General features: G+C 31.7%; 7 protein-coding genes and 1 pseudogene across 7 annotated transcripts; 4 read left to right on the top strand and 4 right to left on the bottom strand.

Annotated features, from left to right (window-relative positions):
* The first annotated feature begins 5,456 nt into the window (after positions 1-5,456).
* LOC141535264 (uncharacterized) lies at positions 5,457-6,012 on the top strand. The gene is made up of 2 exons (XM_074255121.1): positions 5,457-5,740; positions 5,818-6,012. Exons 1-2 carry the CDS (start codon positions 5,528-5,530, stop codon positions 5,992-5,994), a joined length of 390 nt encoding a protein of 129 aa, XP_074111222.1. The 5' UTR covers positions 5,457-5,527; the 3' UTR covers positions 5,995-6,012.
* Positions 6,013-10,345: 4,333 nt separating this feature from the next.
* Positions 10,346-11,662, top strand: LOC141534079 (uncharacterized protein F54H12.2-like). The gene has a single exon (XM_074253219.1). It carries the CDS (start codon positions 10,346-10,348, stop codon positions 11,660-11,662), a length of 1,317 nt encoding a protein of 438 aa, XP_074109320.1.
* An 11,754-nt stretch (positions 11,663-23,416) lies between these two features.
* LOC141534077 (uncharacterized) lies at positions 23,417-25,488 on the top strand (annotated as a pseudogene).
* A 13,860-nt stretch (positions 25,489-39,348) lies between these two features.
* Positions 39,349-40,021, bottom strand: LOC141534076 (uncharacterized). Its single transcript, XM_074253218.1, is given in 2 exon segments — positions 39,349-39,472; positions 39,474-40,021. Coding segments are annotated over 2 exon segments (603 nt in total). The 5' UTR covers positions 39,953-40,021.
* LOC141534487 (uncharacterized) lies at positions 39,936-41,546 on the bottom strand. The gene is made up of 2 exons (XM_074253864.1): positions 41,394-41,546; positions 39,936-41,289 (listed from the first exon to the last, which is right to left on the bottom strand). Exon 2 carries the CDS (start codon positions 41,147-41,149, stop codon positions 40,010-40,012), a length of 1,140 nt encoding a protein of 379 aa, XP_074109965.1. The 5' UTR covers positions 41,150-41,289; positions 41,394-41,546; the 3' UTR covers positions 39,936-40,009.
* A 364-nt stretch (positions 41,547-41,910) lies between these two features.
* LOC141534075 (uncharacterized) lies at positions 41,911-42,934 on the bottom strand. Its single transcript, XM_074253217.1, has 2 exons — positions 42,273-42,934; positions 41,911-42,152 (listed from the first exon to the last, which is right to left on the bottom strand). Exons 1-2 carry the CDS (start codon positions 42,655-42,657, stop codon positions 41,911-41,913), a joined length of 627 nt encoding a protein of 208 aa, XP_074109318.1. The 5' UTR covers positions 42,658-42,934.
* A 9,097-nt stretch (positions 42,935-52,031) lies between these two features.
* On the top strand, positions 52,032-53,703 carry LOC141534074 (uncharacterized). Its single transcript, XM_074253215.1, has 2 exons — positions 52,032-52,603; positions 52,988-53,703. The coding sequence occupies exons 1-2, from the start codon at positions 52,451-52,453 to the stop codon at positions 53,363-53,365; spliced, it is 531 nt and encodes a 176-aa protein (XP_074109316.1). The 5' UTR covers positions 52,032-52,450; the 3' UTR covers positions 53,366-53,703.
* A 5,403-nt stretch (positions 53,704-59,106) lies between these two features.
* LOC141534073 (uncharacterized) lies at positions 59,107-61,785 on the bottom strand. Its single transcript, XM_074253214.1, has 4 exons — positions 61,725-61,785; positions 60,685-60,758; positions 60,134-60,347; positions 59,107-59,597 (listed from the first exon to the last, which is right to left on the bottom strand). The coding sequence occupies exons 1-4, from the start codon at positions 61,783-61,785 to the stop codon at positions 59,107-59,109; spliced, it is 840 nt and encodes a 279-aa protein (XP_074109315.1).
* Between the last annotated feature and the right edge of the window lie 10,304 nt (positions 61,786-72,089).

The following is a 72,089-nucleotide window of genomic DNA, read 5'->3' as shown; positions in this document are numbered from 1 at the left end:
ATAATAAGGCTAGACCGCTTTACCGGAGTGAAACGTTCACGGAGCCGTGCATCGTCTACTAGCTCCGATGATACGCATGTATCATATCCTACGGATACTGATGAAAATATGATGACTTTATCGGCTGATCTCGATTCGGAAGAAGAGTATTATCAACACGTAGCATATAATAATCGTCACAACAGCGATGCTGAAGAGATTATTGTAGAAGAAGACGAAGAAGAAGAAGAAGAAAAAGAAGAAGAGAGCACGCCTTTATTTTTTGATGACCCTGACGATTATTATGACGACAATAGTGATGACTCTAGTGATGATAATATACGTTCCTTTGTACAATCACACGCTCTAGGTATTTTACAAGATATTACAAATATTCACACACCCTTCGCTGCTTAAATTTAATTAAATATTATTACTGCTTGTATGACACCTTATGCGATTTAAATAAAAGTTTAAAATACTAACAACATGAACATCTACCTTATAAATAGTTTAATTGAAAATATACATATATATATATATAGGTGCCCAATATGGCGGTGTAACAACACGCTCGAGAGCAAAAGCCACACAGAACTCCTTACCATCTACATCGACAGCAGGCTTACCAGACGATCACGAAGCCTCAATTGAAGATCATACTTCAATTGAAGAGCATATTGTTGAACCACCTGGTAAAAGATTCAAAATCGAACGTGAAATAATTAAACATTATAAGCGGTTTCAAGCTAAAGGTAAAGAAACAACTTTAATAATACAAGAACCGCCGGTTAATACAGATCGCCTACAATGGTTTCACGACGCATTGAGCGATATTGTAACATATATTACAGCGGGTTGTAATGCGCATGACTATATAGGTTTTACAATTAATTATGAAAAACTCACACAGGGTGTAATATGGTCGCGTTTTCAATGTGCAAACGCTGTTACAGGCACTGATTTATGGAATTTGCTTACTAGCGTTTCTCAAAATGCCGGAGGCTTAACAACCAACGATAAAATAATTGTTACATCAGCTGTTGTCGCCGGTGTCGCGGGGTGTGGGAAAGTAATTTTATCTCATGAAAATATATTTAAACGATCCATTATAACAATCAATAACAATGATAACTTATGTTTACCTCGTTCGTTAGTTGTTGCAAAAGCATATATAGAACGTGGTGAGATCCGTTCAGGGTATTTGCAGAAACGATGGAAAAGCATAATTGATGGACGAAGGAGTTTTCAAGAGAAAGAAGCGTTTAAATTATTACAAACTTACCCGGTCGTTATACCGCGAAGGGGTTGCGGTTTAAATCAAATACAAAATTTTCAACACTACTTTGCCCGCGAGGGTACAGCTATCGTTGTTTATGAATTTTTAACTTTTGGTAAAGGTCAACCGCTTTTTGACGGTCGTAATGCTGTTCAAGAAGCGTTCGGAAACGTTTGCAATACAATTAATTTATTATATTACCAAGACACTAATCATTTTCAACCAATAATAAATTTAGCGGGTGCTTTAGGCAGTCGTGCATTTTGCGAAACTTGTAATAAAGGATATGAATCAGCACGTGGTCATAGGTGTTCTAAAAAGTGCCCGCGCTGCAACGTGGCACCTGTGTGTAGACAAATATGTAAAAAAAACATGCCTTAACTGTAAGCGATGGTTTTCAAACGATGATTGTAACTCAAATCACTTAAAAACTGGTTCGGCTAATTTGAGAGGTAAAAATAAAAATTTCACAGTTTGCGAAGCATTAAAATTATGCGGTGTTTGTTATCGTTATATCTTTCATAATGTAGAACATAAATGCAACATAAATTATTGCAAAGTGTGCTGCTGCGAAAGGCCTCTGAATCATTATTGTTTTATGGCCCCCTTGAAAAAAAAAGAATTACCAAAAGTCTTATTTTTATTTTATGATTTCGAAACACAGCAAAATGAACGTGTAAAAGGTAACCGTAGTACAAGAATTCATATACCTAATCTGTGTGTAGTTCAAAAACTTGTACTTATTGTTGGGATGACAAATATGTTTCTGAAAACTGTGCTGAATGCGGTGTGCGTGAATTTATTTTTAACGACAAACCTGTAGAAAAATTAATCGATCTAGCTTTAAAAAATACTAAAAAATTTTCGAAAACTATATGTATAGCTCACAATGCTAGAAGTTTTGATGCTCAATTTATTTTGAAATGTATGATAGAAAAGAATAAAACAAGGCTACCGGATTTAATATTAAATGGTACCAAAATAATTGTTATGCGTATAGGTAACACGGTTTTTTTAGACAGTCTAAATTATTTACATATGCCTTTGAGAGATCTCCCAGAAGCTTTCGGTTTCAATAACGAAGTATCGAAAGGATATTTTCCTCATTTATTCAACAAACCCTGTAATAGGGGTTATGTAGGTCCTATCCCTGCTGTCAAATATTTTTCTCCTGATACTATGTTTCAACAAGAGCTTGAAGTATGTTTTCAATTTTGATTCCGAAATCAAATTTTATTGTCGAAACGATGTTATTGTGTTAAGAAGAGCTTATATGCAGTTTCGGGATATGTTTATAAAGTGTGGAAATGTTTGCCCGTTTTCAGAGTGCACTACAATAGCGTCAGCTTGCTCAAAAATTTATCGCCGTAATTTTCTTAAACCCGATACAATAGGTATTTTACCGGCTACAGGTACATACAGATGGTCTCAGAATCAATCATTGAAAGCTATTAAATGGTTAATTTTAAAAGAACGTGAGTACGGTTATAGAATTACACAAGCAGCGCGTGGTAAAGAACAGCGTTTACCTTCCGGTATAGTGGTGGATGGTTACTTTGAAAATTCTAGAACAGGTAAAAAAACCGTATTACAATTTCACGGGTGTTACTGGCACGGGTGTCCTAAATGTTATAAAGTAAACCGTGATAGAAAACTAAATAATAACTACCAAGAAATAGATAATATGGATACTCGATACGAACGTACCATTGCTATATCCGAAAGAATTCGAAACTTGGGTTATAAATTAATAGAGGAGTGGGAATGTGATTTTGATTTATACTTAACCAACAATCCTGAAACACTTATAGCGTTGCAAAATCACCCTTTAATCAATATAGAGCCCTTAAACCCACGAGATGCTTTTTTTGGAGGTCGTACGGAAAGCTTTATATCGTTATATGATGCAAAAGAAAATGAAAAAATTAAGTACGTAGATGTTTGCTCGCTGTATCCTTACATTTGTAAAACAGGTAAATTCCCAATAGGCCACCCTAAAATATATATAGGTAAGGAATGTTCTGAAATTATAGGTCCTAACAAGGATTTATCAAAAGTAGAAGGGCTAGTTAAATGCACTATTTTACCACCGCAGAATTTATACCACCCAGTACTCCCTTGTAAGCTCCATAATAGACTTCTTTTCACTTTATGTCGTTCTTGTGCTCAAGAATTAAAGCAAACAAACTGTACCCATAAAATTAAAGATAGGCTTTTAAGAGGCACATGGGTTGTTGATGAGATACGAAAGGCCATTCAGAAAGGATATAAGTTACTTAAAGTATATGAGATATGGCATTATAAAATAACGCAGTACAATCCAGAAACAGGTATTGGTGGAATATTTGCAGATGATATTAATACATTTTTAAAAATTAAAACTGAAGCTTCTGGATACCCCAGAGACTGTATTACAGATCAACAAAAAACACAATATATTGCTGCTTATAAAAAAGCTGAGGGTATTAAATTAGATAGTGAAAAAGTTGAAGTAAACCCTGGGTTACGTTCTGTAGCGAAGCTCAGCTTAAACTCTCTTTGGGGTAAGTTCGGTCAGCGCGAAAATTTGATGCAGACAGAAATTGTCACGACGCGTGCACGGTTGATGGAAATGTTAACAGACAGTCAACTCGAAATTTGCGGCTTCTTACCAGTAAATGATAAAACATTGTACATAAATTTTATTCATAGTAAAGACGCTCTCAAACCGTCACGTACAACGAATGTTGTGATAGCAGCTTATACAACGGCTCAAGCTCGACTTAAACTGTATAGTTACTTAGAAAAATTAGGTAAGAGAGCGTTATATTGCGATACTGATTCATGTATTTATATTTCATCAAATGGTCTGTACGAACCTCCGACCGGTAAATTTTTTAGGTGAGCTGACCGATGAGCTAGAGAAATATGGTATAGGTAGTTATATCACATCATTTGTAACAGGAGGCCCTAAATTTTATGCTTTTACAATACTTACACCTGACGGGTCTATAAAAGAAGTGTGTAAGGTTAAAGGTATAACTTTAAGTGTTTCAACCAGTCTTAAAATTAATTATAAAACCGTAAGGTCTCTTGTCACAGGTGAAAGAAAAAAACCTATTAAAATAAAATTTGACGCTATACGAAGAACATGTTTTCACGCTGTTGTTACAAAGAAAGAAAAGAAAAAAACGTACCCGCAATTTAAGAAAAGAAAGTTTGAAAATAAATACATGACATTACCGTTTGGTTATAAAATGTAATTATATATTTTTCAGGAAATAAATTTAGATAAATTAATATTGTAAATGGAATTATGTATTTAACGAAATAAATTCAGATAAATTAATATTGTAAATGTAATTATGTATACAATGAAATAAATGTGTTCAACTATCTTTCTAAGTACGCAAATACAGTAAACGCTTAAAACGTCTCACTTTCCGCTGGCTTTTTCCTTTTTTTCGCATTGATAACCTATTTAAATGTGTTTTCAATTGTTATTGGTTAAAAAAAAAAAAAATTTAACCACGCCTTCCTTAACCGACACCGCAGCTTTATAAATTTATTCATATACCACAGTTTTTCTTTTACTACCGAGAGTGATAGTTATACACGCTGTGTTTTCAAGTATTCTACACACATTAAAAATTTAAATGGATCTAATTATTGATATCCAGGGCTTCACAGACGGCCGAGGCAAATTTTTACCAAAAGAAGTTGCTTTAAATACTGTAGAGCACGGTATTCAAAGGCACTGGTTGATTAGATCACCATTTCCTTTTAATAAATTACCCCTAAAGGACCGGCATCAAAACACATGGTTAACTTTTAATCATCATGGTTTGAAATGGGCGGATGGTTCCGTTTATCTCTCAAATTTAATTGATAACATCAAATTTTATTCTGAAAAAGCTCATCGTATTTATGTACGCGGGTCTGTAAAAGCGAAATATCTTGAAGAGTTATTACAAAGAGAAATTATTAATTTAGAAGAACCTTCGTCAGAATGTCCTAAGTTTGAGAATTTAGAACCTGAAGTAATTAACTGCGTATTCCATGGAAAGACTTCATTACCGGATAAGCGTTTTTCGTGTGCATTAAATAATGTTTTGTGTTTACAAAAGTGGCTTCTAAAAGAACGTTTGAATACAGAATCTTTTTCATGTAAGCACGTTTAGATTTGTCAGCAAATTCTCAGCTGTAACATCTCTTAAAGACTGTATTGTTAGCTCGTACGCTCATTATATTCAAGCTAGTGTTAAAAGACACATTATTATCACAGTCAATATGTGCTATCCTAAAATGAAAGAAGTGATTTTGAAAGATGAGTCTGGAATATTACCAATAATCGAAGTGCGTGAAGAGGATTTAATGGCCTTTCGGACTTTTTGGCCTCATGATCCTCTTTTCCAGATTTTATCAAGGAGCTTAGATGAAGAAACGGTTGTGTGGCTGTCTCTGTGCACACGTCTTGTAAGGCGTCCATCAACGTTTCTACAGGTACATTAAAAATTTTATTTGCTAACTTATGATTTCATGTACTTTCTAACTTTTCTTAAACTTTTAAAACATTGTAGTTTTTTGAGAATCTTAGTCAAGACATATTCGAATCAGCCATGAGGTCAGCACCTGAGCTTGTGCAACAAGCTCTTATACCACATCGAAACATGTCGATGAGCAGCAGTGGCAGTGTTAGCAATAGCAGCAGTAGCGGCTGTGGCGGCAGCACTACCGGCAGCAGCAGCCGTGATTAAGATTATATTTATGAATTATATTTATCTATTTATATATGCAACGCTTTCTACGACATAAATTATAAAAATAATATCATTGAAATTGTATTTGGAGATACCAATCATTGGAAAATATAAATAAAGTTCCTATTATAGCCGATGAAAATTAATCTATATTATTTATCATCAGTATGTGTTTTTACGATTTACACCCCGTAGATCTTAGCAGAGTCTGTCTTTATATAACATAACATTTTATAAATTAGCTCAGTATATATTATGGATCCACGTTGGAAACATCCATGGACATCAATTATATGCGGTCCTACTGGTTGCGGTAAAACAGTATTCGTAAAAAGATTCATCAAACATTTATCTCTAATGAGTGATACAAATTTCTCAAAAATAATATTTCATTACGCTGAATGGCAGCCGGGCTACAATGAGTATATTCATGATAAAAACATTGAGTTTCATGAAGGTCTTCCAATAGGTGAAGAATACGGTTGTGATAATAATCCAAAACTAGTAATTATTGACGATTTGATGCGTGAAGCATCAAATAATGCTATAATAGATCTTTTTACAAAAGGTAGTCATCATAGGAATTTGAGTGTTATTTTTTTGACACAAAATATTTTCCATCAAGGTAGAGGTCAAAGAGATATATCATTAAATGCGAATTACATTGTAGTTTTTAAAAACCCACGCGATAGATCATAAATTCAACATCTAGCGCGTCAAGTGAGTCCGGAAAATACACGTTTTCTACAAGAGATTTATTACGAAGCGACATCTTTACCACACGGTTACTTACTACTGGATTTAAAACAATCAACTCCAGAAAACTGCCGTTTCCGATGCTCTATTTTCCCGGACGACCCATACCAGGTGGTCTATGTGTCGAAAAAGAGTATAAATTATAAAACTAAAAGGAATAATGTACCAGTAGTTCTTTGATAATGGGCGAGCTCACACCTATAAAAAAAAAACAGCTACGTGTATTACAAGCATTGTGCTATCTAAATAATACGCAACGCTTAGCTGTTTTACGTAAAGCTGATCCTGCTTTAATACGTTGTATTTGCGAGTGTATATTAAACATATTACGCGGTAACGTACCTTTAACAACGGGTCATAAGAAAATTAAAACGTCACATTACGATTTTAAGAAAATTATCATCAGGAGGAAGCAATCTAAATACTAAAAAGAAAATAATTATTCAAAAAGGCGGCTTTTTACCTTTATTTTTAGCACCTGTTCTGGGTGCTTTGGTTGCAAATATAATTTCTAAATAAAACATTTAGTAAAATCATGGAACACGCCCGTAAGATGGTGTTAGTACCTGAGGATAAAATTCATGAGAAATTGGCAGTCTCAGAAAAAAATGAAGATATCGCAAAAAATAAATCTTGTCTTACTAGTGGAACAGTGTTAACTAGGCTCGACAATGAAATGTATGAAATTTTAAATTCTACGGGTAAATATAACTCAGACCGTGAAAAATGTCAAGCCTATTTACAAACACTTGAGCGATATCTTAGGATTCTTGAAAATGAAAAAAAATCTGTCAACGCTGCTAATATAGATACCAACATAAATGTTTCAGACCTGGCTGTAGACAACAACAACTCTAAATTCTTCGAGAGTAGTGCAGGTTCTTCCGAAAGTGAAATTGATCATCGTTCTTCATATGATGTAGTTATCGATAATTCGGTTATAGACAGTGTACCTAGAAGATTCAGAGGAAATGCAGCGCGGCTATTAAAAAGACTAAGAAGTGCACCTGCCACGTTAATATCTTGGGACGATAGAGGTCTTGTGACAATTAGAGGTAAAAAAGTAGCACGTTCTAATATCACTGATCTTTTAAACGATGTGTTGAGGTCTAGAAAGAGTGTGAAAGCGATAGGTCGTCAACAGTTTGCTCAAGTACTGCAAACGTTAAACATTCCGCGTGAATACATCGGTAATCGAGCTTATTTTAACGAAGAAATGTCAACTTCTACACCTAGAAGACGATCTGTTAATTTTTCCGTGCCTGAAATACTTACAGAACACACATCCTTAGACGAATTACAATTAAATCAAAACGGTGAAGGTTCTATAAATAAAAACAGTCAAAGTAAAAAAATACCATGGATAAAGTTGAGATAGATAAAAAACTAAAAAACATCTATTATGATCCTATAAGACCAGAAAGTTTTTCAGGTGCTAAAAATATTCTAAAATACTCTGCTGAAAACAAATCAGAGCTATCTCAAGATGATGTTAAGGAATGGTTAAATAAACAAGAAATTTTTACAAAGCACCGTATGAACAGGAAACGTTTTATTAGAAGGACTTACAATGTTGAATCAATAGATGATGTCTGGGAAGCTGATTTAGCTGATTTACGAAGTATCTCTACGTATAACAAGGGTTATAAATATATATATTGATGGTGATCGATGTATTGAGTAAGTATGCGTGGGCTGAGCCTCTAATAAATAAAACTAGTCTAAGTGTGACTCAAGCATTCCAAAAAATCTTAAGTAGAAGTAACAAAAGAATACCCCGCTTAGTGCAGACAGATAGCGGAAAGGAGTTTCTTGGAGAGCCTTTTCAAGAGCTTTTAAGAAAAAAAGGAATATTTTTTAGAACAGCACGCAACCCTGACGTCAAAGCAGCTATTGTAGAACGTCTAAATAGAACGATAAAGGAGAGAATATGGCGTTATTTTACGTATTCCCGCACAAAAAAGTATTTAGACATATTACAAAAAATTATTTACGCTTACAATCACACAACGCATACTGGTTGGTGATTTGGTACGTATCAGTAAAGCAAAGGCAGCGTTTACGAAAGGATATGAGAGTGGCTGGAGTAGCGAAGTTTTTAAAGTATCAAGTATTTCTGAATATCGCCAACCACCGGTTTTTATATTAACCGATCTTCAAAACGAACCAATCAACGGTATATTTTATGAAGAGGAATTATCTAAGGTTGAATAAATGTCTTTAGAAAGAGATAATTTTTACATAGTGCTACCTAGCAATAGCAGCATGAAATACTTCCCGGACAACACAACTACTCATTTTATAACGCGTTTGCCCTATCCTTTAGAACTTAACGGATGGTGGGATGTTGCTTTAGTGGAAATCCAGACGCCAATGACAATCTTACATATTCCTAAAGATTTCACGAAAGTTACATTAATCGTTGAATATATAGATACAGAAGATAATAATAAAATAATGGATTCATTCCTTTATTCTAACAACATACCACATGGTCAATATCAAAATATAGGCTCTTTAGTGGATTCTCTCAACAAACTTAAATCTGTTTCAGAGCATATCAATTTTACTTGTAGTGCTGGCGGTTTCATAAAATTTTATACAACATGCAAGTGTGAAAATGCAAGACATACGCTGGCATTAAGTGATCGGCTCTGGCATATATTAGGCTTTGAAGAAAGTTCGTTTTCTAAAGTTATAACAGACGGCCCTGATGACTGTTGCGGATCTAATCCAGCCTCTCTATCTCAAGCTATACCAGGAAAATTATTCGTTTATACAGATATTTGTGAAGGCTACATAACAGGAGATATTCAGGCCCCTCTACTACGTGTTGTGCCTCTTGATCACGATCAATACATTTACGGTTCAACTAAAATTAAAAGTTTTTCGCCTGGCCAATATATACCTCTATTACATAAAAGTATGGCTACTATCGAAATTGATATAAGAGACGAATATGGTAAACCCGTGCCATTCGAATACGGGACGTTGACAGTAACGTTACATTTCAAAAGAAGTTTTAAGATTCTCTACGATGATAGACTTCGAGATGATACAATACGGTGACGGTACCCGTAGTTATTCTGGAATAAGCCATGTTTATGTAGGATCACCTTATCAAAGAGGGCATGGTATAGGTAGTTTTTGGGCGGCTTATTCAGAAGAGTATTACCTTTTTTAAAAAGCGGTCTTAAGACCGTTGGTAAAGAAGCTTTAAGATCAGGTGTAAATATAGCTACAGATGTTTTGGATCACCAAATCCCCGTTGAAGAATCATTTAAAACGCGCGTGCGCGAGTCAGGTAAAAATTTAAAACGTAAAGCCCAGGAAAAAATTGATAGTCTTATGAACGGGTCTGGCTATATACCTACCCAGTTTGCCTTAACCAACGGTATGAGCAACACACAACCAAACTCAAGAAAACGGATTGTTAAAAAAAAAAAAAAAAAAAAAAGGCGCATTGTCAAATCTAAAGTGAAAAATAAAAGTAATGTTAATAAAAAAAAGATCGCTATTAAAAAGAAAAAGAATAACAATAAAAATAAAAAACTACGTACAGTGGCTGACATTTTTGATAAAAATTTCTAAAATGTCGTTTTTACATGTACATTCGTGTGAGTGTGCTAAAACTGAGTTAGAATTATTTCCTCTACCGCCGACCCAAACAACAATTGAAAGTTCCCAATGGGTTCATTATAAACCAATTTCATCATTGACTGATAACTCGCCGATAGAATTTGTTGTTCAAGGTCAAGGGGATGAATACATTGATTTAGCACATACGATGTTAAGGTTATGCGTGGGTATTACCCGAAGAAGCCCTGTGACAGCTAGCGCTCACCCTCCTAAAGTAGCACCTATAAACAATTTTATGCATTCAATATTCAGTCAAGTTGATGTGTTATTCAATCAAAAACCTGTATCAACACCTAATAATTTATATCCGTACCGGGCATACATAGAAACTTTATTGAACTACGGAGCAGATGCCAAAAAATTGCATTTAACTACTGTAGGGTGGTGCTGTGATACCCCTGGAAAAATGGATAGTTTAACCGACGAGAATTTAGGCTTGAAAAAACGAAAAGAATTATTAACGTGTGATAAAACAGCAGATTTTATTGGTCATCTACATTGTGACGTTTTCAATCAAGAAAGATTTTTAATTAACGGTGTAGAAATGCGATTACGATTAACATGTGCACGTGATACTTTTTGTCTAATGGATGACACAGTAAACGGTTGTGTATACAATATTAGTGACGCTAGTTTATTAGTGCGTCGTGCAAAAATTTCACCAGGAACACTTGTAGCACACGCCCGTATGTTAGCTAAAACTACTGCTAAATATCCACTGACCAGAGTTGAGGTTAAAGCTGTTTCAATGGCAGCTGGTGTACATGGCGAGACTATGGACAATATCCTTCATGGCCAAATACCTAGACGTTTAATCATCGGTTTTGTTGATAATAAAGCATTTAACGGCGATGCTTCGATGAATCCTTTCAATTTCCAAAATTTTGGGATTAATTATTTATCGCTGTATGTTGACGGTCGGCAAATACCGTCAAAACCACTCCAGCCTGATTTTGGAAACCGTATGAATTACATAGACGCTTATCACACGTTATTCTCAGGCACAGGTATTCATTTTTTGAACGAAGGGAACTCTATAGACAGATTTGATTACCCTAACGGCTATTGTTTATATGCTTTTGATTTAACGCCCGATTTATCAGCTAATAGTAACACTCATTGGAATTTAATCAAACATGGTACAGTTCGTATAGAGGTCAGATTTGATAAAGCACTGGCTACAACTACAAACTGTATAGTATATGCCGAATATGAAAGTGTTTTAGATATAGATGCTTCGAGACAAGTAACTATAGATTTCGCCGGGTAAGCAAGTATTTAAAATTTAGTATACGCTTTGCTGTAGTACGGTGGAGACCGATATGTCTTCTGTTGTTATATATATCCAAGGCTTTATAAATAACGACCGTGAATTTTTCCTAAAGAAATAGGTGTAACCTCTCTAATTAACGGTGATACTGCACATTGGATTTTGGCTCCTGAATTCTCGTTTAACCTGCTATCCGAAGAAAGACAGCTCGAAAACAACGCCTTAACCCGAAAACATGGTCTTGAATGGTACGATGGGGAATCAATGGTAAAATACGTGCATACACAGTTACGCTTTTTTGTCAAAATTCTATGAAAATTTATACAAGAGGGAGGGCACAAAAATCATACTTGGAATCTCTACTCTGCAGACCAGTTATAAATATTGAAGATTTGCAAGACAGTCCCTCAGTATCTACGCTGCATCAGCCACGGTTAACCTGTTGTGCCTTACACAGTGTTTTGGAATCTCGAAGAAATCGGAGTCTTGGTTATAATCAGTGTGCTTTGTCTTGTGCTGACTTACTGAAACAGTGGTTAAGTAAGAAAGCAAATTCTGAAGCTAGTGAAAATAGCTACGAACCTTCACTCGTTTGTCCTTGGGGGTGTGAGGCTTGTAATGAACACGGTGCAGGTCTTAAAAGCTATTCAGTATATACCATACCACGCGATTGGAGTGTATCCTGCAGACAGGATCCCGAGAGTCTGGACTAAGCCTACAGCCTTCGTAATAAACACAGATGGATGCCATAAGCCAGGACAGCACTGGGTCGCCATATACGTCGATAGAGATGGCTGTGGATGGTACTTCGATAGCTATGGACTCCCACCGTATATCCCGCAGTATCTTAAACGCCTCAAAAACAACTGTAAATGGTTCAAATATAACCACATTCAGTTGCAAGAAGAAAATTCTCAAGTGTGCGGTCAATACTGTATCATGTTTTTGCATTATATGTCTACTTATCCTTCACTTGATAGATTTATATCTATCTTTGACGGAAGACTTGACAGAAATGATGAGATCGTCGAAGAATATTACAATACGTTTATGAAAATAAAGCCAAAAAAATATAACAATAATTTTGTAAGTGACATAATAGCTAATATTCAATCATGTTCTTAATTTTGTATTCACAATAATCGCTAATAATCAATTATGTACTCCTATTCTTTTTATGTGAAATTAAATATCAAAAATGCAAATTTTAGTTGTATCTTTATTTATTTTGATATAATTGCCTCTCCTTTAAAATCTTTTATCTAATTATTAGTTTATATAATAAATAAGTATGATATAATAGTAATATACATATTATGAAAAGGTAAGTATACCTTTAAATATAAAAACTTGATAAGTATAAAGAGTTGTAATCAAGCCCGTTGATAACCTTGGTAAAAAAGAATTTGTAAATTCAGCATTATTTCTATAACGGTTATAACTGTATGTATGTAACATCATCACGCTTATAAAAGCAACCACGTCAGTGACCTTGAGTAAAAAGATGTTGCAAGCTCAACGACCTTGCAATAGTTTATATTACCGTATAATTATTATTATTATTATTTAATAAGTCTCTACTATTATACTTACTACTACTACTACTACTACTACTACTACTACTGCGAACAACACAAGTTACCCCCACCTCAAAAGAGTGGGATGCGCCAAAGTTGCACCATACTGCTTTTATCATTACCAACATAATTATTGTTATTGTTAAATTAATGTGTAGTAGAACATTAAATGTAGATTAACAACTTTTTTAATTCAAAAAAATGTTAAACTTTAACTATATATACATAAAAAATTTAAAATCCCCATTGATAAGCTAGTTAATTGATTGAAACCGAAGAGTTTACACGGGTCAGTCACGTTAAGTTTTTTAATGCTACTATAGCTACTATGAGAAAAACAGAATTTTAATTTTTTTGTTAGGATTTGATTTTCAAAATTAACAAAATTAACAAAAAGATATGAGATCCGAACAAAAACAGTTTCACTGTTAAAAATTGCGCCAAGTCCACGTTCATAAAACTCATCTTAATAACATTTGCACTTTGCAAAAAAAAATAAGACTCGTTACAATAATTTTCATTCTATACAAAAAAAAGTTAAATACAAAAAAATACCAAGAAACCGTCATAATGTTGAAAAAATTGAAAAAAATTTGTTGAAAATTTTAAAATTAAGAAAAAAATTTTTTATCGTACTTGGCGCGCGTCATTCAGTACCCCAAATTTTTTCGAATGAATTTCAACCCGAGAAAAAACGATTTCGCTTGAATTTATGTAATGTAAATATATATATATATATATATATATATATATATATATATATATATATATATATATATATATATATATATATATATATATATATATATATATATATATATATATATATATATATATTTTATCAGCTCTATTTATATATAATATATGTTTTCATATATTGTTATATATATAGATTCACATCAGTGAAGTATACTCAACGAATTAAAAACACTGCTTACTGGATTAATATCAGTTTCAGTGAAAAAATCCGTTTCGAAAATTTTTTTCAGATGTTTAGTGAAAATAACTGTCAATATGGTAGACTGGTGAAGATATCTGAAATAACACAAAATTTTTTAATTGAATTTTTTCAGTTCCGTCATTAAGCTTTCATGAAGAAACTTGATCGTGCTTCGTTTAAGTGTAATTAACACATTTTGATTGGCAATCACACCGCATTTTCTCAATTTAGTCGGCCATACGTTTTATTTTTTAGTCAACTCAATTTTCGCAGTGACTCCACGACAGAGTCAACGTATGCAGGCGTATTCACTTGTAAGCAAATTGCATAACCGAACAGGAGAGGGCGTTTTATTGAAATCATAAACGATGTGCGGAGAATTTAAAAATTTCAAATAAAATACGTATTCCATGTTGATTTTACCTAACTTTTGTTAAACGTATCATAAAATAATATTTCATTAATTACATTTATGCATTTTATAGGTTGACTTACTTATAAATGTTGAAACATTAAAAGGATGTTCATGTATCCGGAAAAAATTTGGGGTACTCAATGACGCGCGCCAAGTACGATAAAAAATTTTTTTCTTAATTTTTAAATTTTCAACAAATTTTTTTCAATTTTTTCAACATTATGACGGTTTCTTGGTATTTTTTTGTATTTAACTTTTTTTTTGTATAGAATGAAAATTATTGTAACGAGTCTTATTTTTTTTGCAAAGTGCAGATGTTATTAAGATGAGTTTTATGAACGTGGACTTGGCGCAATTTTTAACAGTGAAACTGTTTTTATTCGGATTTTAAATAACCGTATCTTGCAGCAGATAGAGCCTGTATGGCAACAGATATATGAACAACGTGGCAGTAAAAGAGGCCTGTCAGGTTGCAAGGAGAACCTGATAGTGGATCGATGCGTCTTACTAGATACGATCTACTATCAAGAAACCTGTCAATGGCTTGGATTGACTATCGCAAGGCATTTGACTCAACTCCTCATGAGTTGATTTTATATCTACTCAAATGCCTGGGAGTCAATCCGGAAATAGTGGAATGCATTCGGCGTACAATGCAGCTCTGCCGAACGCGTTTTCATATTGGAAGTGGAAACGCATTGCACGTAACCGGAGTTGTAGAGTACAAACGAGGGGTCTTCCAAGGCGATTCCTTGAGCCCTCTGCTATTTTGCATTTCACTGCTGCCTATATCTGTTGCTCTCCGTAAAACTCATGGGTACTCTGTGGGGCCTCCGGGTGATCGAAACTATTCGATCACCCATCTGCTTTACATGGATGATCTGAAGCTCTATAGTGCTGATAAAGATCATCTACAAGCGGCCCTCAACATCGTAGCAGAGTACACACGAGATGTCGGAATGTCTTTTGGGTTGGATAAGTGTGCGGTCGTACATCTGGCGAGGGGTAAGTGCTCTGATACGGGGGATGATGTCGAGTTAGTAGATGGGAGCGTCTTAAGACAATTAGACGCCGGAGAGTTGTATAGATATCTAGTAATGGAATTCTGTCGGCATGTCCTGTGCTGGCGAGAGGTGCATATATCCAGCGTCACAATGCTGCCCTGAGAGTACTGTACTACTATCTTCGTCATTGCTACGGTATTGACGTGACACCAGTGCTGCCTTATCTGCCAGGAGATATTCCCCAGGTTGTTGAGAATGACAGTTGTAAAATTTATTGGAACATGCCATTTGCAACAACCCGGCGGATAGATCACAACAAACCTGATATTATGCTCTTCGACAAGGCCACTCGTGACATTTATGTCATTGAGTTCTCGGCCCCGGCTGAATACAACATCTCAGCCAAAGAAGAGCACAAAAGACAAATATATCAGGATCTCCCGTTTGAAATTGGCAAACTTTACCCAGGTTACCGTGTCAAGCTTGTCGTCCTGATTGTTGGCGTCCTAGGAGGGATGAAACAGTCTTTTGTATCCTCACTTGCCAAAGTTCCAGGTTGCTCATCAAAAGCTGAGTTCTTGGCAGTTAGGATGCAGAAGGCTGTTATACTTGGTTCTCTCCGTCTCTTAAGGGAAATGACTTTGGCCCGCTGTGATCACTAACCGCCTTGTTGTGCGGAGTGGTCCAGCAGTAACGGATGGAGCTCAGGCTGGGCCCTCGGAGAATCGGACTCCGGGGATAACCCCCCTGAGCATTTAATAACAAAATAATAATAATAATAATAATAATAAGGGATATCCCTTATCAAACAAAATGATTAAAAATAATTTCACAATGTTAAATGCCCCTTAAAAGATATGATTTGAAATGATTTACATGATTTGATAGGATTAAAAATAATTAGAAAAATAATCACTTTTAATCATTTCAAATCATTTTGTTTAATCAGGGGTATGCTCGAGCAAATATTAAAAATGAACAGATGTAATGACGTATAGTTGTATATAAACTATATGCAATTATATATAAATTATATATAATTATATATAATCTTAAAAACAAACATATGTGAAGACTTGTAGTTATATATAATCTATATTTGATTCTATAGAATTATATATAATTTTTTTTACCCGGGTAACAATACATCGGAGGTAAATATTATACCCTATACGTTAAATAATAATCATTTTGCTTCGTTACCTACTTTAAAAATTGAAATAGATGCTAAAGACGAAGATGAATGGCAAAGGTAATGATAAATAATTATATTTAATTATACAATTTGGAATTTTCATAAATTATAAAATTATGAAAATGAATCTAACAGAAAAAAATTATTAAAAAATTGATTGGAATATAAATCGAATAAACAAATACAAAATGAAAAAATTAAGCTACCAATTTTCAGTTAAAAATGACCTATAGCAAACAAATAATGAAATAAAAAAAAAGCAATAAATAAAAAAAACTTTAAAAAATACAGAGAAAGAAATATGAATTATTATGCCTTTGTAGATTTTTTCTTATTCTTTTAAAATTGTTATCTTTCAAAATTGCTGACGGTGATGTCCATACGCCCGCGTCTGGGTAGAACACACAATATTACCAGTGTATTCCCGTGGCGTAATGATCCTTGAAACTGCAATATATTTTCTTTAACACCTTTTTAATCAGTTTCAAAATAAAACTCATAGAATATATTACTAATTGTTATGCATTCCTAGTTACAGAAAACATTTATGAATTAATTATAGAATTGTAATCAAAGATCTTACTTTAATATCATGTTATAAAATTAAGCCCAGAATAATTACTAACAATTTAGTTAAAATTTAACAGTTAATACTAAGTTTTCCAGTTGAAGTGCAACTTTATGTTATATAATAAACAATTAAAAGTGACTATAGTTTAGACATTAAAGTTTGTGCAAGTTATTTTAATAAGAAATTGAACCTTTCTCCCAAGGTATAACATAAAATTCGTGGCAGCTAAAAAGGATAACTTGAGTCAGTGCATTGGAAACATGAAAACAAGCATATTTATGTAAGTAAGATTAAATTATTTACATATGCAGAACGGCAATTTCGAAAATTATCGCGACATAAAAATTTATTCTGACGAAAGCGAAGAATCAAGTGAAAATTCGATAAACTTGTCAGAATTGTCTTCAAAAATGCCAAAAACACAAAAAGAACTACTAGCTATTTTTGATTCACTATAGAAACAAAATAATCTATTAAATACGGAAGCTCAAGCTCTCAAGGAAGAAAAGTAGGAAAGTGTAGAATTACAAAAGATGGTACAATTATTATTAAAACGTTTATTATTATTATAAATTATTACGAAAATTTTTATGAAAGAAAAAAACGAAAAGACAGAGATTGAGAGTACAAACGTTCCCAGTGAATCAGGCATTATAAACTCTGTAAGAATAAACGATTTGAAATCTCATTGAGACTTAATCACGGAATTTGACGGTAATAATATATCGGTCGAAACCTTTTTTTTCCAAATTAAATCAATTTTTAATGAAGTTTCGGAAGAGTCACGAGTGTTATTTATTCGATTAATCGTTTCAACGTAAATAGTTCGTTACGCTAGAAAAGTAATTGATAGTAATGATATTCGATCACTAGAATATTCGCCATTACTCCAACAACCGATCAAAAAGGGTGAGGGATAGGGTAAATGCAGTACAGAAAGCACAGGTTGGTCCACAGCCGCATGGAGAACAATGAAAGATATGTACAAGAATTTGAAAGTAAGAACAGATATGTGATTATAAAGAAAAAAGACGTTGAATGTAGTGAATATGTTGATAATAAGAGTTGAAAGATTGTGTTGATAATATAAAAGCGGTGAGCATATGTTGATAATAGAGAGTTGAGAAAAGATTATATGTGGAGACGCTGAGACAATCAGCCTTGTAAAAACCAGAAAACGGTATACAAGTAAAACTCATAATAATAATATTACGAAATAATTTTGGGGAAAATAAATCATATGATGTCGCTTTATTAGAACGACGTCAATGTCAACAAAATAACCAAAGTGTTCTCGATTACAATAAAAAGTTCAATGATTGCCATTTAAATGTAAAACGTGCGCTTAATAATAATTCAGAATTCGATGCGGAAAACCGAATGTTTATTTTAAAGAATGAAGAAAGACAGGGCCTCGGTCACTACGTACGGACTCTTCGCACTAGTATTAAACTATTTGTAAAATCGGGCAAACCAACCACAATTCAAGAAGCTCAAAATCTAGCATTAGAAATAGAAAAAGAAGAATTGATTTTACAAATTATTTACAAAAAGACTCCTGTCAACAATTACAAGGCTTCGAATAAATCACAGGAAAACAAAAATGCCAAGTCAAAAGGTCAAGAAACTCCACAGAAACCAGCGCAGAAAAACAAATATCCTTGTTATAATTGCGGAAGTTTTGAAAATTTTATAAACGATTGTCCTCTTAAACGACAAGTATCATATCAAAATTTTCCGTCGCGGTAGGGGACAAATGTTCTACCAAATCAGATAAAATATACTCAATGTCAAAAAACAGAAGAAATCCAGGAGCAAGCTTCATGCTCAGAGTCGACACCACCGTCGGACAGCGAACCCTTGTAAAAAATTTTCGGACTTATCTTTGAAAAACTCTAATAACGACTTATCTTAAGTTCTAAATGACTTCTAAAGACTTTTTCAGAGTTTTTGAGAGAAAAGTCCAAAAAATTTTTAACAGCTGTAAATATTATTAAATTAAAATGTACACTAGGGTTACCAGTAAGAAAAATTAACGCAGAAATCACTGAAATTAATGATATCCCCATTATTTGTAATCAAGAGTGTAAAATTACAGTTGATAAAATAGATCATATTCTCTTAGTAGTTCCGAATGATTTTCCGTTAGAAGTAGATAGAATAGCAGATCGAACGTTTTTAGAAAAAAAAGATGCTATAATACGTGCGAAGAAAAGAACAATTATTTTTTATCGGGATCACTCACAAATTTTCAAGTTGCGATGCGAATATTCATCTATGCATAGTCAAGTATTAAAAGAAAATACTCGACTGTCTCCCATTATTAAAGCTAAAGAGAAAGAAGAAATTTGGGAAATCTTGTGACTCTTTACCTACTACAAATTTGGCGGAACATATAATAGAAACAACAGATGAGATTCCTATCAATGTTAAACAATATAGGTATCCACCTACTCAACAAGAAAAAATTGCCCGGCAAGTTGAAGAAATGAAAGAGAAGGGAGTGATTCAAAAATCAAATTCCCCTTACAACTGGCCACCATGGATTGTACCTAAAAAACGAGATGCATCAAATAAAATGAAATGGAAAGTTGTAACGGATTTTCGAAAACTAAATGACAAAATAGTTCAGAATGCATACCCGATTCCTAACATTGAAGAAATTTTGGATCAACTTGGAAATTTCAGGTACTTTTCTGCTTTTGATCTTGCAAGTAGATTTCACCAAATTGCGATAAATCCAAAGCATCGTATGAAAACAGCATTCAGCACACCTCAAGGTCATTTTGAATATTTGAAAATACCTTTCGGCTTAAAGAATGCGCCAGCTACATTCCAGCGAATGATAGATAACGCTTTAAGGGGTCTTATCGGAAAAGTATGTTTCGTTTATCTCGATGATATTATTATATACGGAAGAAATTGGTTGAACATAACAAAAATCTGAAAATTGTGTTCCAGTGATTAAGAGAAACTGATTTGAAGCTTCAGTCTGATAAGTGTGAATATTTGAAACCCGAATTGCAATATCTAGGTCACATCATTACTGAAGATGGAGTTAAACCGAACCCAGAAAATTGTAAAAGTGTTTCAGAATTTCCAACTCCGAAAAATATTAAACAAATAAGACAATTTTTGGGAATGACCGGATTGTAACGTTCTAGGAAATTTTTTTTTTCTTATTCAATATAATTTTCCTCGAACTACTCCGGGGAGCATTTCGGTTGCTTCGCTGGCGATGATCGCCAGCTAGGTAACGGAAATCTCTCGCGATAAAGAGCCGTCGCGGCCCGTGGTATGCCCAAACATCCGAGTCAGCATAAGACCCGGGCCTCGACGACTCTCTCAGAGGAAACCCGAGATGCATCATGGCGTCAATCTTAAGTTGTTATAATTAATCTGGGGAGACAATGCCAGTCCTAGTCGGGAGTTGATGAAGCGCGGATATGTTGGCTTGCCTCTCCTCCTATCATTATTCTTTTCTATCTTCAACTAATTAATAAACCTAGCATTTATCGAATAAAAGCTTCCCGATTATTTACGGCACCCGACTCCGTGTTAATCAAAATTAATAGAATTTACAATTATAAGTTCTGAATATGGAGTCCATCGTTCGGCAGCCAAAGGAATCTCTGATGGTAAGAATTTAGTGATAACTGAGTAAGTTCACCTGTGAGGAGGCACTCGGAGTCTATCGACCTCCGCCTGCCACCTACCTGAACCCAATTAATAATATCGACTGATTTCGAGAACGTAACACGGATATTATAGAAAATTTATTACAGATTATACCAGGAAAGTAAAAGCCTTAACTGATCTGTTAAGGAAAGGTAAAGAATTTTATTGGGGACAAGATCAAGAAAAATCATTTAATCTTTTGAAGAAAGAATTGTGTTCAGAACCAATATTGACATACCCAGATTTCACTAAGGAATTCATTCTTACAACAGATACTTCTGGTATCGCCATCGGTGGCATATTATCCCAAATTAAAAATAATCAAGAACATCCTGTCGCATACACTAGTCGTGCTTTAAATAAACCAGAGAAAAATTATTCTACAACTAAACAAAAATTATTAGCGATCGTGTGGTGTGTAAAATATTTTCACCCGTATTTATATGACAGAAAATTTTAAATTGTTACTGACCATCGACCCTTGGTCTGGTTAATGAACCATAAGAATCCTCATTCAAGATTAATGAGGTGGAGAATAAGTTTATAAGAAAAGAATATGATTATGAAATTTCCTACAAAAAGGGTAAACTCAATACTAATGCTGATGCATTTCGAGAAACCCTATTTTTTTATTTCGAAGAATGAATGCTGATACTTTGTTGGATTCAGCATCAGAAGAAGAAGAAGACTCGGAAGAGTATTTATTAAACAAGAAAAGAAGAAAGAATATATTGGATCCAAGTTCAAGAAAAAGGGTACGTACTCGAGAGTACGACCCTACAAACAGTAACGAAGAACCAGTAACCCTAATCAGTAAACGAAAACGGAATTCAATGGAAATTAATTCAGAACAAAATAAAAAACAAAGAACATTAGAAACAGAATGCAGAAAAGGTTGTGAACAAAATAATCAACCTGAAGATCATCATCAAGAAGATCATCACCAGTAAGATCATCACCAAGAGGATCATCATCAGGAAGATGTTGGAGAAAAAGAAGAAAATGAGAAAGAACAAGAGATTATTAAACTAGGGAAACAGTTATGTGTCATTTGTCCAAGATAATGGAGAACAAACAATAGAAGTTTATCATGAAGAAGATTATGAGGAATATCATATTATCGTCGAAGCAAATTCACATACATCAAAAGATGAATTGAAAGAAATAATTAAGGAATTGATGTACTTAGCCGTTGCTGAAGAATTCAAGGAACTTCACATCGACCACAATGAGTGTACTCGATTAACAAGATTTTCCAAGGAAGAAATTGAGAAAATTTGGAAAGAAGTATTTTGTCGAGGAAATACTATAATTTTTCTATACGATAAAGAAAAAATAGTACCCAAGAAAAAAGATATCGAGAAAATATTGAAAGAAAATCATCATAGTTTCCTTGGAGGTCATGGTGGAGTAAAGAAAACATATTATAGAATTAGTGAGAATTACTTCTGGAAAACTTTAAGAAGAGACGTCGAAGTTTATGTAAAGAAATGTCAAATATGTCAAAGAAGTAAAGTCAATAGGCATCCAACTAAAATGCCTATGATTATTACTGATACTCCGAGAAATTTCAATGATAAAATCACCATGGATATTTGTGGACCATTGCCGTTAACGAAAAGACGTAATAAGTATGTTTTAACAATTCAAGATTGTTTAATTAAATATTTTGTAGGAATGCCAATCGCAGATTACACCGCTCCGACAATAATACGTGAATTTTTAAAATATTATATTGGTTACTTTAGAGTGCTAAGTAATATTCTGACAGATAAAGGAACCAATTTTACTAGCGAATTAATGGAGAATTTTCAGGAAATGCTAGGTATTAAACATATTACATCTACAAGCTTTCATCCAGAAAGTAATGGAAGTCTGGAAAGAAGTCATCAAGTGTTAAAAGATTATCTACGTCACTTTTCCAACGAAAATGCTGATGATTGGGATACGAAAATTCGTTTAGCTGGATTATATTACAATACATCCAAACATGAAAGTACAGGATTTACTCATTCAGAACTAGTTTTTGGAATGAATCCAAGGAATGTATCATCATTGAAGACTACTAACATAACATACATGGAGTATTGGGGTGATTTACAAGCAAAAATCAATAAAACTATCGAGGAAAATAAAAGAATATCAGAAACTAAGCAAAGGACAAAAACACGTTATGATCGACTAACGAATCCAAAAGAGTTTAAAGTAGGTGATGTGGTTTGGTTAAAAAAAGAAAGTAATGGGAATGATAAAACACACGCTCTGAATCTTCCATTTGAGGGGCCATATAAAATAATCGATAAATAGTCAGATGTTAATTATAAAATAGAAAAACGAAATAAAAGTATAATCGTGCACGCTAATAAATTAAAATATGCTAATATGGATTTGTTTCAGAATTATAATCCAGTGGGTTATGATGGAGGTCAAAAGTAACGAAGAATTAAATTTTTCTACATTACCAAACATTTATATGGAGTATTTAGGAGACGTTAAATTTTTCCATGAATCGTACAATATTGTATCCTATTTCAATTTGGACGAATTAACACTCCAGGAGTCAGAAATTTTAAAAAGTATTGATCAAGTTGAAGCATCGTGTCAAAATAATTGTACAGAATCACACTTGATTCTGAAGCTAAGAAATCGATTAGAAAGTCAAAGACAAGATAAGTATAAATTATTCTCTGTTATAGGGATCCCTACGTTAATTAGAAATAGACGGGGTATATTTGATTTTAATGGTAAAATTAGTAAAATACTTCTTAGGACTATGAGCCAGGACGATGCAGATTATTATAATTCTGAAATTGATGCAGTCCATAAAGACAATAAAAGAATCGGAGAATAATTTAAGAATCAAACATATATATTACAATTAACTATTCATATAACTGAAAGTCTTCTTAGAGAATATAACTAAAAATTGATAGAAATAAATTCTAATTTTCAAAATTTCGATAACAACATAAAAGAAATTTTGAAAACGGTTGACCCTAAAGACCATCCCTGCAACTTCCCGCTAAGTTTAGTTATTACGCGCTTGCAATTTTGCCGTTTTTGCGATGTTTTTGAGCTCTTCGAGTTCAAAAATTTATTGCCATATTTTAAGCTCTCCAAGCTCAAAAATAAGCTGTTTGATACTTTTGAGCTCTTCGAGCCCAAAAGTCTAATAAAAGTTTGATGAAAAACTATTTTTTTCATTTTCAAACTGCTATAACTTTTAATTTAGTTAACCGATTTTCACGCGGTTTGCAGCAATCGATGCAGTTTTTTAAGTACTATAAACAATATGTTAACATAAATTGATCAGATGTAAAATTTTAGAGTTTATTGTTAAAAAATTCCATTTTTTCGATTTCTTTCGCAAACACATACATACATTCATACATACATACATACATACATAGAGACATACAGACTGCATCGCGGGGGTAGTCAGGGAAGCATCCTGAAACCTTAAAACGTCGAGATCTGATGAAATCTCGATTTTGGCAAAACGGGATACAATCTATAACTTCCCGATTTTTGAAAATTTTTAATTTTCTTAGCGGGAAGTTAAAAATTGTTATACAAGAAAATTCGTTGCTAAGAAATTCTTTAATAACTGAAATGTGTTTAGAAATTGAATGAGCTTTGACAGAATTTGGTAAGAATGTAAATATGTTCACTCAATCAATAATATTTGCAAAGATGGGTCAAATAAATCCACAAATATTAACACCAGAATTACTTACGAGTTCTATAAAATTAATTCGAGACGAAAAAGGGTCAAATGAAATGCCAATTAATCTCCATGATGGTAATTATTTTGAATATTTAGAAATAAGTAATGTCACTATTAGCGTAATAGGATATAGATTTATTCATCTGATCAAAATACCTTTATTGGAAATCGGCAATTATAAAGCATGTAGAGCTATTCCAGTATAAAAAATCATAAATAATAGTTTAGCTGTTTATATGTCAAATCCACACGAATACATAATAACTAATAACAAAAACTTATTGTATACTTCTAGTGAAGAAAATTTTTTAGAACATTGTAAAACTCATAAACTAGTATATTTTTGTAAGACAATTCATCCTAAATATTATATTCAAAAACATGATGCTGAAATGGAAGAGAACTTGATGTACTGTTCTACTCGTTCTCTTTGGTCACCCCTTAATTTATTTAGGGCGCCACTGGATTTTTAGACACAGTGTAACAGTTTTACCTGCTCAGGTTGGCCCCTAATCAATTTTCTAAATAAACTAACAATTCAACAACAAACGACAATAATTATCAGGGCACCACCAGGTTTTTTAATCACGGTTCCTGGAACCGGTCCAAAGCTGAGAATTCTTTATCTTAGGGTAGAGAGAATGGAGGAAGGTGCTGTTGAATTGTTGGAATATAACAACGATACATACAGCATCAGAGATGCGTACAGAGTTACCTAGAATCTAGTAACTCGGTCAGTTTTATGACCCTTTTGTACCCTTAATACATGGGTCTTACCAAAAAGAAGGAACCACAGTTAGTGTTTTTCTGACATTCGTACTGACCACTTGTGCGGATCATTGTTATCTTACATATTTGTACTTTGTATCTTTTTTGACTCAATACTTTAAATAAAGCATTCGTGCCATTCTTTGACTTTAAATATACTCTTATAAATTAAATTAAATCATCTTTATATTGTTGAATTTCTCTTTCCAAATATCCTGATTCTAACATGAATAATAAATAATTAATAACCAATCTGATCAGTTTTATTAACAATAAAATTAACAAAAGAAGCGCTTATAAAAGATTAACTAAATTTCACTCACACACTCACACTATAATTAATTAAAACTTATTAACTATAGCCTAACCATCGGCTAACCAGGACCAACTTAAAACTATAGCCTAACTGTCGTCTAACCAGGACCAACGAGTCTCTCTGCACAAAGACAACAGTGTGACAGAGATCGTCTAGCCTAACTGTCGGCTAACCAGAACTGAACCACTTTAATATAAGCCTAACTATCGGCTAACCAGAACTATTCAATTACTCTGCACAATGACAACAGTGTGACAGAGTTCGTCTAGCCTAACTATCGGCTAACCAGGATCAACGAATTACTCTGCACAAAGACAACAGTGTGACAGAGATCGTCTAGCCTAACTATCGGCTATCCAGAACCAACTTAACACTATTAACACTCTCTATCACATATAACCCACATGAATCTTTACACATATAACACACACTTGTAATGATTTTAATTTTATTAAATTTATTTTAACAAAATTGATTGTAATTAAATTAATTCAAAAATTTTAATTTAATTATTCAATCATTAGTATTTAGTGAAACAGTAATTTCAAATTAAGAATCAAATTCCAAAATAGCTTTGAACTAACATTCAACTACAATTTCCGACTGCTAATTTCATTTTTAAATTCAAATATTAAATAGATTAAATTTATAAGATCAGATTAAAATTCCTGACTACTTTACTACCATGGTCTTAACATGACAACAATAATTGATTAAAACAATTAGTCTTAATGTCTCAAATTAATAACCGAGAATTATTTTAATAATTATTTTAATCTCAATAATGCTCAATAATCAAGTTGAAAAATATTAACATAAAATTAATGATGAAAATTAATTAATTTCAACGTGATGAAATAATTCACAATATGCCAGAATTTCAACAAATAATTCTTAATAAAATATTCGATAATTTCCAAATAATTTTATAAATTATAAACATCGACAAAAGCCGAAACCTTCAATTTTGTTAGCTAGAACATTCGCTAGTTTAGTCGTCTTTGACCTTGGGTGTTTGGAATTTACTGCGACACAAAATATATCGACGCTCGACCAAAAGATCCACGAGCAAAATGCTTGTCGATTAATTTTCAAGCAACAAAATTAATCACTTTTTCTTGAGTTAATTGTTATTAAATTATAACAATTAATTAACGAATTTTTTAGATGTTAATTAATTTAATTGATTAATTTTAGTTAATTAAAAATTCTCCCGAAGAATGTAGAAAGAATTTGTCCGTCAAGGTCGATTGAGTGACTCTCGAGTATAAACCCCCATGAAAATCACTCAATCCAAACTACCGAGTATCAAATTCTGATGAATTAAATAATCGTCGATTAAACGATCAAATTAATAAATAAAAAGGAGAAGTAACTGGGTATTGGGTAAACCGCGGTCCACTTCTTTCCCACAGAGTAATAATTGATACCTTGACGAACCCAACGATGATCTAGCTCACTCGTTGAGGATAAAGTCCTAGTTGTAGTTGGCTTCCTTCGTCTCGTCACTACACCAGGGATCGGTCCTTCTTGATTTCCGAGGCACTCTGTCTGGCGGTCACATTACTTCTCCCTTTTCCACTGCACGGCTCACCTATATTAACCCAAAACTACCCCCTCCTTCCTATTCTCCCTTTAGGCCCTTAGATCGAGACGCGCCAGTGCTATGTCGAATAGTTATCGATATCCGGTGACATCGATTTAGGGTAATTTTACCCTGTTACAATATCCAGAAACTGGACCAGAGCATGGAGTAAGTTCTACAGGGTCGTGAGAGATTGCTAGGAAGGAAACAAAAATTATCAAAAAAATTCATTTTACAAGAAATTTTATTTAACCAACCCCGTTTACAATGATAATTCCCTTACAATTAATTAACACTTAATCCTAGGTCATATTCCCGTTTATAAGACGATTTCCTATCATCTATCTAGCCTAGACACGGTTTCCTATCATAGTGTCTAATTCCGTCAATACCCTCTTATGGAGCGACCATACCGCGATTTCTAATTGTATTTATTTTTCCAATTTTCCACCCGCACACACAATATAATTTTATAATCCAAGAACACAAAATTTTCCCATAATTTTGCAGATTAATTTGTTTCCAAATTTTATTAATTATTTTCATTTTTTAAATTAAATCTGATTAACAAATTTTCTAAATCCAAATTAAATTTCAATTAACAAATTTTTCCTTGATTCAATTTTCCATTCATTCCTAATCCAAATTCCTAACGAAATTAATTTCCTAATTAAAATTCTTAACTAATTTACTGCCGTGGTCTTAATAATACAACAATAAATATTTAATTCTAAGAGGTCTTCGTATCTTGTATTAATAGATTAAAATCTGGTGACAGAGGTAGATAGATAGATAGATCATTTATTTATGCCAAGGCCGTGGCCGAATGGCAAGTATAAACAGAAAAATACAATTTTATTACAATTTTCTTATTATAGTACATAGTATAGATACATAAACATATAATGAACTTATTTAATGATTTCATAATTCTTTCGATTTCATTGATTTAATTTTATTGATTTTATTGATTTAATTGAGCATCATGAGACAAACCTATTGAGTTATAGATCTAAGTTAAAAAGATAGTCATAAACCTTATTTTTAAATATTTCAATGCTTGATGCATTGATTACCTCAGTTGGTAGTTCTTCCCATAATCTGATAGCAGTTACAACAAAAGAGAACTCATAATGCGTAGTGGTGAAGTTTGGCATTTTAAAGGTGACATTATTTTTCTTTGCTGCTAGCCTGTCGGATCGTCGGACATCGGCAACTTCAACGAATAATTCTCTCAAATAACTAGGTTTTGATACAGACAGTAACTTATAAAAATAACAACACAGGTAATAGGTACGCCGACTTTTAACTGATAACCAACCTAGTTTCATCCAATGATAAAACTGCGTCGAATGCCGCCAACCGCGTAAGAATCGGTTGATCCATTCAAAAGTTATTGCGATTTGAAAATTCCAAAAATAGTGTTCTATGAAACTTCTATCAGACTTTTGAGCTGGGTGAGTTCAAATGCATCAAAATATTATTTCTTCTAACTCAGTGAGCTCAAAATATGACATTTTTGAGATTTTTGAGCTCAAAATATAATTTATGTGATTGTGCTTAAGTACAATCTTAAGCACTAAGGTATGGAATTAGCGGGAAGTTGCAGGGATTGCCTTTAGGGTTAACCGTATTACTAATTTTTTTTTATTGTATTAAGACCAATTTTGTAAAATGCACTTCAACTATTCCAAAAGAAAAACCCCGATTGTATATTGTAAAGAGGGATTTTTCAATCTTAGAGTGGGGGTGTTATGCCTCTTTCAAAATTACTGACGGTGATGTCCATACGCCAGCGTCTGGGTAGAACATACCATATTACCAGTTTATTCCCGTGGCGTAATGATACTTAAAACTGCAATGTATTTTCTTTAACACCTTTTTAATCAGTTACAGAATGAAACTCCTAGAATACACTACGGATTGTTATGCATTCCTAGTTACAGAAAACCTTTAAGAATTAATTATAGAATTGTAATCAAAGATCTTACTTTGATATTATGTTATAAAATTAAGCCCAGAATAACTACTAACAATTTAGTTAAAATTTAACAGTTAATAAGTTTTTCAGTTGAAGTGCAACTTTATGTTATAAAATAAACAATTAAAAGTGACTATAGTTTAGACATTAAAATTTGTGCAAGTTATTTTAATAAGAAATTAAACCTTTCTCCCAAGGCATAACATAATATTTAAAAACAAATAAAGAAAAATGAAATATAAAAAAACGCTCTAAAAAATACAGAAAGAAAAATATGATTACATAAAAAAAAATTAAGAGAACGGTTGACCCTAAAGGCCATCTCTGCAACTTCCCGATGCTTTCGAAATTAAGCGCTCAAAATTGCGCTTATTTCGTTTTTGAACTCGAAGAGCTTAAAAATATTTTCATGTAGTTTTGAGCTCTCCGAGCTCAAAAGTCTGATAGAAGTTTGATAAAACACTATTTTTTGAAATTTCAAACTGCCATAATTTTGCCCCTGATATAATTGAAAAGTATTGGTTTTCTAGTCAATCAATACTTTTTTCTTTGTCTCAATAATTTTTTTTATTCAGGGTGGAATGAATCAACCGATTTTTACGCGATTGGCGTAATCGATGCAGTTTTTATGTCCTTTAAAAGAATCGACAACAAAAATTTATTAGACAAAAACTTTCGGAGTAATTCCGAAAAAACACTTTTTTTTGTTTTCTTTCCTGCAGGATATCTCTCGAACGAATGAAACGATTTTGACCGGATTAGCGGCGATCAACATGGTTTTTCAAGGTTAAGAGCTGATTAGTTTTTGGAGTTGATCGATAAAGCCGTTGAAAAGTTACTGAAAAAAAACCACATTTGAAAAATTTTTTTTTCGTAGTTTTTTTGAGATTTCTGAAAATCTACTGGTCCGAATCGGTCCAAACCATATTCAAAATCTAAGTTCAGTCAAGCCCTTTCGATTGGCGCCAACCGCGATAAAATCGGTCCTACCGTTCAAAATTTATAAGAGGCTTACATATTTTTACACACACACACACCGATTTTTTTGAATTTATAAACGAGAATAGCCCCTTAATAAAATTGACAAAAAATAATCCTGATATTCGCATCCTTTATTGTCCCGGTTAAAAAAATTCCCGAAAATTACTTCTTTTTTGCGTCCGTCAATAAATAATCGGTTTTTTTTCATGTAAATTTTGAACTCAAAAAGCTCAAAAGCCAACTAATTGCATAATTGTCAGGTTTTCAGATTTTTATGAGCGAGTTTCTTGAATTAAGAAAAATCAATATTTCAAAGCAAGAGTGATATTTTGAAAACAATACTTTCTTAAGTGAAGTGAAATTTTGTTTTTAGTGTATGTATTTTACGCATTAAGATTAGCTAAAAAAAAACTAATTTATCGAATTTATGGCTTAAAAAGACCTATATAACAGGAATAAAATCTCGTCAAAAATCTTAGCTCAATTTTAAAAGTCAGCGGGAGCTATTTTAAATTTTTCGTTTAAACACTACTCAAAAATTTTTTCTTTCATTAACTACAATAACTTTTGAACCCTTCGATTTAAAAATTTTTCACTTGCATAATCTTGTTGAACATAATATATTCTAAGAAAAAAAGATACCAACAATCATCAGGTATCGATGTTAGTATGCGGCTTATTATTAATCAGGTAAAAAAATCTATCAATTTACGGAAATTTCATAGAATTTCAAAAAATTGTTTAAAAATTTATGGAATTATCATTTCTTTGAAGGTGTCAAATTATCAAAATTTTTTAAAAATCTGTAAATTTTATAGAATTTCATACAACTTAGTCTGCTTAGCTGAGTCAATTAGATAAACAGCTTCAAAAATACTACTTTGGAAAGCTTCGATACCTAACCGGTTAGTTTAGAATTTTAACAAGCAGCGTGAGTGCCATCGAATTGATTTATAAACGATGAGTGAACAATAAAAAACTTTATTTTAACAAATCTATTGAATTGATATTTTCGGTATCCTCAAAGAAAATAATGGGCTTGAAAAAAATTAATATAGTTTCTTCTTTAGTAGATCCACTTTTTTCTGACATAAAAACGAACATTTTGACCTTTAGTGGTCATTTTAATTTAAAAAAGGCCATTCGGCAGCCGAAATGGAAGTAGATTTCATAAATAGCGAATTCTAATTATATTTATATATAATATAATATATATATATATATATATATATATATATATATATATATATATATATATATATATATATATATATATATATATATATATATATAATTATATATATATATATATATATATTTATATATATTATATATATATATATATATATATATATATATATATATATATATATATATATATATATATATATATATATATATATATATATTAGGGTGTCCCTTATATGGCAAAAAAAAAATTTTTTTAGAATTTCGATACGCATACCCTCCAATTTTTTTATAAATGCTAAAATGTACTTAAATATGAAATTTCATATCTGTAGCATGATTGCAACCCGTGCCGACCGAGCTCTAAAGTTTAATAAAAAACGGTGTTTTGGTCTGAAATTTGGTTTGATCCAAAACTAATTAAAATGCAACAAATAAAGTAAATATGAGTAAAACTAAAAAAATATCAATACAAACTTTTATTTAAATACAAATTATAATAATAATTAATTAGGGTAACTTCTCTTTAGTGTAGTTTTTTTACAGTCTGGATACAGATTTCTATGTTCCTGAACACAACGCAACAAAAACTGTTTTTGCTCTTCTTCAGCCGTGATAAGACCATTAAAATCTTGCATTAATTTAACAGCTCTTTCAGCAGTATCATTTACGACCTTCAAACGACTTAATCGCCTTCTAGCTTCCAAAAAGCAAGATTGTCACCCCACGAAGATACGTCTTCCCGAAGAAAACTGTCGTCGATCTGTAGTCGAGATAGAAATCGTTTGCTTCTTTGAATCACAAAATCATCCAGCGTCATATCTGAAATAAAGAAAAAACCATTAAAATAAGCAAAAACTAAACCACAAAACTTTGAAAAAGAAACATGAAAATATTAAGTACTTACCAAACAAATTTTGCGTAATATCTTCCTTCGATGGGACATAGCGTTTAGAGGAATCTGAACTTTCGTCTCTGTTTAAATTATTAATCATTTTTGTCTTGGTTTTGATATCAACTTCTTCATCAAAGAGTGATAACATGACTGTTTCTTCACACAAATACCATAAATGATAAATAAACTTGCTTATGGATGCCTTGGAACTTGTCGCGTCTACTTTTTCATATTCTTTTAGAGCTTTCAAAAAGGACAAGTCTTGGTTAGGTGCTTTAACTGCCATTGTACATTCGAGCCAAGGTTTGGTATACAAGGTGACGATAAATAAACAAACATCTTGTAGAGCATTTTTGTCCTTTGCAGTAATTTTAAGTTGCGATTGAAGCAAACATATTTTTATAGAATAGATTGCTCTCGCCATCCATCGCGCTTGATGCAAAGCTCCGGGGGCCTGAGTTTTAGTTTATTCTCTGTGTCTCCTCCTAAGAACACAACGCATAGTTCAACCAATTCGCGGTAATCGTCTCTAACAAAAGATTTTTCCAGTTCAGTCTTATAAAAAGTTAACAAAGATGTAATGTTTGTCTTACCAATATGTGCTTCAACGAAATTTAGAGGTGACTCAATGTTATCAGTGTTAATATTTTTCCAATTATCTCTTAACTTTTTGAAAATTGGAATATCTGGGCTACTTGTAATATGTTTTACCTTTGTTTCAAAAACAGCTTTAAGGACCAACTCATAAACATTATGACGACAAGCAAAAAGCAGCAATTCCCTTTCTAAAGTCTGCTCCAAAATAGCACAAGCTCCACTGAAACGGCCAGTATTGGAAGCTGTTGTATCGCAGCACATTATCTGTACTTTGTCATGGAGGGTCCAGTCAAAGAGAGCAGTTGAAACGGCTTTAGCTTGATGTTTTCCAGAAGAACTCTCTAATTTCGGTACTGCAAGAAGCTGTTCTCTATCGTCAAATGAAGCAATAATTGGCAAGCGTTCTTCTTTTGAACTTCGTACATCCAATCCAGGTAATAGTTTTCCATCCCAATGAATTGTGACTACGTCAGGCAAATTATTCTGGAAGTCAGTTTTTATTGCTTCTGCCCTGGATTTTCTCGCTTGAGTACGAACTCGCTGAATCGAGGATTTGTTTATAGGGAAATCATCGCTGTTCAGACCAAGCGCTTCTACAACCGCATGGAGAATGTAAACTGAGTCCCTTATGCTTAATTGGCATCGATCTAAAGCTGCTACCAGTTTTGGAGTTATTAAACTTTTTGTGCCTCTTTTAAAACTTTTTTCAGGGCAAGGAATCTGAGTACTAAGTTCAGAGTTCGAAATCTGTTCCTCATCCGAATTCTCAAGACATTCCAAGTTATCTATCGAAGAAGTAGATGCAACAGCCAATAACTCTCTTTGTTTTACCTTTCTTTTCTCTTCTTCCAATCGTCTTTGCCTAACTCGTTCTTCTTTCTCCGCCAAATTTTTGTCGATTCCACCTAAGCATCCCGGTCGACCGGGCTCTCTCTGTTTCCTTAAGAAATCTTTGTCTTCCTCTATCTTCATTCTGTCAAAGGGATCTGCATGTGCAATATCAAATAAGTTATCAAGGTCTTTTACAAAATTATTTTCATGATTCTTGAAAGTCAACTGAGTTTTCTTACAGTTTTTTTGCAGGTCCCTCCAAACATGATATAAATCAACAAGTTTCTTCACGCAGTTAGGGATTGCCTTCGTAGGAATTCTAGCTTTTTCCCAAAATATAATGCACTATCTTATAACAAGATTCGCACTTTCACTAACAGTCAGCTTGACTTCACGAATATTGTAAAATAAAACGGTAAGAACTTGTCGATTAGATGGTAATTTTGCACCATTTATCTGGTGGCTTGGCAGTCCGATAAGGAAAATATTTTGTTTATCACTTCGTAATTCCACAGACATTTTCACAAAATAAACAACAACGCACTAAAAATGTTAGAAATCACTTATAAAATGACAATTGAAACTCGCAGTAACAGGTCGCCGCGCTACTCCCGCGCAACTTGTATGGACAAGTTAAAAACTCAAGTCGGCAGGGGTTATCGTTTATAAATCGGGCTAATATTTATTTCTAGACTATATTAGGTCCATACGAAACTTTTTAGAAGGTATGCGAAAAATATATTGAAGTTGAATTTTAAGGGACACCCTAATATATATATATATATATATATATATATATATATATATATATATATATATATATATATATATATATTGGTGGGTCAAAAAAATCGAATAATTTATTTTTGATTTTATACTCTGAAAAATAGGTTCGTAGACACCTAAAAAGAATTCTCTCCAAGTATAAGCTCTTAATTATAACGGGAAGGTCCTCCGCTTTGCGGGTTTCTATTTTTTCGAATAATCAGATAAAAAAATTTATATCTCGCTTCCAACTGCTTGGAAAAATATTCCGTGGCATAGATTTTGTGAGAAATTGAATGCTTTACAAAAAGGTCTCTTATGACTTTTTCAAAAACTCAAGCGATTAAAAGATATTCATAGTTGAAGTTTGGCTATTTTAAGGAAAATATTCGTTTTTATTATGAATTTTATAAGTCGATGAAAAAAATTATTTCGGATTGCGGAACTCATGATTTTGTAGGAAATTTACTGCTCTACAAAAATGGTCTCTTATGATTTTTTGATTAAGTGAAGCCGTTACGAGATATTCATCGTCAAACATTAACGAATATCAATATTTCCAGTTTTTGATCAATAATTCGATAAATTTTAATTTAAACTATGAGTTTCAGGAAAATTTACATAAATTTGAGTTTCGATCGATAAAGAAATGTTATAATAAGTTAGATAAAGAATTATTGGAATTATCATTGATTTTCCTTGGAGAAATGCCTCAAGAAAAGATTTCTTTCAAACGTCCTGGTGCTGTTCATCATGCTAGATGGATGGCTAAGGCCATTTATAGTTTGAAAATGTATCTATTCAGAGATGAATTCAAACTCTCTCAGAAAGAATTGCATGGTCTTCGTCATTTCTGTATTTTTATAGTCACATTGTATTTAAAAGCTTGGTTTTCATCAACTTCTGCAACAACTGCTGCTTATCATGACTTGCAGTTTATGAAAAATTTATTGGAGTACAAACATATCAATCCTTTGATTTCTTCAGCTACGTGTGAAAAAATGATTTCGCACTTATGGTATTTGAGCGATGAACTTGCCATTTTATCACTGTTTGACGATGGCGTTCCATTAGAAGTAAAAAAACGTATTGTTGAAGCTGTTAATACTCGTGAAGGTACAGATTCTAAAGCTAAAAGATTTGTAATTGCTAAAAAGATTTGAATTCATTGGCGCAGAGAACTCTGAGTGACTTTGTGTCTAAAAAGTCATTAAATCTTTTCAAAATCTTCGATCTACCGTATGACTTTCTTGATGTCGATGTTGAATTATGGCCTACTAATGAGAGTTATCTCGAAAATAAAGAATACTTTCAACAACTAAAAGTTGTCAATGATTCAGCAGAGCGAGCTGTTGCATTAGTCAGTGAATATAATCAATGCTTGACAAAAAATGAAGAACAATTCCAGTACTTATTGCAAGTTGTCAAAGAACATCAAAAACATTCCCAAATTGTAATAAAAGAAATTATTTATAGTAATAGCGTACTGTTATGTTAAAAATATAGACAATTATATTGCAATTGATAATTCAATAAAAAATTTATCTATAAAAAAGTTAAATACTGGTTGTTTCTCACTTGATTCAATACTTTTCATATTAAATTTGACAAAGAAATATGTCATTCACTTCAAATTAAACTAATCATTGGCTATATGTCGAAAAAAATGCTCTAATTTCTTGTTTTAATGCAATCAAACAAGCTCAAGACTGAAAACAATATTAAAAAAATTGTTTATAACATTTCTTTATCGATCGAAACTCAAATTTATGTAAATTTTCCTGAAACTCATAGTTTAAATTAAAATTTATCGAATTATTGATCAAAAACTGGAAATATTGATATTCGTTAATGTTTGACGATGAATATCTCGTAACGGCTTCACTTAATCAAAAAATCATAAGAGACCATTTTTGTAGAGCAGTAAATTTCCTACAAAATCATGAGTTCCGCAATCCGAAATAATTTTTTTCATCGACTTATAAAATTCATAATAAAAACGAATATTTTCCTTAAAATAGCCAAACTTCAACTATGAATATCTTTTAATCGCTTGAGTTTTTGAAAAAGTCATAAGAGACCTTTTTGTAAAGCATTCAATTTCTCACAAAATCTATGCCACGGAATATTTTTCCAAGCAGTTGGAAGCGAGATATAAATTTTTTATCTGATTATTCGAAAAAATAGAAACCCGCAAAGCGGAGGACCTTCCCGTTATAATTAAGAGCTTATACTTGGAGAGAATTCTTTTTAGGTGTCTACGAACCTATTTTTCAGAGTATAAAGTCAAAAATAAATTATTCGATTTTTTTGACCCACCCTAATATATATATATATATATATATATATATATATATATATATATATATATATATATATATATATATATATATATATAATAACAATTTACTTATTTATTAATTATACATAATGACTTAAAATTTTTTACATTTAAGAATTTTTTATTAACAATATTTTAATCCAAATTTTTAACATTATATTGTAACATCATGAAATAAATTGTCGATTTTTAAACATTTTTAATCTCAATAATTTGTAATTTATTAAACTTAATAATTTTTTTTTTTTTTTTTTTTTTTTTTTATTAAGTGGAGTAAGGTTAGATGAAGTGAGGTAACGTAAGGTAAAGTAAGCCCAAATAGATGATCATGTACCAGTATATGATCACTCCATGTATTTGTATACATATATATACAAATATAGGTATACAAATACATGGAGTGATCGTATACTGGTACGTGATCAAATACTAGGGCTCTTTGGTCAAGCCCCTTCGAATGGCACCAACCGAGATCAAATCGGTCCAGCCGTTCAAAAGTTATAAGAGGTTTACATATATCCACACACACACACACACACACACACACACACACACACACACACACACACACACACACACACACACAAACACACACACACACACACATACACACACACACACACACACACACACACACACACACACACACACACACACACACACACACACACACACACACACACACACACACACACACACACACACACACACACACACACACACACACATACACACACACACACACAGGCACACACACACACAGAGACACAGACACAGCCATACAGACACCCTCGCTAGAGAAGTCAGGGAAGCTTCCTGACACCTTAAAACGTCGAGATCTAATAAAAACTCGATTTTTGAAAAACGGGATAAGAATAATAACGTCCCGATTTTTGAATATCTTCGATTTTCTTAGCGGGAAGTTAAGAAATTTGGACGCGTTATACTTATTAAACAAAAAATAAAAACGACTGCAAGAGTAAAATTTCATTAAAAATCTACAGACGAAGAGGTTAATTTGAGTTGAGGAGAATGAATTGGTATGGAAATTGAAGCTCATTAAATGGGCTTTAATACAAAATTTACAAAAATTCAAAAATTATACGCGAAAGAATCTGCCAGAAAATGAGTTTTTATGATTTTGAAAATTTTAAAACCCTGTAATTTCTGAACTACTTAACCGATTGAGCTCATCTTTGAACTTGGCCTTAATTTTCGTCTGAAAAATAAGTATGTTGAGTTTGGAAAAGATCCATGATGAATTGGAGACGCTATCGTCCGGATAAGCCGCGTTATATCGTATATATATATATATATATATAAAAATACATACATATATAAACTTTTGAACTAATGGTATTTTCTGAATCAGCTTGACGAACTGAGTCAGAAAATAGCAAAATTTTTCGAAAGTTGCGTCATGAGGACAAATGCAATAGTTAGATTTCTATGAAATCTACTAAAAATTCGGTATTTTAGAGCCGAAAATGCATCTTTGACCAAGCTCCCATATCTCGAAAATTAATTGTACTAAATATTCGAGTGACAGTGAGTTAAGGAGGTCCTTTCGCCGCCAATGTAAAATAAAAAATATTAGATTATAAGTAAATTTAATTTTTTTCTAATAGTTAAGGTCGATATTTATCTAATAGTGAAGTTTAAATTATACTTTACCGGACAAATTTTTGAAAAAATAAAATTTTTAAATGTTAGTATTTGTTCAGAGTCTTACGAGAAAGTCAGACGTCCGCAGTATTTCTCGAATTATACTATCAGTCATGAATTAGATGAAGTAAAAAAAAACTAAAAATTAGATTTTCGGAATATTCAGGTTTCTTTTTTTGCAATAAAATATATCAGTTACCGGGATATTTATTGAGAAATTAATATTTAAAAATCACAAAAAATTCTCAAGTAACCTACAATAAAATGGGGTCAAAACATTTGGCAACGTTGCGTAGCGCGCGAGCTTCAGACCATTCAATGAATTCAAACTAAACTTTAACGCACTTATATTTTTCATTTATACTTATTAGTTAATTTATTGTTAGCAAATTTTCATATTACCGAATTGAAAAATATAATAATAATTAAAAAATAGCAAATATTAGAATACCATCTGTCTATTTATTTATTTATCATATGATAGGATATACTCACACATTGTTTATTATAATTTTTTTTAATTATTCTCATAAAGTTAGGATACAAATGAGTAAATTAAAAACGATTTTTTTATGAATAGTGTAAATTTAATTATTTTTAAAATTAAAGTTTGATTGTAATAAGGATTCTCATTGAAAGTACATAAAGGTTGTATTTATTGCAAAATTAATAGTAATAATTAAGTACAATTTTATAACAATTAACAATAACATTATTATTCTTTTTTTGCAAAACTAGTATTAATTTTTTTACAATATTATTTAAATGTTTTGGTGTGTTAGTAACCCTGTTTTTTACCAACATTTTCTGACAATAATGATTTTACCCCGGCTTCACCACTTGTAACGAAGGCTTTTTCTAATATTTCTAATGAAATACCGGAATTAGCCATTTTAGTTATGAAAATAGCTGATACCTCAGGTTTTAATTTCATTAAACTTAATTTATTTTTTTCTAAGATAGGATCTGTTTGCTTTTTCTCCAGAATGCTTATTGTCGTTTTAGCCATTTGTTTTACCAACTCATCTTTTACCCCGACAGCTTGCAAAACTTCTTTCAAAAGTCGGACGTCCGTTTCACCATTGTGAGCACCTTCAGTCGAGTTGTCACCAAGAAATTTCAAGGCCAAATTTGTTAGCTTCAATCCGTTTTTTTCTTTTTTAATTTCTGGTAAATGTTTTTTTAGTATAGGTAGAGTGTCTGAAAAACCTTTTACAATAGATAAAAATTCACTCAGTAGATCATAATATTTCAAATGGCGCAATATCATTAAAGCATCAAATCTAAATGCATTGTGAGCCACTAATATTAATTTTTTTTTGTTTTTTTAAAAAGCTATAAAACTTTTTAAACCATCTTTAATAGACAAACTTTCAAGGCAAGTATTATGTAGATATAACTTGTTTTGTTTTATATGAAGTCCTGTTACTTTTGATGCATGATAATTCATTTTTGTAGGAAGCATGTATACATTAAATGTTTTAGTTTTATATGATGCAGATATTTGACATATTTCATCAGAGTTTGAAATTCCAGTGGTTTCTAAGTCAAAAATTACAAGTTCACATTCCATTAGATCACTATTTTCATTAACATCCGTGAAGTTTTTGATTAATTCGGAGAGTCCATCAAGATCACACTCTGTTTGATATGAAGTTCCTTCTTTACGTTCCTTGCTTGCAATTTTACCAGCTCGTTTTTGTTTTCTAAAATATCGGCGACTTTTAAAGCCATACGTTTGAGAAATTTTATATTTCTTAATTCTTGCTTCATCTTTACGTTCTCTGAAGAATTTAGTTTTTTTACCACATGACAGGGATAGTTTATCGTAAACATATTCTATGTATTTTGTGCCATAATTTTTTTGACAAACAGCTGCAGCTACTCTATAGTCGAATGATTCAGATGAGCCATAAAATTTATTTTTTGGATGTTTATTTATCACAATGTTGTTAAATGATTCATTGCTTTGCGATGAACCACATGGTGCTAACTTTGATGCATTGGTTGATAGCTTATCAAAGATGTTATTGAGATTTTCGAATAACTTTGGGTCAGTTAAAGGTTGTTTTTTGGGTAAATCTTTGTAAATAAAATTATTGTCTTTTTCGCGGCATTTTAGCCACTCTCCGCATTTATCGTGATTTCCGTATGCATGAGGAACAATATTTGACAAAGCTTCGGCAGCAGCTTCAACATTACCTTTGTTGTGATTTAAAACACGGACAAACATCTGTCCGAAATAATTTACAACCTTAGCAGATAAACCCAATTTATATAAACGTGAATTTAAATTTTTTTTGGCATGATTAGTATCAGACCATTTTTCAACTTCATGCAATGCTTCTCGACGAATTGCTGCTATTGCTGAAGAGTCATCGTCACCGATTAATACAGAAATAATCACATTTTCTTCCTTCAAGAGTTTATTGTTAGTAACTAATTCCACAGACATATCAGGTTCCATAGCTCGTGCAGATCCATCAAAATTTTCACGACAATCGTGATCCCTTTTGGGATGACCGTGTTCACATCTTGAGCATCTTGTTGAACGAGTGTTGTAAGAAATCACTTTACCACTATAATATCCAATCAGTGACGTATATCCTGGAACAAAATTACTTATTTTAACACACATCTTTTTATCGCTGTATATTTAATTAGCGTAAATTAATATGCAATAATGGTATGATCGTATGACATCAATATACCGTTTTTACTATTGTAAGAATGACCTGATGCTCGTTTAGTCCATGCAGAATCTCTAGAAGCTTTTATAGGTGTTGGAGTAGGAGAGTCAGTAGGATTAGGATTCTCAATAGGATTGTGAGTAACCAAAGGAGTATCACTGGAATAGCCACACAGTATATAATAATTTATTAGTTGTTAGAAAGTTACCTTTTATAAAACCGTCATGGTGTTGTATTTATTACCAATTCAAACAGTTAGTTTTTATTGAAAATAAATTCAATAAATTTTTGGTGATTTTAATTGGATGTTTCCTGTTAAATAATTGTTGATCAATTAAAATGTATTTATTTTTCATCATTTACAAATCATGTAATTAAATTAAAAGCGAAAGTGAATAAAAAAAGAAACCCTTTTTATCAGATATAGAAAGATAACAAATTAATTAACAGTCGAGTGTTTAAAAAATCATGCATATTTTTAAGTAATAAGTAGAAATAACTGATGTTTATTCAGAAATTATGTTGATATTAATAATTTTTATAAAATTATTTGAGTTAAGTTTACGTACGTTGTATCAGAGGATTTTGTTTTATCAGCATCTATTGTTAATTGTTTTTCTAGACGTATGAAGTCTCGACAACTATCCTCGGCCACCTGTTCAATAGCTGCTCCAACAATTCTTTCATATCTTTTCAGCAATGCACTGTTTATTATTGGTATATCTAATGCAGAAAGAATTGTGTTGATCTGAGCTTCTCCAATCCCTGCATCAATGATAGCTGAAATTTTTACATTAAATAATCAGTGTTGATAAATGAAAATTCTTATAAATAATATTTAACTATACGTATATGTACATTCACGTAGAATACGTATTTATTTAATTAATTAATACTTACCAAAAGCTAGTCTCAAGTTTATGTCAAATTGTTTGTGATTTGTATCATTGGTTTTAAAACTGCTTGTATTAACTAAGTAAATGTTTTTACATTTCGTACACTTCACATGAAAAATACTTGCTAACCCCAAAATTTCCTCTTTGACAATGTGTTTTAAACTTAATTGTAAATTGCATTTATTACACCACAATTCATAAGCAATAGATTTAACATCAATCACTCGGTTACTGACATGAATGTAAATATCTTCAGGAGCTGGATTTTCTTCAAGTTTTTTTTTTTTTGCACTCACAACATTATCGAGCCATTGCTTACGTTTGAGACTCACAAATTTACCAGCATTCTTGCCATGAGACATTCGAATGTTATGGTTATGACTAAACATTTTTAATTAATTTATTTATTTACACTGACTGCAAAAACTTAAACATGGTTAAGGTTATGCTGTACAAATGAAAATGTAAACAACCGAATACAGCGTTGCCAAATCACGGACAGGTTACTAACAGCTGATTTACAAGAGTCAATTTAATTTTTGTATTTAACTATTTTTTTTTTTTATTTTCAAAATTTCAACGATTAATGCCTCATATACTGTTTATTTTTTAATTTTGGGAATTTTTATGGGTTTTTTATTTGAATTTATCGAATATTGACTACTACAGTTATTTTGACTCAACTGGAGCGAAAGGATATCCTTAAACGGCGAAGTAATTTTACTTCATAACTTTCGCATAACTTTTAAACTGATCAGTTTAGTGAAAATCTTTAAGAGATTTTATTTTTGAAAATGTTCAATTTCCAATTTGTATGACCCATGATTAGTTAGTTTCAAAAATCAGAAAAATCAAAAAGTTTTTTTCCCTGTTATTTTTATGAAAAATCGAAAAATGCGATGCGAAGCATCTCAATATTAAGGCCATTTTATAAGGGTGCCTCCCACTTTTTGTTTAAATAAAGTGGCGCCGCCTGGTGGCCAGAACCGGTACTAAAATTCCCAGCGCGTTAAAATCTTCTAAATTAAAATAAAATTATAAAGAATTGATGAATATTAATAAAATTAATTTTAAAAATAATTAAAAAAATATTTTGATATTTTAAAATTAAAAAAAGGTTTTTAAAAATGAGAAAATCCGTAAAACTCGTGATTTATAATTACGTTGACCTTGAGCTGTCAATGTTGTATTTATTTTTAAGATATTATTAAAAAATAATGAAGACATTGATTTTAAAAAGGCCAACGAATTTCGGATTTTGCAAGTATTAAAAATATATTAAAATTTACTTACAGTTATTATCATCACGCAATTGGATGTAATTTCAATAATAAATTTTATGTTGACGTTTGACATTTAGTAACGTTTTTGGTCAGATGTAAACATTAGGCTTGTATTCGTTTTGCGCATGTCCGATACACAGGCGCCGCAGCAGGAAAATTCCACTGAATGGAATTCTTTATTTTTAATCTAAGTGACACATTTGCATAAAAAATTATTGTCCCAACATAACAATTACAGCATAATAATAATAATAATAATGACTATTTATGTAAAAGAAAATGAAAAATTATTGTTAAAATAAATTCACACGTTTCGATTTGATAAACATAAATTTCTTTTGAAAAATATCAATTATAAAAATTTTAACTTCCCGTTAAGAAAATTAAAAATTTTCAAAAATCCGGAAGTTATATGTTTTTACCCCGTTTTTCGAAAATCTATAAGATTTTCATAAGATCTCGACGTTTGAAGGTCACAGGAAGCTTCCCTGACTATCCCCGCGAGGTTGTCACTGTGTGTGTATGTGTGTGTGTGTGTGTGTGTGTGTGAACCTCTTATAACTTTTGAACGGCTCCACCAATTTGATCGCGATTGCACCATTTGAAAGGATTTGACCAAATTTAGATTTTGAATATAATTTGGACCGAATTAGTCTGGTCAACAAGTGCCTTTTTGGTCAACTTTTTTTGGCAGTCTCCGAAAATTATGATTGAGGTGTCATTCGATTCGGATGGGATCTAGAAGATTTTCGAAAAAAATGAAGTTCCGCTTGCAAAAATTGCAAAAGTTATTAACAATTACATTAAAAAAAAAAAAGAGGTCTAGTTTTTTGCAAATGTCTCAAAAACCAATGAAGATTTTTCAAATTTGAAAAAAGATTCAAAAAGAAGAGGGAATTTCCTAAAAAAGTTCCGACTTTTGGAATTGTTGGACTAATATTTATAATTTTCCCAGCGGGTTGAAAATACGTCCGAAAATGGGTACTCCGGCTTGCGCAAGCCACGCCCCTTTCGGACCTTTAAGTAATAAATATAATTTTAAATTATTCAATATGAAAATTAAAAATTGAAAAAATTCAGACTCCTGCAGGATAGATCAATGAACAATAATACGTGGTTGAAAAATTTTTATCGCCATTTTTCAATAAGTTATCCATTAATTAATTAGCAATATTTGTAGCACGAACGTTAACATTGCAAGCGTGATAAATGTTAAACTGTTAATCTAAGAATTTTTCTTTTCGTGAAGCTATTTTTTAAAGGTCTTAGAATAGATTCACGTTAGAAAGATTCAAAAGTTGTTAATTTTCGTTTTGTTATTAACAATTTACTAAGGTGAAAAATTATGAAGCTTTATTAAACATTAAAAAAAAACAATTTTTTATAATACTATTATTGATCCGTATTTTTATGATTAGAAGCTACTTAAAAATGTTTTTAATAATTTTCATCTCTTATTGCTTAAAAAATTTTTGCAAACAAATGCGTTGTTTATGATATAATTCAAAAATTTTTTTTGATAACATAATCTTTGACGATAATTATGATTTGAATAAAAAAACCGTTTCCTAATAAAATTTTTGTATTACTTAAAAACGCATTTGTTGAGTAACAACTATTTTCTCCCACTTCTAATTAATATTAAGGAACAATTTTTTTTGTAAATCATTACTTATTTTTCTTTTTAATATAAAAAAAATTTTTGTCAAATTTTGAATTTTTGAAAATCGTCAAAAATGACGGTCGACAATAAATTTTTTTGTATACTACCTTGTACCAATCTTAAAAAATCCTGAAATTTTTCGAACTGTTTTTTGTTTTTTCAAAAATATGAATTTTTGAATGTTCTTAAAATGTTTTTTTTCTCATCATTATGTCACTAAATGAAATTTCAACTGTTAGAAATATCAAAATTATGCGGTTTGCCAAAGTCAATTAAGATAAAAATAAAAAAAAATTTTTGAGAAAGTTTTTCTTTTGTAACAAATTTCAAAAATTTATATTTTTGAAAAAACAAAAAATACATTTCCAAAAATTTGAGGATCTTTTAAGATTAGTACAAGGTAGCATACAAAAAAAATTGAGCCAAAAATTAATTGTCGATCGTCCGTTTTGACGATTTTCAAAAATTAAAAATTTGACATTTTTCAAATTTTTATCCAAAATATATTTTTTTCAATAGCCCCAAGTGACCCCTTTCAAACAAACGAAAAACCATTCCTGTATCTATACTAGCGTTCATCAAGATATTACAAAAACAAAATTGAAAAACTGGAAAAATCGAGAAATTTTGAATTTGCAGATCTTATGAAAAACTTTTTTTTCTTTTTTTTTCCTTTAATTGGCAGAACTTCATTATATGATAAAAAAAAAACTCCTGACCAAAATTTGTCTAAATTGAAAAGGGTCGATTCCAACTACTGGTCAATTTGACATGGAATGTCTCATCTATATTGTGGAATTCATTTTTGAAAAGTGAATTAAGACAAAGAAAAAAGAAAAAATTACAAAAAAGACAAAAAAAATTACTCCGAGTATCTGAGCGGCCGTTTACTATTGTTATTATTTGACTCACATTATTATTATTTCTCCCATCATTCTCCGACAACGGTCTGAAGAGAATGGCGCACGCGCATTTCCTCGGATCCGGACATCGGATCCCCTTAGAGCTCATATTTTTTTAAACTTCTTAACTGTATTTTTGCAGTAAAAAAATTTTTTTTTTCAAATTTTTTTTTTTTATATCGATTCTTTGTTGCCGAAAAAAATTTTATAAGAAAAAAATAATTTTTTTCTAATTTTAACTATTTTTTAATGCAGAAATTCGAAAAACTGAAAATTATTTTAATAAATTCAAAAAAATTTTTTTGACCTTAGCTGATTTTTTTGCTTATAAACGACAACAATAGCTATAATTAAAAAAAAATAAATCGAATGATTTTTTGTGGAGTTACAGCTAATTGTTAATTAACGCTCGAGCAGAACCGCGTTTTTTTTCATTAAAAAATTAATATCTCGTAAAATATTGGTCTTAGAGACATCAGGTTTGGCTCATTTTGTTCCTTATTTAATTCTCTAAATTCCATACGCAGCATATCTCGACTACTTTTGCGTAGTTTCTGAGATATTTTAATTCAAAGCGACTTGCAAAATGGCTATTTTTTTTTTTTTGTGAAAATGATCTACATATTTTTCTGAGTATTTAAAAAAATATTTGCAATTTACCCCATTCCCATTGGAAGTCGTGAACAAACCGCCTAATATTTCCTTGTCGACTGGACTATAAAGAACTGCATCCAACCTCGTGACAATCGGTTCATTCATTCAAAAGTAATTGTGTTTTGAAAGTCTAAAAATTAGTGTTTTATTGAAACTTTATCAGACTTTTCAGCTCGGAGAGCTCAAAATGTCATGAAAATTATATTTTTGAAGTGGAATAGCTCAAAAACGTAAGAAGTGCAATTTTGAGTGATTAAGTATGGAATTTGCGAGAAGTTGCAGGGATGGCCTTTAGGGTCTACCGCTTTCCCAATTTTGGTTTAGCAGACAATATTAAAAACCAAGGGTATTTTTCCAATTTTTTACTTCCCGGTAAGAAAATTGAAAATTTAACAAAATCGGGAAGTTATTGAATTCACCCCGATTTTCGAAAATCGAGTTTTTATCAGATCTCCACGTTCTGAGGTCCTATAAAGCGATTTCGACCTATTCCCCGAGGATGTTACTATGTACGAATGTGTGTGTGTGTGTGTGTGTGTGTGTGTGTGTGTGTGTGTGTGTGTGTGTGTGTGTGTGTGTGTGTGTGTGTAACCCTCTCATAACTTTCGAACGGCTTGACCGATTCGATCACGGTTGGTGCCATTCGAAAAGGCTTGACCAAACTTAGATTTTCATTACAATTTGAACTGATTTGAACCGGTAGATTTTGAGAAATCTTAAAAAAAAGCTACAAAAGAAAATTTTTTCAAATGTGGTTTCCTTGGAATAATTTTTAAATGCCTTTACCGATCGATTCCAAAAACTACTCAGCTCTTAACCGTACTCTCTAAATCTGAAACAGTATAAATCACTGTAAATTAGTGTATATACACTATTTCACAGTTGTAAGTCTACCATTTGGTATACTTATAACTGTGAAACAGTGAAAAATTAGTGTTTTAGATTTAGAGAGTAGAAAATCACGTCGATCGGCTCTAAGAACGTCAAAATCGGTTAAATGGTTAGAGAGATATTGTTGAAGAAAATTTGGGAAGTAGGTAAACAGGGGGTGCATGCCCAGTCGGTAAAACAGATCTGTGGGTTGGTGTCCATGCTAAGTTACCATTCGCGGCTATGGGTGCCCTGTTTTACCGACGTGGATACGGTGGAGGGTTTTTCGTAGGTGGCGCTGTTGGTGAATTCTTCCGCCATTTTTGAATCTTAGTATCTACCATTTCCCGCCAATTTTGAATCTTACTATCCACCATTTTCCCGCCATTTTTTAGATCTATTTTCCCACCATTTTGAATTCGCTATCTGGTGGCTGCTATCCGCCATTTTGACTCTGTTATCTGGTGGCTGCTATCTGAAATCCGCCATCTGGTGGCTGCTATCCACCATTTTGAATCCGCCATCTGGTGGCTGAAATTTTCAGTCTGACTTCCGCCATTTTGAATTTGAGTTCAACATTTTGAGGTTAGAAAAAAGCATCCTCAACTATTAACCTGCCTTCGGCTCAACCATAACAGATCAATAGTTCAGGATTACGCATTTGTAATATGGTATATCCATGTTCTATATATTTAAAATGAAGTTATGTCAACTACTTACGAGAAGGATTTCACGCAACGCCATCTGGTGACAGCTTGCATTACTTCTAACTGCGCAGTAGATGACTCATTCTGTTCTAGAATTTGCTAACGGCGTAGTAGATGACGTCATCAGACAGGTCTGAACCTGTTCAAGGTCGCGTAACTCCGTAGTTCTCTTTGTTCTATTTCTACTGCGTAGTAGAGGACGTCATCAGACAGGCTTAAACCTGTTCAAGGTCATATAACTGTGCAGTAGATGACTCATTCTGTTCTAGAATTTTCTAACTGTGCAGTAGATGACGTTATCAAACCGTTTTTGAGGTAGAGGAGTGGGGGGGGGGTAACTGTGTAGTATCCTCTGGCTATATAAGCGGCTTGCCGAGAGCGTACTTCACAAAAACGAAGTACACGTCTCCAGTAAAGTACGAGCTGGCGGTGACTACAAGTTGAAGTACAAGTTCTTGGTGAAAATTAAAAAAAAATTAAAAAAATTTTCTAGTGATATATACATATATAGAATAATACATGACTTTTAATTTAAATAAAAGATAAATAATTATTATTAGTTTATAATATTTTGTTATTAATATTATTAATATTTATTTAAATTAAAAGTTATGTATTATTTGATTCACTAATATGGGGTTGATGTGCTCTTTATCGTCAAATCCAAAAATCTTCTAGCGATATATTTTGACAATCAATACTCACTTTTTATTTTTAAATGGTTATTTAAAATAATGCATGACTTTTAATTTAAACAAATATTAATTATAAAATTTTAGAAAAGCAAAAACTGATTATTGATTATCATAATTAAAAAATCAAAAACCATTACGCCATCTGTTGATAAGTATTAATATCAGTAGTAGTGTTAGAAAATTATTTGAATTTAATAACTAACAATAATTAATTCTATTCTTAATTAAATGTGTTAGGATGAAATAATAATAACAATTATAATTCATTTATTTTAGATTTATTAAGTGCTTACAAACCAATCTTTTAAATTTTTTACATTTTCCAAGGCACATAAATCAGATAAACGATCATGATAATTACAAAAATGATTGTTACAAATTTTCATACTTTTTAGAGAGGGACATTTGAAATTATCGAGATCGATTACAATTTTATTATTACAATCAATTAAATTTTGAACCCATAACTTTTTCTCGATACCTTTGACATAAATAATTTTTTTATTACAAGTTAAATAATTGAGAACTTCTTTGAGCTTGTAATATGAAGTTGTTCCAGCATTCCAACCGATTCCATGATAATTTCGGATCAGCCAGGTATTCATACGTGATAGTTGACTGGTAACACCTTCCAGTGATATGGCGGTTGAAATAGTGTGCATGATAACTCTTCAATATTATCAATATCATGTTGAATTGTTATTGAGGCCAACTCCTTAACAATAAAGCGATTATCAGCTCCTCTGAATCCTTGAATGTCTAGAATGATCTCCATTTTTACTGCTCTTGACAACGAAGAGTGACTGAATGATGACTCTTACAATGAATTCAACCTTTTTATAACCCGATCTCTGGATTTTACCCCCACCACTCGATAATCTTATTGGTTAATTATTTTTCTTGATTAATTAATAATAATTTGATTGGTTATTCAAACTATATGGTAGAGTTTTGAACTGCGTAGTAGATGACATCATCAGACAGGTTTGAGTCTGTTCAAGGTTATGTAGTTCTCTTTGTTCTATTTCTGCAGCGTAGAAGATGACGTCATCGGACAGGTTTGAACCTGTTGAAGGTCGCGTAACTGCGCAGTTTTCTTTGTTTTACTTCTAACTGCGCAGTAGATGATGTCATCAAACCGTTTTTGAGGTAGAAGAGTGAGGGGTAACTGCATAGTATCCTCTGGCTATAAAAGCAGCTCGCTGAGAGCGTACTTCACAACAGTGAAGTACAAGTTTACAGTGTGAAGTACGAGTTTACAGTGAAATATTGTGAAGTACCATAGTAAAATACTGTAGTGACTCTGCTACCCTGGAAGCTGCTACCTGCTGCCGAAATCTGCTGTTGGAATCTGCTATCTGGTCCTGGAATCTGCTACCCGCTGCTGGAATCTGCTGCTGGAATCTGCTATCATCACCAGGATGTACGGGTGCCGTCTACCATTCAGGCGAATGCATGAATTGGAAACTGGGCATAATTATGAGATCACAAGCATCAGAATAGTTAGAACACAATTTGGATTCAACGTTGAAATATGCTTGGACAACACTTGTTCAACGTTTCTCCCTGCTGCATGCAACCAGAAGTTTTTGAATAAGCCGCATCTACTTGCAAAGATGAAGAATATGATCAATAATGGTGAAAAGATTTATTTGTATGACATCGGTACATCATACAATAAATTTAAATTCATTTACACACCATCTATACCAACTGTGCAATTAATGAAAAAGTTTAAATCTATGTAATGTTACTAATATATTTCGTATTTATTATAGTAAGGTTTATAATTAAAAACCCAAAATTATAAAAAAGTTTTTCTTTATTTACTATTTTTAATTACATCATGTTTATTTACTATTTTTAATTACATTAAGTTTATTGATTAGTACAGGATCAATAATTTTATTTATTTGTTGTATTCGTCGGTGAAATCGTTCTCCGTCTCTTGCTGCTTGTTCCCATGATCCTTTCCTCGCTTGTCTGGATGCAAAGTCCCATACATACATGTAATGAATGGTGGGTTTGGGATCAAACTGCACCATTAAGTAAGTTTTCTCACAGTGCTGCTGATGGGATTGTACTCAATTATTCGATCGTGAATTATCAAGCAGTAAGCAGCAGTTTGATTTGGAAACTGTACTGATGATTCAAATTCCAGGCGTATATCCACAGGTCCAGACTTGATTGACTCGTTCTGCTTGGAACAGTCAATTATATACAGAGGTGCTTTATTCAGAAAATTTTTTTTAGCCAATAGCGGTTCAGCTTGTTTTCCATAGTAAGCACTTTGAAAATTTGTGTACATATCATACATCAAGGCATACTGATTATGCACAATGTTGAGGTTCAAATTTCCATATGGATAACTCTGAGAGTTCAAGAACAGCTTAATGTCTCTAATGTTGCAGTTGTCAAACTCACTTGCATTTTGATCCGGTTGATTCTTTCTTGCTGTTTGGAATCCAAGGATAACAAAACGAGGTTTCTCAAGCTGATTTGTTGTTTTGATTATCCAAATATGCTTGTTGGTAGCTGGTAGCAGTGGATACTCATACAATTCCCAAGTCCGGAAACTGATTGGGATAGCTGGATCGGAGGTTATGTAATTCAACACCTCGATTTTTTGCTTGTCAGACATTGTTATATACGGTACAATCCACTCAATTTTTTGAATCGTAATTGAAACATTTTCATTCTCAACGGTAACAACATAAGCATTTTGATCAGTATTTGATCTGATCAGTATCAATTCATGCTTGGCATTCACGATAATTCGTTGATAATCTTCAGCAAATCCAAGAATGAAACTCAGCGGTACTGAGACATCAAAGTAACCGCTATTATCAGTCAGCTTGTTGTCATCTTCATTAACAATCCAACCAGCATTTTCCAGAATATTTTGTTGTCCCGGGCTCAGAGAAGCGTATCCTTTCATAACACTGGTGATACCAACATTCTAACATCTATCGATTTCTCAAGCCTGAAGATGCAAAACCTAACTCCCTGATGATATTTGATGATGTTGCTTGTGAAAAACAGGATCACATCAAGGCTTTTTTCTGCATGGGTCGACACAAAGATATTGATAGCTTTTATCTCTGTCAAACTTATACACGAATACCTAAGCATCTGATTAGAGATAACGCAAACTTTCTCGTGCTATTCCGTCAAGATGAAATGAATCTGAAGCATATTTATAATGATCATGTCAATACAGACATGTCGTACAACTCATTCAGAGATTTATGCTCGGCATGTTGGAATAAATATGGGTTTGTCGTAATAGATAAAGACAGTGAATTGAACAGTGGTAGGTATCGCAAAGGATTCGACTGCTTCATTAGTATAAATTGAGGTACTTTAGAGTGTGATAGTCATACATGCTGTAGACGTTAACCTGTCAACATGAAGCCTGAAGAAATATCAAAGCAGAAAGATATTCTGCATCAGATATCTCAAGCCAGTGATGCCATCCGACGGAAGCACAAGATGTTGAAGTTGGGTAAAGATACAGCTGAGAAAGCTATGGAGGAAATATTCAAGCCTATTGTGACACCACTCCAGAGTATAGTTGAATCTTCAAAGTTGAAAGGGGAAAATATTAAAAAAGAAGAAAAACCACAGGTTCAAAAACAAGAAGTTGAAAAATCTTTGTATGATGATCCAGAAGTATACAACAGTTTAATAACAGATGATGAAAGTTCATTTGATAATACAGCTCTTGCTATTACTCAGCCACCACCATCAACAAGTACTCCAGCTCGTAGAAATCCTCTTCTCACTAATTATCTACAACGTTTAAGTAAAAAACATAAAGATAATGATATGAGAATTGGTGTACGCAGAAAACGTGGTGAAATGCATATGGGTGATTCACCTATTTCATTTGCAAATGATACAATAACTGTCAAAGAAAAAAATTATCCAATAACTCCTGGGTTGTTGGAATTATTATTTAGAAAATCACCAGATGATGCACTCATCACCCCAGATGATAAGAAAAAGTATTTGGACATAATTCAACATACCAACGCTCATAGGAAAAATTATGATCCAAATCGTACCATTTATGAAGATACAACAATCAAGTTCAATAAATACATTGCTGATTTTATCACCAAGTTCGGTAAAGGGTTACCAAAATATATGATTGCAAGAAAACAGAGATTACCAATGGACTATGTTTACTGGGATGATCCAAATGAACTAGTTGATCGTTTGCGACTACTTATGGCATCTCAAGCTGCTGGAAATCCAAGTCACACGAATGAAATCATATCAATTACTGAAGGGCTTAGGGAGGCTGGAGTTATATATTAAAAGCTTCTGAAAAATTAAATCATTCGCACGCTGACAGTCAAAGTGTTCATAACCATGAGCATCGATATATTTGGACGTCCACTGGACAATGATAAGTCAGGTCAACGAGGCCCTGCTGGTAGAGGTTTCAATGTAACTTCTGATGGAAACTATAACATTGAGAATAAAAGGCTGTGCAATCTCGGTAATCCTTCAAATGAACATGATGCGGCGACAGTGCAGTTTGTACTGAGACAGATGTCTGAACTGAATAAAAGTATAGACAGTGAACAGAAAGAGATTATTTCACATTTACACTCTGAAATAGTAATACTGAAAGCTGCTGTGAGAAATTTGCAGACAGCTATTGAGAAAGTTAAAGCAGTACTTTCCTCTCATCAAAATAATATCAAATATCTCGTTAATAATTTCAATGGAAGAGAAAAAGGTGGTGATAGCTGAAGAGCTTCACAAACCAGCTCGCAGGAACTATTTATGAGCTGTCTTTTCATCATCTTCTGGGGGTTCGAGTGTGCATTCTAGATCCGCGTAAACTACAAACGGTACAGTATCTTTAGATTTGAAATCTTTAAATTTAAAAATTTTATTTTTTTCACTAGGAAACTCCATACGAACTTTATTAGATTTGAAACAATCTGCTCGGTGTTCTAAATAACATTTTTCTAATTTGAAATGATTCAAACAACGATCACAAAAGTAAAATTTATGTCTTCCTAGAGTTATTTGACTTTTAATTAGTCCGGATAGATTATGTATCCACGCAAAGTGATAGACAGACTCAATATTATCTAAATTATTGGTATAATTTACACTTTTTTTAATCATTAATAAATGTATTGTTGGTGTTTCTGACTCGAAGTTACTTAAATATAATGGAATAATCGTACTTTTTTCAGACTTTTTACCCGTGAATTCAGAATCTATACCATATACGTTAATGCTAAGATCATTCATTTTTTCAAATTTTGGTACATCATTAAGTTTAATTCGAAATTGAATACCTTCATAGTTCAATCTGACGCTGAAGTGGCAATATCTTGTAGGGCTTTCTGGAACCGATACTGGTGGATGCAAGGCAGCGTTGACACACCACAGGAAGCAGAACTCGTCATTGTTTTGGATGTTGGTAACCGCACTCTTCCTGATAATATCCCTCGGTAATTTGACGAAGGTGGAGTTTCCAACTTGGGTTGGTGCGAATCTTGACATGGTCACCATCAAGCTGTTCGGTCCAAGCAGACTCCATCCGGAACCCTCATGTTCAAATTCTTCAATTCTTAGAAGTAATTTGTCGTATACATGTTCACTGTACCAATCCTGGAGAGATGTAGCAGGGAGAATCTCACGACTTTTAGTGATGAAAGACTTTCGCTCTTCTACATCTTCTTGTTTCCGGAATGTACAAAAGAGTTCAACATTCACTTTCAGCCCTGCCAGATCTCTCAAGACACTCTGTACCTTGTTGATGATGATGTCCCGTGAGGCCTGGAGAAATGATGCTGGATCTTTGTGATGCTGGTTGACAACACATCCAGTCTGGATGTTACCAGCGAAAGCGTTTTCCAAGTCCCGCCATTTGACTCCTTGGTTAAGATCTCCACCAACAACTAGGTTACCGAGTCTGGAGAACTGATCGGCAAACCAGTTGAGTTGGTTGATGTGTGCTTGAATACTTCGTCTCACTTGAATTGTTGTTTCAGGATCCAGTAATATTGTGTTGAAGTATTCAATGGTCTCGTTACACACTCGTGAACACCTTTCACGATGTTCATCAGTCAGCTGCTCTCCCAACAGATCAGCATACGAGGTTGCAATTGTATCCACCAAGTTTTTTAAAGCCTCAATGAGGTTAGGTTGGGCCATCTTGGAAAGACACACACTTAACTACTATCTATTTACACAATATTATAGGTTATGTACACTGTAGGTTATGTACACAGTTTATAGGCAATGTTCACTGTTTATAGGTTATACACTGAATTTACACGATAGTTTTTGGCACACTGGACTAGAGATTTTGTACACACAATCGTTTCTGCACACTGGGCTATACTTGCGTACTTCACAGCACTGAACTTCAATATAATTTGTAACACTGAATACTTTTTAATTACGAGAGCTGGTACTTCACGGGAGATGTGTACTTCGTTTTTGTGAAGTACGCTCTCAGCAAGCTGCTTATTAGGGTGATTCAAAAAAAAAGAATATTTTTTTTTTCGTTTGGTACTCTGAAAAACAGGTTCCTAGACACCTCTAAGAAAGCCTCTACAAGCATGAGTTCTTAATTGTAACGGGAAGGTCCTCCTTCTTACAGTTTTCTATTTTTTCTTATTATCAGATAGAAAAATTTATATCTCGCTTCCAACTACTTGAAAAAATATCTTGTTCCTTAGATTTTGTAGGAAATTGAATGCTCTACAAAAAAGGTCTCTTACGATTTTTTTCGTAAACCCAACCGTTTAAAAGATATTAACGGTTAAAGTTTGATTATTTTTGGGAAAATTTTTTTATTTCTTATGAATTTTATAACTCAATGAAAAAAATCATTATGAATGATGAAACTCATAGTTTTGTAGGAAATTTACTGCTCTATAAAAATGGTCTCTTATGATTTTTCGATCAAGTTGAGCGTTTACGAGATATTCATCGTCAAACATCAATGCATATCAATTTTTCTAGTTTTTGATCAATAATTCGAAAAATTTCAATTTATTCTGTGAGTTTCAAGGAAATTTAGACAAATTTGAGTTTTTATTATAAAAGCAACTCCTATAGATGTTTTCTGTTCAAAAATTCATTTGAAAGTTTTTATTCTAATAATATTTTTTTAATTTTATCTTTAATAATTTAAAATCTTAATCGCGTTGTCATTTATTATTATGAAATTTGTTCAGTGCGTATTTTTAAATTGTTTTTCACAAAATATACATAAAATTTTCGTTCGAGGGGATTCTTGTTTTGAATTCCATTTCTTCTTCTGTTTGTCTTCTGAAACTAACGCCATCTATGTTTTTACTCTCAACTATCTTCAGTATCTACCCATTTAATACCGTATTTTCAGTGTTCCTAAAACTGATCATCTTGAATACGTAATAAAATAATTCATTTTAAATAAGTCTTATAATCATCACATAAATTTATTTATCATCAATTAACCTACAATGAATAAAGAAATACGTTTTATCGGAATACCTCTACAAAGAATTTCGGAACGTAAGTTACCAAAAGTGAAAGAGGTTATGCGTGTGTTTTTCTACCAACTTAAAATTTTAAAGTATTCAATCAAACAAAGTGCTAAAAATTCAGTTGACCAAGTTATTGAACTGTGGAGAAAAAATCAGATTCCAACTAGTGGAGCTCCTAATGCAGTCAAAAATTTCTTCGCTATCACAGTCAATGGTTAAAATTACAAAAAAATTTCGATAAAAAGAATTCAGCGCAAAACCAAAAGGAAATGAAATTTCAGACTGATCTTGAACAATTATTCGACATTGTGAGCGAAAAATCCTTAAAAGTGCTTGATGATAATATTAGAAAGTTGTATTTGGATCAAAAATTCGGTACCCATAAAGAGATTCTTTCTTATAATGTACCTGTATCAAACTTAACCACAACTATGATGGGAATAGATGAGAGTAGTAAGTATCTGAGATATTTAATTATTATAAAGTCAGGTAGTAGTGTAACTTTTCATAGATGACTAGATGACATTTGACTAGACAATTTTTGGAGTCCTTTCTTAATTATTTGTCATCAAAATGAATAAATTCTATACATTTTCTTCGTTTAATTTATAAAACAGATCTTATTCCAGACTTAGATCAACCGTCTACCAGTCATGCGATTGTTCCAAGTGAAAAATCAGAGTCGTTCTCTACGTATACATTAAGTGGAGTTACAAATTTTGGATCTGATTCAGATTATGAACCTCCAATTCCGACAAAACGAGCAAAACTTGATGTCTTAACTCCTGAAGTCATTTTTGGACTCGACCGAGCTAATGTCAGCAGTAGAAATGCGATGTTTATTATTGCTCCGGTTTTACTAGCAGTAGGTATTAAAATTGAAGATACAACGCTCAGTTATAGTTCAATTCAACGAGCTCGTATGCTTCAAAGAGAAGACATTGCTAAAGGACTTAATGACAACTTTAAGACACACGATAAATACGTTGTGCATTGGGATGGAAAAATGCTGAATGACCTTGTTGGATCAAAATCTGTGGAACGGCTACCAGTTATTTTAACTGCATTTGGTACCGAACAATTACTTGGGGTTCCAAAAATGAATTCTGGGACGGCAGACAATCAAACATCAGCCATTTTATCGACATTGAGTGAATGGGGTATTACTAATTATGTTAAGGCGATGTGTTTTGACACGACGGCAGTTAATACAGGTAACTTATCAATGATAATTTAATCTAAAAAATATTTAATTATTAACGTTCTAGTTTAATTTTTATTGCTTACTGAATTTCACTTTTGAAATTATTGAGAATTATTTACTCATTTGGATTTTAAATATAATCTACAATTTGTTGAAAATATTAAATTTAACGATAGTTATCTCCCTGATTAAAAAAATGTATTGAAAACCTTTCAATTCTTTTGAATCTATTTTAATATTGATAAAAAAATTAAAAAATATGAAATTCGATTCAAATCTTCATGAATTGAATTATTTCCAAATCGCATGATAGTATTAAAAAGTATTGGATTGAATTCACATTTTAACTACTTAAATCAAAATTAAATATTCAAAAAAATTTAAAAGTATTTAATTTTTTTTTATTTTAATTAATTTTAATTAATTAAAATAGTATTCAAAAGTATTGAAAAGTACTCAACCTTTTATTATTTGAATTCATTTCAATTTTCAAGGATGTATTAAAAAGTATTAAAAATTACTCAACCTTTTATTATTTGAATTCATTTCAATTTTCAAGGATGTATTAAAAAGTATTGAAAAGAATTCAAACTTTCAACGTATTAATATTTTTTAATATTAACAATTTTTAAGTAGGTACTGAAAAGTATTGAATCGAATTCAAAATCGCGACGTTTTAACTCATTCTAATTCTAAAAGACATAGGGTAAAAGTACCGTTTTTGGCCACCTTAGCACCGTTTTTGGTCAGTTAACATTTGAATTAATTTATAAAAATTATAATATTACAACCATATTTTTGGTGAGTTTTAAAAATTTTATATCAGAACAAATTGATTTTGTAATGATTTATTAATATAAATTCATTTCTATCGTTTTTTTGAATCGATCGGTAAAATCATTTAAAAGTTATACAAAAAAAAAATTTTATTTTGGAGGTTTCTCAACATCTATTGTTCCGAATCGGTTCAAATAGTATAATAAATTTAAGTTTGGTGAACCTCTTCCAAATGTCACTAATTTCGTCCGAATCGGTCGAGCCGTTTGAAAGTTATGAGAGGCTTATATATACACACACACACACACACACACACACACACACACACACACACACACGCGCGCGCGTGGACATACGATCGTCATTGTAGGACATATCAGGAGACCTTCCCAGGACTTTAAAACGTCGAGATCTGATGAAAATTCGATTTTCGAAAATCTGGGTGGAAATTTTCATTTTTGGGAACTCTCAAAATCTACCTGCGCAGATTAATATCGGAAATTTAAATTTAGTGAAACCAAACCTAAAACATAAATAATTAAAAACGAATAATAATAATTAATGTATTAATTAATTTATTGGTCAACGATTACAAGTTTGTCAGGATCATCCGATTCACTCGATTCAACATTTTCATCGTCAGTATTCTCATCATCTACATTATCTTCGCATAAACAGTCCAACTCTCTCTCATCCTCATCATCGTCCTGTTCATCGGATGATTCATCACTGCCAATCATAGTTACACCAGTATCTTTGCCTTCAGCACCAACATCAAGATTTTCATTATTTTCTTCGTCGTCAACGCCATCATCGCTACCATCACCGTCGCCAGTGTCAACATCAAGAGTACCTTTATCGATAACACCAATAGTACCTTCTTCACCGTCGACGTCATGATCTCTAGTAACACCGCCAGTAGCGTTAGTAGTACTTTGGTTTTTTGTTTTGATACCGGCAATCATACGGCCAAGGTACCACTCCAATTTTCCTAAGAGCTGGTCTTTTTTCAAAGTGGTTAGAGAACAAGCATGGACAGATGTATAGAGCCAATGTTTAAACATTCCTGAAACAAGTACAAATAATTAATAATGAATAATTTCTAACCGTAAATGGTAATCTTAAGAACCGATAAGTTATCGATGCCACCCAGGGTGCTGTGCTAACAGTAGCTTGTCAACTGTCGCCAAAATTTAGTTAAGACTAGAATAAGTAAGTGGGGGTAATAACAACCGGAACCGGGCATGCGGACCTGAAAAAGCGAGCGAAAGATCCAAGAGCCACAGGACGTGTCGGGAGACGAGCAGTGAGAGAAGCCGCAGACAATTTCCCAAATATTTATTTCTTTTTCTTTCTTTAGTTACAATTGTGGAATGAAGCGATAATTTATCTTAGAAATTGAGTTTCTTGAGAAAGCCTTTTTCTAATTCACTTGAAATTATAAATTATCGAGACGAGAGGAGAACCTAGGAAAAGTATGAGAACCAGGAGGCCTCAATCCACCGATTTTACCTGATGGAAATTATCGCTGTTATCACTATATTAATCGTGAAAATTATTATACATGCAGAATAATAGAATAGAACATAATAGTATGATTACCTCTCATTCTTTGGAGTAAATGTGGATCCAACTGCTTCACTTCTGGCGGAGCATTTTTGGACCGATTAGAAGGTTTTCCCGTCACGGTACTTTTCAATAAAACATCTCTTCCAAATATATGGTCCGCTAACTGCTCAATAAAGTTGGGAAGTTTAGCTCCCATTAGTGCCTCGTAAAACGTACGGGTTATCCATTCATCATCACCCAGAAATATCTGAAATTTTATTTAATATTAATTGTTAGTTAAGGAGATTAACGTCGCCGTTATTTCGACTTTGACTTTTAATTCTTACAACCTTGAGCACACCGTGAATACAAAAATATTATAAACATTAACATCTATGGAATATACGAAAAAAAAAATTTTTTTTTCGGTTTAATATCAATTATAGGTCAAAGTAAAAAAACAATTGCAAAGGTAATAGAAATTATCACCCCACAACTTAATTTATATCAACAAATATTTAGGGTGAAACAGAGTTTTAATTGTTCCTGTGCACTACGATCCAATTGTAAAATACTAGTTGAAAATTAAAAAATTTTATGCTTACCTGGTTTTTGTCATTTGCATCACCGATTTTCGGTCCGAAATTCAGATCGTTGCCATCAATGCTCTTTAAGTAACCTAGATATAATCAAAATTTTTCAACGTCCCGCTATGAAAAACAAAAAATCGAGAAAGTATATTCTGTTTAAAAATATAGATTGAAAAGAATTAAAAATGATGAAATTCGAATTATTTTCAATAATTTCAATTCTTTTGTTTGTATATATAGATATACAGTTTGCATGGAGTGACCGCTTCTCAATTCCTTCCAATCAGTATTCTTAACCAGGGATAGACTTCCTCAATTTTAATTATTCTAACGATGATATTCAGATGTACGTGTATGTATAAGTCTTTCATTACTTTTCAATGGCATGATTGATCGCAACCGGATTGTTTCATTCCATAGATTTAAAATTGCCTGGAAAGTGTATAGATTGGTTCGATTGACTAAATTTCGTGTAATTTCAAAAATAAAATCGATTGGTATTGAAATCTCATCTGTTAGTATTTACAAAGAAAAAAAAAAAAAAACTTATATGCCGCTAATAAGCAGGTCTAAGCGAATAAATTTATTTGGGAGTTATCTATGTGGATAGATTAAAAAAAAAGATGTTTTTTTCGCAGTCAAACGTTAGAAAATTTTAATAAATATAACGAGAATTCAAGTTTGAACGAATCGAGTAATCTTCAAAAAATATTTTCTAAGTTTTTGAATCTTGAGATCTTTCAAAGATTTGGGATTGAAAAATATTTTACGCGTTATTTTAGAAAAATCAATGATGAATCGAACTAAAGAGCAAGAAATAATTCTTCATAATGAACAAAAAATATTTGCATTATTGTAAAAAATACTTGGGGCTCATTTTGAAATATTTTTTACATATCGAGCACTCCTTGTGACGCAAATTGCTTTCCGATCAGGCAGTTCATTTAAAAATTATGAGAGGTTTACACACACACACACACACACACACACACACACATGCCGATATGTGCGGGCGTAGATTTCATAAATTTGTTACGGTTGAAAAATATACATACCCATTATTTCCCGATTCCCTTGAATCACTTCGGCTTGGAGGGTGCGATTTAATTGCATCATGTCTTTGTACTTTTTGTCAAATCTAATATCTCTAAATCTTTTACCTTGAGAAGTTTATCTTTCGTCTCAATTTCTCGTTGATGAATTTGAATTGTAGCCTTCAATTTCTTATTTTCTTTTATTATATCGTTTACTGCATCCTAAATACAAATAAATTGTATTAATTCAAAAAAGTATAGTAAATTTCACATTGCCTTATAACGTTTAATTCTTTTTCTAAAAAAGAAAAAATCAAGTGTTACACGATGAATTTTTGAGTAAATAAATATGTTAATACAAGTGTTTTATCTTGGGCGATCGTGTATTTGTATTATTGTATGAGAGCAATATGAACAAAATAGAGACATTTTTAATAGATTAAAAAATTTCTGTAAGGTGAGGAAAACAGTACGTCGAACGCTTTGCAATTTAATCGATAAGCGAGTTTTCTGCGAAAAATCGTTAAAATGATCTTAAAAATATGGCGATTGGTGTATTAGATTCAGAATTGAATTCTGAGAAAGAAGTATTTTTGAATTTATCCGCCCCTAAAAATTTCATTTGTTATGAACATAAAACGAAGTGAAGGAAAGGAGTCCCCATTTTGTAGCTATAACTTCAAAAATATTGAAGATATCTGAAATTTTAAAAAGATCCTGAAAGAAGAGAAAAGTTCAGTAAAATAAGTCTCGACTCCCGGAGTTGTGGCTCCATTATCTATAATATTATTTATATTATCATCCATAATTATTAATTATAATATGTATCTCAGGAATGTGGACTAGATAGGATCATAATAACGAATTACATTATTATTTCTGCAACGTTTCGGTCATTTATTAGACCTTCATCAGGCATCTGAAAATTACACAAGTTAATTGTCAACAAAATAACATAACGATTGATATAAATTACAATATTTACCATAATACGAATTCTAACAATCACTATCTTACATTGCACCGTTGCCTTAGTCATATAAATCATTACAAAATTTACAAAATTGATAGATTCATTAATTATTATTATTATTAACTCAGAAATAAAGTAAACACGACACGTATAGAATTGTTATTGCGTGGTAACTGTTAACGATATTACAGTCGTTGTTTATTTAAAAAAACAATATATCACTGTTTTCTTTACACACAAGCCCAAAAAACAAACAATTCGTTCATTAGATTAGAGGACGGTCGGATGGCGAAAATCGTTCAATTCTTATTACAAAATAAAAAAGCTTTCATGGAAGTTCAAATATTATCTGTAGAAGTTGTGGAAAATTTTGAGCATCTATGGATGATTCAGAATTGTGAAAGTGATGTAATACGATTACCAATAACGAAAATTCAGAATAAGATGATTTATATAGCTATAAAAGCATTATCATGCTCAGAAGAAAATAAAGATTATTTGAGTGTTCAACCTAATACGTTTGAAGTGCAGTAGAAAAAAAAACAGTTAAAATTAAAACTTTTGATTTGATTTATGCACATTTGTACGGTAGAATTACATATAAATTAGCCATACTTTTTTATATATTTGCATGCACATAAGTATTTCTATCAATACATCTTTGAGTACCAGAATAAATTCCTTCATTTAAAACGTCCTAAAAATGTTGAACATTCTTCGATATTTATCAAGTACTAGTAAATCTACGAATATGTATTATTTTTGTATTAAAAAAAAAGAAATAAATAAAAAGTATTAAGAAAGTTCAATATTCCTCAATATTTATCAATTATTAATATAGTAAAAAAATTAGCATTATTTTTGTATTAAAAATAATAAAAAAGTATTGATAATTTTACAGTACATTCTAATATTTATTAATTCCTAGGGAGTCCAAAAATTATGTATTATTTTTGTATTGGAAATCATTAAAAAGTATTAAGAAAGTTCTGCACTATTCAATAAATATCAATCACTGGTGTGGTCAGAAATTTCGCATCATTTTTGTATTAAAAATAATAAAAAAGTATTGATAATTTTACAGTACATTCTAATATTTATTAATTCCTAGGGAGTCCAAAAATTATGTATTATTTTTGTATTGGAAATCATTAAAAAGTATTAAGAAAGTTCTGCACTATTCAATAAATATCAATCACTGGTGTGGTCAGAAATTTCGCATCATTTTTGTATTAAAAATAATAAAAAAGTATTGATAATTTTACAGTACATTCTAATATTTATTAATTCCTAGGGAGTCCAAAAATTATGTATTATTTTTGTATTGGAAATCATTAAAAAGTATTAAGAAAGTTCTGCACTATTCAATAAATATCAATCACTGGTGTGGTCAGAAATTTCGCATCATTTTTGTATTAAAAATAATAAAAAAGTATTGATAATTTTACAGTACATTCTAATATTTATTAATTCCTAGGAGTCCAAAAATTATGTATTATTTTTGTATTGGAAATCATTAAAAAGTATTAAGAAAGTTCTGCACTATTCAATAAATATCAATCACTGGTGTGGTCAGAAATTTCGCATCATTTTTGTATTAAAAATAATAAAAAAGTATTGATAATTTTACAGTACTTTCTAATATTTATTAATTCCTAGGGAGTCCAAAAATTATATATTATTTTTGTATTAAAAATAATTAAAAAGAATTAAGAAAGTTCAGTACTATTCAATATATATCAATCATTGATGCAGTCAGAAAATTAGCATTATTTTTGTATTGAAAATAATTAAAAAGTATTGAAGATTTTCAGTACTTCCTAATATTAATTAATTTATAGGGAGTCCTTAAATTATGTATTATGTTTGTATTGAAAATGATTAAAAAGAATTAAGAAAGTTCAGTACTATTCAATAAATATCAATCATTGATGCAGTCAGAAAATTAGCATTATTTTTGTATTGAAAAAGATTGAAAAATATTCACATAATTGAATGTATCTCAATATTTATCAATTCTTGTCGAGACCGAAAATAGATCTTTATTTTTCGATTAAATTAATTTGAAAAATATTCCAAATTCTGTATTTATTTTAATATTTTTCAATCATTGGCTAAGTCAAAAATAAAGTACTATTTCTGAATTGAAATGAATTGGAAAAAACAGAAATTATATTATTCATTTCAATTTTTTTGTATTTTTTCCGAAAACCGAAATTCAAAAATTATTTTTGAAATCAACTGAATTAAAATGGATTCATTTGGTAAATTCAATGGATTGAAATATATTAAAATTTTGTCATTTTTAATTCATTTTCAATACTTTTTTTTAATCAGGGCTATTTTCTTTATACAGGAATTCATAACGGTACATGTAAGGCAATTGAAAAGACTTTGGGAAGAGAGTTAATCTGGTTACCATGTCGTCACCACATTTTTGAGATCATATTGAGAAGTGCATTTGAAGTATATTGGCCTGTGTCATCTGGGCCAAACGTACCAATGTTCGGAAGATTTAAAAAATCATGGGATGAAATAAATAAAACTAATTATAAATCTGGAATTGAAGATACTGTTGTTGCTGATATCATTTTGGATAAAAAAATGAAATATCTAGTTTAATTGCACAATCCTTACAGGTATGATTTAACTGCGATTTTAAGAAAAAAAATTTTCTTGTTTCTGACAAATTTTTAATTGTTTTTGATAGTTACTACAACCCCGAGATGACTATAAAGAATTGTTGGAATTGTCGTTGATTTTCCTTGGAGAAATGCCTCAAGAAGAAATTTTTTTCAAACGTCCTGGTGCAAATCATCATGCTAGGTGGATGGCGAAGGCAATTTACAGTTTAAAAATGTTTCTATTCAGAAATGAATTTAAACTTTCTAATAAAGAATTGGACGGTCTTCGGCAAATTTGTATATTTATAGTTACACTAGGGTGGGTCAAAAAAATCGAATAATTTATTTTTGATTTTATACTCTGAAAAATAGGTTCGTAGACACCTAAAAAGAATTCTCTCCAAGTATAAGCTCTTAATTATAACGGGAAGGTCCTCCGCTTTGCGGGTTTCTATTTTTTTCGAATAATCAGATAAAAAAATTTATATCTCGCTTCCAACTGCTTGGAAAAATATTCCGTGGCATAGATTTTGTGAGAAATTGAATGCTTTACAAAAAAGGTCTCTTATGACTTTTTCAAAAACTCAACCGATTAAAAGATATTCATAGTTGAAGTTTGGCTATTTTAAGGAAAATATTCGTTTTTATTATGAATTTTATAAGTCGATGAAAAAAAATTATTTCGGACTGCGGAACTCATGATTTTGTAGGAAATTTACTGCTCTACAAAAATGGTCTCTTATGATTTTTTGATTAAGTGAAGCCGTTACGAGATATTCATCGTCAAACATTAACGAATATCAATATTTCCAGTTTTTGATCAATAATTCGATAAATTTTAATTTAAACTATGAGTTTCAGGAAAATTTACATAAATTTGTGTTTCGATCGATAAAGAAATGTTATAATAAGTTAGATAAAGAATTATTGGAATTATCATTGATTTTCCTTGGAGAAATGCCTCAAGAAAAGATTTCTTTCAAACGTCCTGGTGCTGTTCATCATGCTAGATGGATGGCTAAGGCCATTTATAGTTTGAAAATGTATCTATTCAGAGATGAATTCAAACTCTCTCAGAAAGAATTGCATGGTCTTCGTCATTTCTGTATTTTTACAGTCACATTGTATTTAAAAGCTTGGTTTTCATCAACTTCTGCAACAACTGCTGCTTATCATGACTTGCAGTTTATGAAAAATTTATTGGAGTACAAACATATCAATCCTTTGATTTCTTCAGCTACGTGTGAAAAAATGATTTCGCACTTATGGTATTTGAGCGATGAACTTGCCATTTTATCACTGTTTGACGATGGCGTTCCATTAGAAGTAAAAAAACGTATTGTTGAAGCTGTTAATACTCGTGAAGGTACAGATTCTAAAGCTAAAAGATTTGTAATTGCTAAAAAGATTTGAATTCATTGGCGCAGAGAACTCTGAGTGACTTTGTGTCCAAAAAGTCATTAAATCTTTTCAAAATCTTCGATCTACCGTATGACTTTCTTGATGTCGATGTTGAATTATGGCCTACTAATGAGAGTTATCTCGAAAATAAAGAATACTTTCAACAACTAAAAGTTGTCAATGATTCAGCAGAGCGAGCTATTGCATTAGTCAGTGAATATAATCAATGCTTGACAAAAATGAAGAACAATTCCAGTACTTATTGCAAGTTGTCAAAGAACATCAAAAACATTCCCAAATTGTAATAAAAGAAATTATTTATAGTAATAGCGTACTGTTATCTTAAAAATATAGACAATTATATTGCAATTGATAATTCAATAAAAAATTTATCTATAAAAACGTTAAATACTGGTTGTTTCTCACTTGATTCAATACTTTTCATATTAAATTTGACAAAGAAATATGTCATTCACTTCAAATTAAACTAATCATTGGTTATATGTCGAAAAAAATGCTCTAATTTCTTGTTTTAATGCAATCAAACAAGCTCAAGACTGAAAACAATATTAAAAAAATTGTTTATAACATTTCTTTATCGATCGAAACTCAAATTTATGTAAATTTTCCTGAAATCTCAGTTTAAATTAAAATTTATCGAATTATTGATCAAAAACTGGAAATATTGATATTCGTTAATGTTTGACGATGAATATCTCGTAACGGCTTCACTTAATCAAAAAATCATAAGAGACCATTTTTGTAGAGCAGTAAATTTCCTACAAAATCATGAGTTCCGCAATCCGAAATAATTTTTTTCATCGACTTATAAAATTCATAATAAAAACGAATATTTTCCTTAAAATAGCCAAATTTCAACTATGAATATCTTTTAATCGGTTGAGTTTTTGAAAAAGTTATAAGAGACCTTTTTTGTAAAGCATTCAATTTCTCACAAAATCTATGCCACGGAATATTTTTCCAAGCAGTTGGAAGCGAGATATAAATTTTTTTATCTGATTATTCGAAAAAAATAGAAACCCGCAAAGCGGAGGACCTTCCCGTTATAATTAAGAGCTTATACTTGGAGAGAATTCTTTTTAGGTGTCTACGAACCTATTTTTCAGAGTATAAAGTCAAAAATAAATTATTCGATTTTTTTGACCCACCCTAAGTTACACTGTATTTAAAAGCTTGGTTTTCATCAACTTCTGCAACAACTGCTGCTAATCATGACTTGCAGTTTTTGAAAAATTTATTCGAGTACAAAAATATCAATTCATTGATTTCTTCAGCAACTTGTGAAAAAATGATTTTGCATTTATGGTATTTAAGTGATGAACTTGCCATTTTATCATTATTTGACGATACCGTTTCATTGGAAGTAAAAAAAAATATTGTTGGAGCTGTTAATACTCGTAACGGTACAGATTCTAAAGCTAAAAATTTATAATTGATAAAAACGATTAAAATTCATTAACGCAAAAAGTCTGAGTGACTTTGTTTCTAAAAAGTCTTTAAATCTCTTTAAAATCTTTGATTTACCATATGACTTCCTTGATAAAGATATTGAATCGTGGCCTACTAATGACAGTTACATTGAAAATAAAGAATACTTTAACCAATTGAAAGTTGTTAATGATTCAGCAGAACGAGCTGTTGCATTAGTTAGTGAGTATAATCAATGCTTGACAAAAAATGAAGAGCAATTCCAATACTTATTGCAAATTATCAAAGAACATCGAAAAAACTACCCAAACTGCAATAGAGGAAATTATTTACAGTAAAAGTGTACCGTTATGTTGAAAATATTGAAAATTATATGGCAGTTGATAATTAAATAAATAAATTCATAATGATTTTTTTTCATTGAATTATAAAATTCATAAGAAATAAAAAATTTTCCCAAAAATAATCAAACTTTAACCGTTAATATCTTTTAAACGGTTGGGTTTACGAAAAAATCGTAAGAGACCTTTTTTGTAGAGCATTCAATTTCCTACAAAATCTGAGGAACAAGATATTTTTTCAAGTAGTTGGAAGCGAGATATAAATTTTTCTATCTGATAATAAGAAAAAATAGAAAACTGTAAGAAGGAGGACCTTCCCGTTACAATTAAGAACTCATGCTTGGAGAGGCTTTCTTAGAGGTGTCTAGGAACCTATTTTTCATAGTACCAAACGAAAAAAAAAATATTCTTTTTTTTTGAATCACCCTACTGCTTATATAGGCAGAAAATACTGCGCAGTTACCCCCACTCCTCAACCTCAAAACCTGTTTAATGACGTCATCTACTACGCAGTAAGAAGATTCTAGAACAGAATGAGTCATCTACTGCACAGTTACATGACCTTGAACAGGTTCAGACCTGTCGGATGACATCATCTACTACGCAGTTACAAGTAATGCAAGCTATCGCCAGATGGCGTTACGTGAAATCCTTCTCGCAAGAAGTTGTCGTACGTAGAGTTTCAATATATTAATCTTTTCAGTATACAAACAATGAAATGCACCTGTGATCTAAGCAACTATAGTTGATGCTGAGATCACAGGTGCATTTTTTTAACAAAATGGTGAACTGAGACTCGAATCGACAAATTCAAAATGGTGGGAAATAAGATTCAAAATGACGGATTTCAGACTCAAAATGGTTGATAGCAAATAGCAGATGACGGATTCAAAATGGTGGATAGCAACCACCAGATGGCGGATTTCAGATAGCAGCCACCAGATAACAGAGTCAAAATGGCGGATAGCAGCCACCAGATAGCGAATTCAAAATGGTGGATAGATCTAAAAAATGGCGGGAAAATGGTGGATAGTAAGATTCAAAATGGCGACAGAATTAACCACCAGCGCCACCTACGAAAAACCCTCCACCCTATCCACGTCGGTAAAACAGGGCGTCCATATTCACGAATGGTAACTTAGGATGGACACCAACCCATAAATCTGTTTTACCGATTGGGTGTATACCCCCTGTTTACCTACTTTGGGAATAACATTTTTTTTATACATAACTTCGATACTTCTTACCGGATCGTTTTTGATGTTAAAAAAAAATTATAAGAGCTCAAAAAACCACGTTGATTGCTGCCAATAACGTGACAATCCGTTGATTGATTCGAGAGACCTTTGACGACAAATTTGGGAACAAGTGTTTTTATCATATAACTCAGACATTTCTTTTTGAATCGTTTTTGATGTCATGAAATAATCATTAAAGCTTAAAAAACCATGTCAATCGCCGTCAAAAACGTCAAAATCGGTTGATTGGTTCGATGGATATCGTTGATGAAAAGTTTGGGAACAAGTGTTTTTTACATAATTCCGACTTTTTTTTTTTTTTTGATTATTTTTTGTATTTAAAAAACTGTGTGGAATGCCACGAAGCAAGTCAAAATCGAACAACGCCTTTAAAAATTTTTTTGAGCTCAAGGAGCTCAAAAAATGAATAGCTTTTCAAGCGTTACGCTCTAAAATAATCGGGAAGTTCCAGCAATGGCTTGCTGGGTCAACTGTTTTCCAGATTTCTTTTTCAAAAATGCCAGTAAGGAACTCTTCTTTTGAAGATACCGTTTATTTTTTTTTTCATATTCACCAATCCTAAGATTATCTATCCGCCATGAGAAAACATTCTTTGAAGCTTCAACTTCAGCGCCTTACGGATAGATACTAAAAAATGAAATTAATAAAAAATCAAATACTTTTCTTTCCCACAAGCTTCAAATGAAAGTTTCAAAAAAGTCATTGTATTATTTTATACAGGGCCTGGAAAAAAATATATATTGAAACTGTAACGTTTCATTTTTTAGCCTCTTAAAGTGGTCTGCTATTTTAAATTGCAAGGTATGAAAAGTATGCTTAAATTAATCTTCACCTCAACATGAAAACAAATTTTATTATTTATAAAATGACAAACATTTATTTTAAAAATTTCTTTAATAATCATATTTACATTATAGTTATAAAAATAATAAACAGTTTGATATACATTTTTTAGTTTTTCTTCATTTTATTCTCAATAAATAATTTTTACGAGAACTTCATGTCAATTTTTTCTTCTTTCTTTCGTTTAACGATTTCATACAAATCCTGTAGATTAATTTCAAGTCTATCATTCATCATTAATATATCTGTAAAACTAAAATATGTTTATTTATTTTTATAAATCTATATTTCTGTTTCCTCATCAGTTAGCCTGACAGTTTGTATTTTTTTTTCGTTTATACATATGACATTCAATACAAAGTATCAGTTTCCAGGGCGTACCAATCGAGGAGGTGGATGTCGGATTATGAAAAAATAAAAGGACAAGGTGTTCTTTATTATTTTGATTTCATTTTACGTTTTTATTTTCAATATATGAACTTGGATATTATTTTTTCACATGGATTAACGCCCCAAAAAAAATTTTTTTTAACTATAGATTTTGTATTTCATAGAAATAAACTGTATAAATTTTAACTTTTCCGTTTCTTATATTATTCAATTTTTTTACCAATTATTACTTAATTATTTTCATTATAATTTTACTATATTACAGTTTCTTTTTATAAAAAATACATAGTACTTTTTTATTGCATTTTATATTATTACTTTTATACTTTTTTAAAGATTTCAATACTTACTTTAAAGAATATTTTGATGGAATCTTTACTTTCCCTTCAGTTTAAAATCATTTTTTGTCAGTTGCAAATATTATGCTGACAATTATAAGTACTGACTTGAAAACTTAATGCTGATTATACTATGTATTTATATTTTTTAAGTTGCAAACTCAATGCAGACTATTAAATGTATTTATCTACGTCCGTCGCAAAGTTAATGCTGACAATGCAATGCATTTACTCATTGCCAGACGTAAAATATTAATGCTGACTGTGTAATACAATTACATGTTTCAAGTCGCTAACTTAATGCTGACTGTAAAATACGTTTACATTTTTTAAGTCGCAAGTTTAATGCTGACCTTATAATATTATTTGATACAATGTTATGTTTTAGATTCAAAATCTATTAAGCCTTTACAACTTTTACATAGTTTATGTAGACAGTGTAATCAAATTTTTTATTGTAAGTAGCGACTAATAGTCATCTTCTTCCAATGAGTCATTTATTGATTCTTCATCAGAATAATCATTTTCAGAATCTTCCGCGAATGAGTTAGTCTCATCATCGATATTATTGTCTTCATTTTTATTGTTCTCATCATTACTTATTGTAGGATTTTTTTTTGATGCGAACAATCGGGGTCAATGAAAAACGTTGCTTAAATTGTTTTTGACCATAATAAAACTCATTTAATAGATCATTTCGTTCTTCATTCACTTCATCTTCAACTTCTGAAAGCTTCTCGGACTGTTTTGTCTTTTCTTTATCATCAG

The sequence above is a fragment of the Cotesia typhae genome, unplaced genomic scaffold, assembly GCF_013202065.1.
Source record: "Cotesia typhae breed Kobodo isofemale line unplaced genomic scaffold, CoteBio_Ctyphae scaffold_13, whole genome shotgun sequence".
NCBI classification, from domain to species: Eukaryota; Metazoa; Arthropoda; class Insecta; order Hymenoptera; family Braconidae; genus Cotesia; species Cotesia typhae.
Note: the sequence above shows the minus strand (reverse complement) of the source record. Positions and strands in the feature narration are given on the sequence as shown.

Excerpts from the sequence above, each read along its gene's own strand:
- LOC141534079 (XM_074253219.1), top strand. The coding sequence starts at position 10,346 with ATGTCGTTTTTACATGTACATTCGTGTGAGTGTGCTAAAACTGAGTTA.
- LOC141534074 (XM_074253215.1), top strand. The coding sequence starts at position 52,451 with ATGAAGCCTGAAGAAATATCAAAGCAGAAAGATATTCTGCATCAGATA. Across the intron at positions 52,604-52,987 it reads TCAAGCCTATTGTGACACCA|TTGGAATTATTATTTAGAAA; the intron begins CTCCAGAGTATA and ends ACTCCTGGGTTG.
- LOC141534075 (XM_074253217.1), bottom strand. The coding sequence starts at position 42,657 with ATGTTTAGTCATAACCATAACATTCGAATGTCTCATGGCAAGAATGCT. Across the intron at positions 42,153-42,272 it reads AAACTTGAGACTAGCTTTTG|CTATCATTGATGCAGGGATT; the intron begins GTAAGTATTAAT and ends TAAAAATTTCAG.
- LOC141534073 (XM_074253214.1), bottom strand. The coding sequence starts at position 61,785 with ATGATGCAATTAAATCGCACCCTCCAAGCCGAAGTGATTCAAGGGAAT. Across the intron at positions 60,348-60,684 it reads ATGCAAATGACAAAAACCAG|ATATTTCTGGGTGATGATGA; the intron begins GTAAGCATAAAA and ends ATAAAATTTCAG. Across the intron at positions 59,598-60,133 it reads TTTACTCCAAAGAATGAGAG|GAATGTTTAAACATTGGCTC; the intron begins GTAATCATACTA and ends TACTTGTTTCAG.
- LOC141534487 (XM_074253864.1), bottom strand. The coding sequence starts at position 41,149 with ATGGAACCTGATATGTCTGTGGAATTAGTTACTAACAATAAACTCTTG.
- LOC141535264 (XM_074255121.1), top strand. The coding sequence starts at position 5,528 with ATGTGCTATCCTAAAATGAAAGAAGTGATTTTGAAAGATGAGTCTGGA. Across the intron at positions 5,741-5,817 it reads GTCCATCAACGTTTCTACAG|TTTTTTGAGAATCTTAGTCA; the intron begins GTACATTAAAAA and ends AAAACATTGTAG.